Raw genomic sequence first — 72089 nt, 5'->3', positions numbered from 1 at the left:
AATATACTGTATGTACATTTTACTTCACATACGTGTGCATGTCTTCATTCAGTTAGTTGCCAGTCCCCTAATCTATTATTACAGACCCTGGTGCAGAGGTTCACTTTTGCGGGATAAGTTGTGTTTTTTAATAAAATTATTTTTGGGTGCATATAATGTACTGTATACCTTTTATTAAATTGCTTTTAGGGGGGTTGGGGGAAAAAACATTCTGCCATTTGTTTTCGGTTGCAAATTTTACAGCATTCAACATTGCTTCTGTGTTGCCGCATTCCAAAAACCATAACATTTTTATTTTTCCATCGACGGAGCTCTATGGGGCTTATTTTTTGCAGGATGAACTCTAGTTCTCAATTAGCCAATCTCTCCCACTAGGGGGCCTTGAATGTCACCATATTTTATCATTTTTAGAATATAGTACTATGCTTCATTTTAGCAGTGTATTACAAAGCCTATGAAGATCAGCCAGTGGCTAAGTCTCATAGGCCACCATAGCTGGCAGACCCAGTGACCACATTCCAGCCATAGCAACCCATCAGAAGCCCCGTGATCACATTGTGGGAGTTTCACGATTTTGGGACGCTGGCATCCCTTCGCTGCCTGGACTTTTTTACTCGGCGCTGCTCTTTTCTCCTGGAATTGTATCTGGGAATAACTACAGAGATATTTGGGTGACGAGGAATAAATATGGCGCTGTGTTAATAACTGTTTTATTGTAGTTTAATGAACAATATTAACATGTTCTTTTCTTGTTTTCTGTGTAGAAGAGACGACGTGAGCACCTGGTAAGCTATGACGTTCACTATAGGGGGTCAGTTACTATACAGAGAGGGACGGGACATATACACATAATGTAACGACAGGTCTATAGGGACTGCACTGGGATCTATATGTATAACTTAGTTACACTGGACACAGAAACGATCAAGTGTTTGTTCTAATAATAACCCCTTTTTATTTCCTCTGTTAAGGATCATGGACGGCGTAGTGAGATTCCTGCGTATGCTGTTCCGAAGAGACGACAGAGGGCGGAAGAGGAAGCGAGATCCCAGCCCGTGCGAGGAAGACCCCCAGAAGAGGAGGAGGCATGACCCAGCCCAACAGCAGGAGGAAATGGCAGCTTTCTTCCGAGTTCTTGGTAAGATGCATTGGGGGAGATTCAGAAAAGGTTTTATGCCAATTTCTGGCATACAAAAAAATTGTAATTCTTTATAGAAGTAAGGAATTGTAGAAAAATTGTAATTTTTTACTATGTACACCAATGTTCATCACTATGAACGCCGATGTTCATCACACCCCCACCCAGCAAGGTAACATGGCTTGGTGGGAAGGGGTGTGGCCTCCTGGACCGACACATTTATGTATAAATTATGCCACAAACTGGCATAAATTATACCAGAAATGAATGCCAGATTGGATGTGATATGTCTAACCTACTTATCTAGTCTGCTGCGCTATTAGTCCCCTAAAGAAAAAAAGCCAAACAGAATGGATAAAAACAGAAGTATTTCCATTTTTTTTCTATAATTGATTTCAATATGAAAAAATGGATCTGTTTGAATTCAGGTTAACTTCAGTTTCTCTATTCTAAAAAATGAAGATAGAAACCGAATGCCCTAATGGAGCCTAAATGTAGATGTGAATGGGGCCTTATTGTATCACTGTCTCTGTGATACGGTCACATGTGATGTCCATGACTTTCAGTAGAGCTCCTGTAGAAGTACAGAACTGATGGCTCTTCCTGCTCTGCTGCTTCTTTCAGTGTTACATGATGGAGGAGATTATGTAACTTTACTGCAGTCACTAAACTAATTCATAAAACTGATTCATTTATTAAAGAAAAATTGATATAGTTCCTTTTTGTTCTAGATTATGGACAACACTGGACGTTTCTCGCATCTGATAGCTGCATGATGATATCCGACAAGGTAATATAAAAATGTGGAATATGTGGTTCTATTCTTTACTTGTTAGTAGTCGCAGCCTCTAACTGTCCTTCTTCTCACTCTAGTATCTGCTGGCGATGGTGATGATCTACTTCAGGAGAGCCGGACTGCACATCGAGGAATATAGAAACAACTTCTTTCCAGCTTTGTGAGTTGCTTTATTATAACAGATCTGTATTTACAGACTGATGTATAAATCTAATGAATACTAAAATAAGTAACAGGAAAATGAAAATAAAATATGGAGAAGACTCCAGGATCCCATGACTTTACCGAGTGTTCATTCGATCGCCCCTTTTCTCCAGTTCTCTCTTCTTCTGACTTGTTCATCGTCCAGTTTCCTTTTTTCTTCCAGGTTTTTAGCCAACCAGATGGAAGAGGAATTCTGCTTCCGATGGGAGATCTTCCCCTGGGCCTTTGGAGCGACCTGGATGGAGAACAGACAGCAACTCTTCAAGCAACGAAACCAGCTACTTATCCGGATGGGATTTAGAACTTGGGTGGACCGAACCACTTGTGATCTCGTTAGTAGAAATAATATAAAATACTCCAGTCTTTGATGAAAAATCTGTGGTGATAATGATATTCATACTCTGTTTAATTCTAGGTCATGGCAGAAGCCCCTTCCCATTGGGCGTGGACAAGAGAGCGGCAGAGCCATCACAGCTGGGCTCTTCACATGTTCAGGAGAGGCGCTGAAGACTTCACCATCAGCGGCCCACAGTTCAACCGACCAACCTGTTCCCTCTGCAAGTTCGTTCACCAGAATCCATCGATGGTAAAAGCCTTCCACGCACAGGAAGATCTCTACAACGATCTCGACGTCAGCGGCGACCGATGAAGACCGGTAACCTTTTTATATTCCTACACATTCACAGAGACACTGTGTCACATATTGATGGATCATATTCATACATGTACACATGCATACACCCGCACACAGTCACTGTAGATAGTCACATGCAGTCACTGTAGGTAGTCACACACCCCCACCTTGCATACATTTTATAGTGTTACCCTCCCTTAGTATGCCCAGAGGAAGGGCAGTACAGCAGCCATGGTTTCCCTACAGGTTTCCTCCACAGGGGGTTTTTCCTGTCCTGCGTGTTGCTGTACCCTCCTTGTGAGTGATGGGAGGTAACAACCAAAACACATATAATGAAATAAATTTTACATTATTTAACTTACTATATTTGGTCTGAGTCATTTTTTTCTATTTCTGTGTATGATAGTAAAATCCCATTTACTGGGGTCCTGTGTAATATTACATATTGCCTCCATGTGCGTCAGTATGTGATTGGTGTTGGTCTGCCATTGGGATTCCAACTGTTCATGAGAATGAATGGGCTGCTGTACTTGGTGGGTCTGCATGTGACGATAGAAGAGGATATGAGAGTAAGAAGATATGATCTGTCGACAGTTCTGCTTTTTGTTTCCACTCAAAGGACATCAAACTGTATATACTTCATATAAAGATTGTCACTGACTGCTATGCTTTGTGCCTCTTGTGGAATAAAGTATTCTTCATTACTGACGTTGTCCGCTTCAGTTATTGCGCCATCATTGAGCATTACAAGTGGGTCAGGTGCCACACATTAAACACTGACCCACTTGTACATTCAAATTGTAGCAACCAATGAAGGATATGTATCTGCACCCGCACCTTATTTGTTAGAAAGAAGTATCCATGCATTTCTTTCTGCACAGAACAGTCTCTGCAGCAAATCCCCATGCGGCCGCTAATCCCGGGATTAGCCAGCCATGCAGACGAGATTTGTCAAAAATCTTGTCCACACGGGACGGCCAATCTGTTGCGGCCACGCTCTCCTCTATGGGAGTGACGGTCACAATGGAAAAGCATACGGCTAAGCTGCTCCAAAACCCGCGGTTAAGTGCCGAGGGTTTTGAAGCTGCGCTTTCTGGGGGAAAATCTTGCGGTTTTTCGCTGCGGCCAAACCGCAAGATTTCCGGTGGGATCCACTCTGTGGGAACCCAGCCTTAAAGGAAACTTCTCAGTGCCAAACAGCACCAAAAACTAAGTCTTTTTTTTAATAGTCACCTTTTCGCGGTGCTCGCTAATGATGTCCACTCGCAGTCTGATAGTCTGACTCTTTCTGGACCACTGTGCGCACACAATCTCACAGAAGGGACTATAAAAAATGACCTCCCCGACCCCGGCCCCACCTCACTGAGCAGCATCATAATTATATATGGTGATGTTCGGTTTAGAGAGGTTCCCTTTAAATAAAGTTGTATTATTCTGTAACAAGGCGTATAAGGTAACAAATGAACTATATCATAGAACAGAAGCTACAGAAGGCATGGGCATGCTTATGAGTTCCCTGTTAAACCTTGAACTTGTCCAACTGTGTAGATAAATATCTAGTTAGTAGGTGAACACTGACCTCCCAAAAATGCTCAGGTCATAGCTCTAATTGCCAGGCTGCACCTGCGCTTGAAAATTTAGCCTGCCAAATTTGGGGAAGATGCGAGCTCTAGCACTCGTATAATAGCACCCTGATGGTACATCCCATTAACCCCTTAGTGACCACAGATATGCCTTTTGATGGCCTCAGTAGCTGTACCTTATTTCACACGGCCGGATAACAGTGATTGCATAAAAATGAATAAAAAGTGAAATAAAAGTTTAAGTTTCTGCTACCCTTACAGATGAGATCCATGAGAGGAACTGAAAATACTCACCTCCGTCCTCTATGATGTCCTAGTGCAGTCTGGTCCTTCCAGGACCCCACGCTGTCTTCTGCGCATGTGTGCCAGACGGAAAATGATGGGCGCATGCGCAGAAGGCTGGATGCCTGGAAGATTTAAAATCTCTCCGCTAATGGCTAGCATGAGTAGCTGAGAGCAATGAGATGGCATTCACCGGGTAAACATACCGACCTGAAGGCCTTAAGAATCTTTCAGTACAAAAAGGACAAATACTGTAAGAAACTGTGTCAGCTTGGGCTTTAAGTCAGGACTCTCCCGGCATGTCTTGCAGCCTTGGCTACGGTGTCATCGAGAGTTTCCAGACCCTAGTGCAGATATTCTGACTATAGAGGGAATTGATTAATACTAGCGCTGACTGCCATCAATGCCATACACATGACCTGACAGGAGAGGGCAGTCTGCAATCACCTCTGGTGGGTAGGGACAAGCATAAGCTGGAATAGCTGCATGATTGTGTCTAGTACAGAGAATAACTAACTGTCCCCTATGGGAGAGATTACTGATGCTGTATGGTGGTTGTGACAATAGAGTAACTGTCTTAGAGTTAAGCAGCAAAAGTATAACCTGTTCTGCGGAAGGAGGAAATGAGCCGTCTGGTACTCGTCATAACAGTGTGGCCATGAAGATATTGATTGATGGACATCTGTGACCGTTATAAAACCATGTTAACCCCTTAGTGACGGCCCAATTGTGTTTTTACGTCCTGCTATTGCAGGACGTGTATAGAGGGAGATAAGGCCGCTATCTCCCTCCATACAGCGCGGGCGTCAGCTGTTTATTACAACTGACACCCGCGAGCAATAGCTGCAATCGGCCTTTCAATTCTGACAGCGACATTTAAATCCCCTGAACAATGTTCGGGGGTCCCTTACGGCCCCCCGCGGTCAGATCGGTGTCATGGCAGCCGGGGGCCTTCTGAAAGGCCCTAGGGGTGCCTTAGGAGACTCCCTATCAAGCCATCCCCGTGGGGTGGCTTGAAGGACTGCCTGTCAAAAGCAGTATGACATAATGCTATACGTCATACTGCAGGAGCGATCAAGGCATCGGTCCCCCTTGGGAACTGAAAGGTGTAAAAAAAAAAAAACAAGAAAGTTTTACTAATTAAAAAAATAAAAATAAAAGAATCTAAATAATAAAGCAAAAATATGTATTTGTAAAGGTCCGATCTAGCAAAGTAATGCATTATTTACCCCGCACGGTGAATGTCGTCCGAAAAAAAAAAAAAAAAAGAACGCCAGAAATACGCTTTTTTGGTCACCCTGTCTGCAAGAAAAAAAGTAATAAAAAGCGATTAAAAAGTCATTTGTATACAAAGATGGTACCAGCGGAAATGTCAGAACATACCGCAGAAAATGAGCCTTCAAACAACTATGTCGCCAAAAAAATTAAAAAGTTATTGTGCGCTGAAAATAGAGACAGAAAATAATTTTTAAAAATTAAATGTCTTTAAAAAAATATATAAGCAGTACAGAAAAAAAAAAACTATAAAAGTTTGATATCATAGTAATCGTATTGACCCGTAGAATAAAGGTATCATGTCATTTATGTTGAAGTTTGTGCGCCGTAGAAACAGAACGCACCGAAAGATGAAGGAATGTCATTTTTTTTCAATTTCTCTCCACTTAGAATTTTTTTAAAGTTTTTCAGTATATTATATGGTACATTACATAGCACCATTCAAAAATACAACTCATCCCGCAAAAAACAAGCCCTCATACAGCGACGTCGATGTATAAATAAAGGAGTTACGATTTTTTAAAAGGGGGGAGGAAAAAATGAAAATGGAAAAAAGCAAAAAAGCTCCGTCACTAAGGGGTTAAATAGAGACTGGCCATATAGGACGGTTTGCGAAAATACATTCAAGACGGAGAATAATGCTTAAATGGATGAACCCGTGAAACAACCTGATGCCTGTCCAGTTGCTTTCATCGTGTATAGAATCTAGTTCTAACGCAGATATTCGTCCTATGGAAAGCAGTGCTGTAGATCACGTCTGATGCAGCGTCTCACAGTAATACAGAGATGCTGCATGTAATGTGACCGCCTGATTCTAGCAACCATGTCCTATACAGAGTCCAGCAGTAACACAGATATCCATTGTATGTGTCTGGTGGATACCTGCAAGCACAATGTAATCAGAAGAATCCAGCAGTCATGCATTTATTGATCCTATGGAGGAGGGGGCAAGTGGCAGCCTATGCTCACAATCACCCCACAATCATGTCGGACACACAATCTGGCACGAATACCCTTCTTCCTATGGAAGAGAAAACAAGGCGGCTTGACTCTTGCATTCACCACCTAATCATGTCAGATACAGAGTCTAACAAACATATTAGTACAAATCCTGTAGAAAGGGGTAACGAGGCAGTCTGGGACTTGTAGTCACTCTATTATTTCAAATACCGAGTTTAGCAGTAAAATACTTATTCCTTCTATGGAGAAGGGCGTTATATTTCTATGCACTGCAAAATCATGTCAAATGCTGAGCTTAGCAGTAATGCATCTACTTCTTTAGAAGGCATGACGATATGGGGGCCCGATAGCTGCATTTACTATCATGACAAATACCGTGTCCAGCTGTCATGCAATGACTAATCCCATGTAATTCATTAGTGAGGGAGCTTGGTGCAAACCATAGCTGCATATCGTGATTGATAACCACAGGGAGATCTGGGACTTAGACGACTATTTCTCTGTGAAGAGCTCCTGGGACACTGGTTTTTAAGGCTATAAGCACAGGGAAATCTGGGACTAGGATGACTTTCTGTGAAGAACTCCTGTGGACACTGATTAGGAAGGCTGTCAGCACAGGAACATCTGGGACTCAGATCCAGATGAGTCCCAGAGTGTACGGGGCTGCTGTGAGAACAGGTAACAGGGGAGAAGAAAGAAACTGGGGCAGAGGAGGTGGAGCAGGACCTGGCCAACTGCATATAGTTCAAGGAGGAAGTCCCGTCCCTCCCAGGGCGCCAACAGGAAGTCTCACCCTCCAGCTTCAGCCTGTGTAGGCCTGAGAAGTCGAGGCCTAAATCAGAAGTAGAGGAGGGAAGAAGGTGGCAAAAGAGGAGTCCTCTCCCCAACACAGGTGTGGGAAAGAGGGAGACCATGGAATACCATAGACCTGCCCAAGAGGGAAGAAAACTTTGGAAGACTCCAGAAAAAAGGGAATGATTTGTCCCAGATGGTGGATAGTAGGAGGGAAGTGTTCTGCATTATTGTTCTGCACACACACAGCTGTGCTACATGCCATGCGCCTGACAGACACAGCTTTGGTACACGACATGCGCCTGACAGACATAACATGTGCATGGTACAAACACAGCTCTGCTACATTATATGCGCGTGACAGATAGAGCTGTGCCACAGTACATGCACATGTTACAAACTCAGCTCTGCTACATGACATGCGAGTCACAGGCACAGCTTTGGTACATGACATACATCCATGCTGACTATACACATTACACGCATAGCACATTAAACAAACAGCCACTCGCAGCTCTACTACATACAATGATGAGCCCCTAGTCATCCCTGACTCCACGCACATGCATAATCACATGATGATGACATCATCACAGGTCCTGTACTTTCTGTCGGCTTATCTAGTATACAGTACAGTACTACCAAACTCCAGAATGGCTCCTCCCACAGCAGTGACGTCACCACAGGTCCTTTAGCCTGCCGACTCTCTGTGGTGGCGGTAGGTCAGTGTCTTCTGTCAGGACTGCTGAGTTGTGTCTGACATAATAACAGCTTAGTTAAATTCTCAGTGTGTTAGGACCTGCCATAACGGTGCCAGAGAGCGGAGCTATGATGGTGCCACTGGGCGGAGCTATGATGGCACCAAGGGGCAGAGCTATGACGGCACCAGGGGGCAGAGCTATGACGGCGCCAGGGGGCAGAGCTATGACGGCGCCAGGGGGCAGAGCTACGACGGCGCCAGGGGGCAGAGCTACGACGGCGCCAGGGGGCAGAGCTACGATGGCGCCAGGGGGCAGAGCTACGACAGCTTGACAAAGGCCATAGTGATCTTGGCCGAAACGTCGCTGTAGAATGCCAGTCTTTTAACAATAAAGATTGGGAGGTTATTTTAACCCGACTCTGTATGCTTTCTGGATGAAGGATCCCATTTACTTGCTGCCTCTCCTGGTGGATTTTTGGAAGGTGGCAGAGCTACGACGGCGCCAGGGGGCAGAGCTATGACGGCGCCAGGGGGCAGAGCTATGACGGCGCCAGGGGGCAGAGCTATGACGGCAGCGGGAAATCGAGCTATGAGATTCACTCACTCATATGTACATACATGCAAACAGACAAGTGGTTGTTAGTAGTTTGATGGTTGTGACTGCGACTCCTTTCAGCAAAAAAGGTGCGTCTAAAGCTATACTCTAATTAGCATATGGTGTTCACATTTAAATAAAAGAATGCAAACCATATCCTGAGCATCTTATAGATCTGTAAGTCATGACAAATTATCCTCATAGACAGATAAAGTCCTTAATTATAATGGTTTCTACAGTGAGAAACTAGTAAACTACAAGCTCCCATTTGTAACCTTGCCATGGCCTTTTTACATGGCTCTTCAACATGTGAAGTAATTCTTTATACACGTCTTCCAGTTATACGCACATAGCTATTTATGCTTCAGGGAATAGCCAAATCCCTTTCTGTCGACTATCAATTATGCCAAAAGAAGAGTTTGGGTGAATTCACACCTGTGTTATAAACCCTTAACTAAGCCCTGTCTCTCGGCTCCATTTTTGACAGAGAAACAAAAACAAAATGTAAAAAATGTATCAAGATTTTTACCCATTGATTTTAATGTGTTTTCAAGAATCCAAAAAAGTAAACAGAAAGGTTCCCGTTGGCTTCCATTCTGTTGGGCTTCTGTTATTTTTTGACAAAAAAATAGTGCAGCCTGCAGCATTAGGTTTCTATTTTTTGGATGGAAAGACAACAGAAAAGAATCAAATAGAAACCTGTAGCTCCATGCAATGGGGCTGGCGCATTAAAAACATATGGAGAAGATCGCGATCCTCTGCCACAACTGTCACAGCTGTGGCAGAAGACCACAATCTTCTCCCATTGCTTTCAATGGGGCTGGCGCTGCAGCCACCTCATTGAAAGCAATGGGATGCAGACAACCCCTGCAGTGATTTTCGGGGAAGGGCTGAATTCAATGAATTCATGAGCGCTGCCTCTGATTGGCTGAGCGCTGTGACCAATCACAGTCAGCGCTCAGCTGTCATTCAATGAATGGCTGAGCGCTGCCTGTGATTGACTGAGCGCTCAGGCAATCAGACCCAGCAGTGTCTGGAGGCGGAGATTTTTAAATCCCTGGCCAGCAGAAAATGCTTCAGAGCAGTTGTGAGGACCAAGCGAGAAGACGGGCTGGAGCCCCGACAGCGGTGGAAGGTGGTGTGTATTTTTTTATTTTTTACTGCAGATAGGGATGATTTTCATGGAAGGGCTTATATTTCAAGCCCTTCCCTGAAAATCACTGCAGGGGTTGCCTACATCCCATTGCTTTCAATAGGGCGGCTGCAGCGCTGGCCACATTGAAAGCAGTGGGAGAACATCACGATCCTCTGCCACAGCTGTAGCAGGGGATTCTTTAGTCTCTGTGGGGAGTCCCATCATCACTGAACACTGTGACCTTGCATCTGCACGCATATCGTACAGGTGCGAATATTTTGAGACATGCTTTTTTTTGCGCACATAGGCTTCGTCCTAAAATTGAAACAACTTTGGGAATGTATAGTTAAAGTACCTGGTGGCCTTCTTTTGAATCATTCTGCAGTGAATCTACTAATTCCTAGTCCACTCCTGCTTTTAGTCTTTCGAAAAATTACCTTTGAATGTAAAAGAGACTTTAAAAAGGAGGCCACCAGGTACTTTTACTATACTTTTACATTCCCCAGGTTGTTTTTATGTGGAGCCAGAGGGTTGCTTTAACATAACAATCTACAGATAAATTCTATTGGAACAGTAGCATACCAATTTACTGCTGTATAGAGTAGTTAGTAAAATTATAAACCAAGCAGTACATAGCAAAAGGATATTTGTCTACATTTCTGACAGAAGTTTCAAGTAAAAAGAAAATCAAACCAGCAAAATGACGAAATAGTTTCTCCAGCTTAGTTTCCTCACAAGCAGCCTTGTTTTGCTTCTGCTCTTGCTGGGTGTGTTCTTTATTGTTGTTATTATAGCCATGTTCACACAATGTCTTGTTTTGTAGGTGCTGACTGCCTGACTTCACTAGGTTAGAGATAAACAAAGTCATAATTCTTATTACAACAAAAGCTGTTCATACCATGTCCGGCCACCAGCACAGACCCAACAGAACACATCACTGTTCATAACACATGTCCGGCCACCTGCACAGACCCAACAGAACACATCACTGATCAAACACATGTCCGGCCACACGCACAGACCCAACAGAACACATCACTGATCAAACACATGTCCGGCCACCAGCACAGACCCAACAGAACACATCACTGTTCAAACACATGTCCGGTCACCAGCACAGACCCAACAGAACACATCACTGTTCAAACACATGTCCGGTCACCAGCACAGACCCAACAGAACACATCACTGTTCAAACACATGTCCGGCCACCAGCACAGACCCAACAGAACACATCACTGTTCAAACACATGTCCGGTCACCAGCACAGACCCAACAGAACACATCACTGTTCAAACACATGTCCGGCCACCAGCACAGACCCAACAGAACACATCACTGTTCAAACACATGTCCGGTCACCTGCACAGACCCAACAGAACACATCACTGTTCAAACACATGTCCGGCCACCTGCACAGACCCAACAGAACACATCACTGTTCAAACACATGTCCGGCCACCAACACAGACCCAACAGAACACATCACTGTTCAAACACATGTCCGGCCACCAGCACAGACCCAACAGAACACATCACTGTTCATACCACGTCTGGCCACCAGCACAGACCCAACAGAACACATCACTGTTCAAACACATGGCCGGCCACCTGCACAGACCCAACAGAACACATCACTGTTCAAACACATGTCCGGCCACCAGCACAGACCCAACAGAACACATCACTGTTCATACCACGTCTGGCCACCAGCACAGACCCAACAGAACACATCACTGTTCAAACACATGGCCGGCCACCTGCACAGACACACCACACATAATGCATGAAGGCAAAACACCAGGATGTTGGGAAACCCACTCACAACTTTCATACATATAAATCGCTAATGCAAGTGTCCTCACACCAAGGATTAGTGATTAAAAAAATGTGAAGGGTGTAGGAGCAGCTGACCGAAATATAATGTTCAGCACAATACAGGAAGTAAGCTCGCTTCTCTGTTTTATTTTAAACCAGCATAAAGACGCATTTTGGGGCAATGCCCCTTCCTCAGTTATAGATGAGGATACACTATTACAAGTACAGTAGAACCTCAACTAACGTCATTAATACTGAATGAATATAAAACACAACTGTAAAGAATAAATTAACATTTAACAGATTTTTGGACATTTAGCATACAGTGCTTTGACATAGGACTGCAGGGACAACATTAGAGCAGTACGTATCACTGTGTCATCTGTGGTTTGACATAGCACTGCAGGGACACACCCCTTCACTTCCAGTTGCAGGGTGTGGTTCACTTGTGAGCAGGTGCTAGCAGCTCCAGGTTTCTCTCTTTCTCCTCCAGGGCCTGGGACTTTTGCTCTCTCCTACCCAGGAGGGAGTGAGGTCCTGGGCTATGGCTAGAGGGAGGACCACTACCCCCACTCTCCGGAGCCAGCCGGCAGAGGATGGGGATGCTTCACAACCGGCTACCCAGGAGGGGCTGAGGAGATCTAGCAGGAGACGCAGCGATGTGTCTCCTGCACCCCTCCTGGAGACCACCCGAGGTGGCCGTCGGGCTAGCCAGGGTGAGGGACGGCGGCCCTCCGGGACCTCAGCTGCTGGGACTTCCAGCAAAGGCCCTCCTGGAGCCAGGCCAGGTACTTCTGGGGGAGACCCCATTCCTACCATCGAGCACTGGGGGACACTGCGGCCTAGGGAGGATGTTACCGTCTTTGCTGCCAGGCTCGCTTCCAGGACCCAGGAGTACCGTGAGGCCGGCGGCACCATCAGAAGGCTTCAGGAGGAGTTAAAGGCAGCCAGGTCCCTGGCCAACAATTCAGGTGGGTCAAGGAGGGCCCAATACAACCAGGCCGTCCAGGAATTGAAAAGCGAGATCCTCACCCTGGTTGAGAGGAGGGCGGACATCTTAAGGGGTGCAGGTCCTTTCGCAGAGAAGTTGGTGAATGGTGACCGGTTTGAAGGGTCTCAGCCGGCTCTGGCTGGGGTCTGTGAGGATATGAAGGGCCTAGTGTCCAAGATGGAGCAGGCCCCTGCTGGAGAACTGCAGACAACGGATAGTCAGCAGTCCCTGTGCAGTGACCTTCCAGCTGGGCAAGCTACTATTATTTCAAGCTCAGACTCCTCTGGGGAAGAGGGCGAGGACAGCGGCCCGGGGGGGCAACTAATGGCGTACATAAGTCACCTGGAATCCCCTGGAGGCCTGGAGGGTCTATATTTTGGCAATGACCTTCCTGAGCGAGACCCCCAGGCTAAAAAGAAGAAAAGTGGCAAAAAGATCACCCAGGTGGAGTACAGGTACGTCAGCCTCCCTGGGCAAGCCTCTGAACCAGGGGAGGGGGGTAGCTGCATGGGTAGCCCCCGGGTCCGACCCAGCCTGGACTCTGCTAATGTGGGTTCAGTGCAAAGGAAGGGGGAGAGTACTAGGCATCCTGATCCAAACACCCCCCCCCGGTTCGTAATAAAAGGAGGGGTGACGGGCAGAAGCTGGTGTCTGACAGTGAGATTCCTAAGAGTGGGGGTCATCCGGCGTCGGATGATCCAGGTAAAATGTCAAAAAAGGCTGCGAAGGTGGGGGGGTCATCCGGCGTCGGATGATCCAGGTACAATGACAAAAAAGGTTGCGGAGGTGGGGGGTGCACCGGCATCAGGTGGCCCCCAGAAAGGCCATGCGGTGGGCCTAAGTAAGGGGGGTCTCCCGGCGTCGGGTGATCCCAAGAGTTCAGGGAAGGTGGAGGAAAAGATGGGGGGTCATCTGGCATCGGCTGGCCCCCAGAAAGGTCCTGCGGTGGGCCTAAGTAAGGGAGGTCACCCACCAGCAGGTGATCCCATAAGTTCACGGAAGGTGGGGGGTCATCCGGCGTCGGGTGGCCCCCAGAAAGGCCCTGCGATGGGCCTGGATAAAGAGTATTGCCCGGCGTCGGGTGATCCCAAACATCCTGGGAGTTTGGGGGGCCATCCGGCGTTGGGTGGCCCCAATAAGGGCCCTGTGGTGGACCCTAAAAAAAGTGGAGACCCAAAACGCCGGAATTCTTTTGCTGGGGTTACACGAAATATTATGGCAGGAGTCGGAGCCAAAGGTCGTGAATGCGTGGCTGGAAGTCCCCTTCCCCCCAGTGCTAAGGGGGGTGGGCCTGGAGGCTCGGAGGGGACTATATTTAAGAAACCCACCCTGGGTTGCTCCCCTGCAGGCAAGGGGGGAGCGGCGGGGAAACCTCCGGGCTGCCAGGTGCCCCTTACTCCTCCGGCCAAGAGAGAAGCCATTACCGGTCTGGTCGCAAAGAATAGGGAGAATGATGAGAGTGAGAGTATGGAAGGCATGGAGGTGTGTGAAAGGGATGAAGGGAGCAACATCATGGTGAGAGGTATGCGTGAGGGAGAGTCCAGGGGTGTGGGGAATCTAAATAATACAAGATTAAATGTTGGGGTGTCTGCTGGTGGAGGAGTATCGGAGGGAGGTACAGGTAAATTTACAAAAGTCACAAGTGAGGGTGGAGTGTCTAGTGGTTTGGGGAGGAGTGGGGGCCCTGGTCCAGCTGCCGCCCCGGCGGTGACTGTTCCTAGAAGCTACGCTAGTGTTGCCGCCGGGGTAAGTGGGGGACCTTTACCTCCCGGCTTCAGGGACCCCAGGTCACACAAGCTATTCCTATCCGCCTTAAAGAGGGGAGAGAGGTCGGTCACTATAGAGGGTGAAAAGCGCGACCTATCTTTTTGGATAGATAGGTTTGGCACAGGGGCCTTCCTGAGAGCAAAGGCAGGGAGAAGAGGCATGGTCGCTTCCTACAGCCGGGCAGGGGGGGTCCAGAAGGAATGTGGTTCGTCTCCGATGGGGAGGCAGTGAAGCCTGCCCTAACCGTGCTAGGGTGGTGGAGCTTCTCCTCGGGATGGAATTCAGGGTGAGTGACATCTTTGCCCTGATCCACCCCTTTGGGACCTCCCTGTTTGATGTTCGCTTCGTGAGACCAGAGGGGCTCGAGCTCTTCTGGTCAAAATACGAGCTGGCTCAGACGGAGCCCGAGTGGCGGGATTTTGCAGTTCAAGCAATTACCCGCCAGAATGACACTAAGAGAGTGACCGTTCTGACTAGTAACAAGTCTCTCTCTTATGTTGACATCATGACCTGGATGGGCAGGTATGGGGAGATTCTCCATCCTCCCCAGAAAAACAGGGACGCACACGGTATCTGGTCAGGGGCCTGGACTTTCATGGTAAAGTTGAAACGTGCAGGTAATTCGTTACCCACATCCCTTCTTCTGCGTTCCTGGGAAGGGACAGGATTCTGGTTTTCTACCAGGGGCAGCCGAAGGTCTGCCACAGGTGCGGGGACCCCACACATTTTAGCGCACAGTGTAAGGCGCTGGTGTGTGTGCTGTGTGGGGGCAGAGACCACCCATCCTCCTCCTGTGGTAGCATTCGGTGTAACCTGTGTGGTGCTTTAGGGCACCCATTCAGTCGTTGTCCCTTATCCTTTGCCAACATCGGCCGAGCCCAGTCAGAGGGTCAGCGGGCCCGTCGCTTCGGGGGCGAAGCTGGTGGCAGCAGGGAGGAGGAAGAGCTACGGGGTCTCGGCGGGGTGCCTGGCCAGCCAGGGCAGGAGGGGAGTCGAGCTGCTGAGGCCCCAAGTGATAGCGATGTGGATGAGGAAACCAGAAGGATGGAGAGAGAGGAGGTGGCTGCCAGTTCTGCCGGATCCTCCCGTGAAGAAAGTGCGGACGAGGAAAGCGAGAAATAGCAAAAGCAGAAAAAAAAGGGTAAGGGAAGAACAAGAAAGAAAAATAGGGGTTCTTCCTCTCTAGAGTGGGATGACTCGGTCCCACTCACTCTGGTGCAGATACCAAAGGAAGGCCCCATCAGTTCCCTTACGGTCGACCTCTCTAACCGGTACCAAGCTCTCAATAACACCTCCTCTTCCCTGCCAGGGGGAGAGGCTGGGGGTGAGGTACCGGAGGTGGTGGCGGAGATAATTGAGGAAGGAACCCCGGGGGACGCTGGGTCTCTTTCTGTGGGGGACCCGGTTTCTTCCGGGAAGGGGGCCACCCTGAAGCCGGAAGGTGAAGGTAAGGATGAGAGTGGTGATATGGATGTTTCAATTTCATTAAAAAGAAATAAAGGAGAGACCTCTTCTTCTGACAGGGAGGAGGGGGAGAGTAAGAGGAAAGCCATCCAGCTCGATCACCAATGATGGCGGCACTCACCCTGTTGACGCTGGCATCCATTAATGTTGTCAGCATTAAGTCAGATGCGGCTAGGTTTGCGGCCTTTGATTTTCTCAGCCGAGTTGAAGCTGACATTTTATTTTTGCAAGAGACCAGGCTGACAGATTTGTCGGTCATGAACAAAGCCAAGCGTGAGTGGAGGTGCGGAGCCTCCTATTGGTCTCTTGCGGCCGAGCCGTATAGCGGGGTGGCGGTCCTTTTTAAGACCGCACAGGTAGAATGCAGACGGGTTATCGAGCTGGAAATGGGGAGGTGCCTGATCTTGGATATTCTCATGGGAGGTCAAGAGTTGCGTCTTATTAACATCTATGGACCCCAGTCAAAGGAGGGGCGCAAAGACCTCTTTATGAGAATTAAGCCTTTCCTTTTTACAAGCCGGCAAGTGGTCTTTGGAGGAGACTTTAATAATGTCACGAGGCTCTGTGATAGAGGAGGTTCCAATAACCAGCTAGGCTATGATAGCGTCGCGTTAAATAGAGTAGTTAGTGAGGCACGCCTTGTGGATGTCCACATTCGGCACACCCCAGGGCGCACGGGATTCACTTGGTTTAGAGGTAGTTATTGCAGGTCTAGGATAGATAGGTTTTATTTAAAGGAGGAAGCCGTCTCCTCACCGTTATCGGTGGTGAAGGTGGAGTTCTCCGACCACTGTATGATTCTTTTTTCTCTGAATGTCACAGAGACCCCTCGGATGGGCAAAGGTTTATGGAAGTTGACTTCGTCACTCCTGGAAGAAGCGGAAATAAGACGGTCCTTTGAGGATTTTCTTCAGAGCCAGGAACCACTACTGGGCCTATGCAGCAGTAAGTCAGAGTGGTGGGAGATGTTCAAACATCGGGTAAGAAGGTTCTTCCGACAGATCTCCAACCTCAGAAGCCTGAACAGAAAGCGTATGTATCAGAGCCTGAGGAGGAAACTCGAGCGTTTGGTCTCGACTGGAGGTAGCCGCGAGGAGATCTCCAGAGAGAAATCCTTGCTCAAGAGATGTCAGTATGATAGGCACGCATCTTTGGTTCTTGAGAGGGACTTTGGGAAGTACCGCTCGCCTGACCCCTACAAGAACTGTAAGATGTCAGTGAGTTGTAAATTGGTTACGGGTCTGCTAGACAGTACAGGCTCCCTGAAAAGGTCCAGATCAGGGATCCTGGAGGTCGTCAGATCCTTCTACTCACATCTCTTGGGCGGGAAAGAACTTAATAGGGACGGAATCTCGACTTTCCTGGCAGAAACCGTTCCCGAACCAGGAGTAGACCCCTCTCTTGGCGTTTTGACAGAAGCAATTACGGAAGATGAAGTCGGACTGGCGATTGATGGGCTCCGGTCCAAAAAGTCGCCAGGCCCAGACGGCTTAACATCTGAGTTTTATAAAGCCTTTAAGGAAATTTTAGTTCCCCTCTTGACCGAGGTTTTTAATGAATGTCTATCCTTGGGCGTTCTGCCGGAGTCAATGAGGAAGTTGGCCCTAATTATTCTGTCAAAGGGTAAAGATCCGCTCCGTATTGAGAATTGGCGTCCCATAGCGCTCCTCAATACGGACAGAAAGATTCTGGCAAAAGTGCTGTTCAGTAGGTTGGTGAAATTTGCACCCCAGCTCCTTTCTGGGGCTCAGCACTGCTCTGTTCCCGGTCGAAGCACGTTTAGCGCCGTGCTGAGTGTCCGGGAGGCTGTGGAACGGGGCAGGGCGGGTCTCTGGAAGGGGTTTTTACTTTCCCTGGATCAGGCTAAAGCTTTTGATCGAGTAAACCACGAGTACCTTTGGTCTGTCCTTTTGAGATACGGTCTGCCGGTGGGGTTCGTAAAATGGTTACAAACATTGTATTCAGGGGCTGAGAGTTTCCCGCTCGTGAACGGTTGGGTTGGCCGTCCTTTTGTAGTCGGGTCTGGAGTTCGTCAGGGATGCCCTCTGAGCCCCTTGCTTTACGCGTTCGCTGTCGATCCCTTCCTCAGAAGGGTAGATGGGGGACCGTTGGCGGGGGTGAGGATGGACCCGGGGGTCCCGGACCTGGCCTTGAGGACAGTGGCGTACGCTGATGACGTTACTATCTTTGTCTCCTCTCAAAGATCAATCGGGAAAAGTGTGAGAGTCTCTGGCTGGGAGATCCTGCTTTTGATCTTCCGGACGCTCTCCCAGAACCCCAAGATTCCGCTAAAATTTTAGGCATCGATTTCGACCAAGGGAATTATCCCGAGAAAAACTGGGAAGGCAGATTGAGGAATGCCGCTCAAAAGGTGGATCAATGGAAAGGGTGGTCTTTAACCCTGAGAGAAAGGGTTTGCTTGATCAAGACTTACCTGCTCCCTTTGTTAATGTACCTGGGAAGTGTTTGCATTTTGCCAGAACCTCTTTGGTCACGGGTCTACAGCCTGTTCTTCCAGCTGTTATGGGGGAATAGGCTGAACCCAGTCAAGAGGGAGGTTACTTACCGTACGAGGAGACTAGGTGGGTTGGGTATGGTCAACCCAGTGGTATTCCTCGTGAATACCTTTTTGAAAGCTAATATCGCAAACCTCTGGAAAGAGAGGGATCCTCCGTGGGTATCCTCCTGTAAGGGATGGTTTCGGCCATTCTTCCAGGAGTGGGAGACAGGAGGGCGTGTGAAGGACTTTCGTACACCGCACGGACATCTTCCGGCTTACGTTGCACCGGTTCTGAAGGTTTTACGCCAATGGGGGCTGACCATGGGGGAAGTCAGGACGCTGGCCAGGCGTGTGCTGGACCAGAGGGTCTTGGCAACCCACTTTCAGAATCCATTGGCCCTCAGAGACTGCCCAGGTGGGGATTTGAGGGTGGGTTTGTCTCTTTTAAATTCGGTAAGAATCCCCTCAAAGTATTGAGACTTGACCTGGCGCTGCTTCCATGGTAAGCTATATGTGGGGGACAACTTGAAGCACAAGAACACCGAGGACAGAGGTTGTCCCCGGGAGGCATGTGGCAACACTCTGGAGAGCATGGACCACTTCCTGCTTCATTGTCCCTTCAATATAGAGGTATACAAGAGGGTAGGGGCTTCCATCGGTTGGCCTCGGCTGGCTGACCTTACCTACGCTGAGTGGTGTTATGGAGCATTAAGAGATCTGGGTGGCAGGGACCGCTGCACTTTATTTTTAGTAAGTCTAGTGGTTAGGTATCACACGTGGAGAGCACGGTGTGTAGTATCGACGCAGCATAAAATCCTCCTCGAGGACGAGGTAAGTAGGAATATTCTCGGTGACCTGGTGAAGGTGCGTTCTCTGGAGTTTGAAAGGTTGGGTAGGCCTCGAGCAGCCTTCCTTTGGAGGGGTTTTTGCTTTGGGGTTCCCTAGCCTGGAGAACTGTTTCCCGGTGGGGGGCTCGATTCTTTCACCCTAGCTTTTTGTTTTGTTTTAAGTTAAAAGTTGAATAAAAGGCTTACGGGACCCGAACCAGGGCTGGAGGTAATGGTTATATTTTTGTTATTTATATATTTTTCTGTATATTTAGGCTGCGGATTATTATGCATTATATGGGTTTGTGGGTGGTATTATGTTTGTTTTTGTTTCATGGGTGGTATTATGTGTTTTCATGGGTGGTATTATGAGTTTTTGTGGGGGGTTAGTATTACGTTCTGTGTATTTACAAAAAATAAATAAATACATTTAAAAAAAAATAATAATTAAAAACAAATGTATATATGTTCATAAGCATGATTGGCAGGTATTGGCAGCGGACCAGGGGATGGGTAGAGGGTAATGTGTGTGTAGTTTAGAGGGGAGGGGGGATTTTAAATAATATAAAAAAAAAAAATGTATAAAAAAAACAAACAAACAAAAAACATTTATATATATTCTTGCTTTACTAATGTGTGTTTTTTCTCTGTTTAGTAGGTTGGAATATGCAGCACCGCGGGATTATGGAATAGGTTGTCTTGTTTTTGTTGTGATATGTTTTCTTATGTCAATTTTGTAGTGTAAATGGGACGCGTGAGATTGGGGATGCGGCCAGACCGGTTTTTCACTCCTGTACAGCTTCTGTAAAATTTTGTAAATATGAATGTTTGGCTATTATTTCTTGCAAATATTTCTGTTATTTTCGCAAATATTTCTGTTTTGTAAATGTGTGTGTATATATATGCTTCTTGCGAATGTATTTGGCAAACTTTTCTGTTTTGTTATTTTTGTTATTACGCCCTGTAATGTTTTTTACTTTTATAATAAAAAGATTATCACTGTGTTATCTGTGCTTTGACATAGGACTGCAGTATTTATTTGCAAACATTTCTTTACTGTACTCATCTGTACAGTACTTACATTTTGCAGTACAGTGGGGATTCAGGAGGCAGGCAGCGCTCAGCCGGCACTTTGGGAATTCAGCTGCTGTACTGCGTCAGGATGCAGGCAGACACAGCAACGTTCAGCCGGCACTGTGCACTGTGGAGAGGGGAGGGGGAGGAGTAGGCGCACGCTGATGCAGGAGAAGCAGGAAGTGACTGGCATCAGCTGCGCGCCGGCTCACTGAGCGGCACCCGGGGTCATGGAGAAGTCAGCGCCCTTATCTGAGGAATGCAAGTATATTTGAGGGACCGCAGCTGCCCTGACACATTGACTTTAATTGAAAACAGATTTACTAAAAAGCAACGTTACTCAATGGTTTACTGTAACATTAAAAAAAGGAAAGATGTGTGTACAATAATTATAGTGGATAAAAAGTAAGTAAAAGAACAAAAAGAAAAAGAAAACACAGAGGAAAAATATGTCAGTCATACAATAAAGCATTATGCACTGTTCTAGGACACAGTAATACAATAAATATAAAATAATGTAATATAATAACTATGGTGGTGATTTTTTGTATGGCTTCCTGCAGACGGCCGGGTCGAATGCTGCTGCGAGATTCCCTTCAGTGAACCGCCGGTCACCTCCTCCCGGTGACTCGCTCTGCTCTGAGCTGGTTGTTGCACAACCGCGCTTGCGCAGACCAGAGCCGGCGCGTCACCGGTGACTGTCCTCGCACAGAAAAAGGACATGCTGTGATTTGCTTACCGTGCGAGTCTTCACGCAGTCAGATCGCAGCTGTCTGCATAGGATTGCATTATCTAATGCAATCCTATGGCAGCGAGCATGGGCGGAAATTCTGCGGGAAATCTCTGTGCGGAATTTCCATCCATGTGTATTTGGCCTATGGTGGAGAAATATATTGCGACACAGAAAAACGGAAACTAACTTTAATAAGCAGCCATTAACCCCTTAGTGACTGAGCTTTTTTCCATTTCCGTTTTTTCCTTCCCCCTTTTCAAAAATTTTAACTCCTTTATTTATCCATCGACGTCGCTGTGTGAGGGCTTGTTTTTTGCGGGATAAGTTGCCTTTTTCAATGGTGCTATTTAATATACCATATAATGTACTGAAAAAATTCAAAATAGAGAGATGGAAAAATATAAAATGCCACCATCTTTCAGTGCGTCTTGTTTCTACGGCGCACAAACTGCAACAAAAATGATATGATATCTTTATTCTATAGGTCAGTACGATTACTACAATACCGAACTTACATATTTTTTTTTTTGCTGTACTACTTTTTTTTCTTTTTTTTAAAGAAAACTATTTTCTGACACCATCTTCTGCGTGCAACACCTTTTTATTTTTCCGTTGACTTAGTTGTGTGAAGGCTCATTTTTTGCGGAACGTTTTGTAGTTTGCGTAGGTACCATTGTTGAATACATACGACTTTTTAATCACTTTTTATTGCATTTTTTCTTGGAGACAAGGTGACCAAAAAAGCACATTTCTGGCATTCATCGTGCGGGCGGTAATGCATTACTTTAATAGATCAGGCTTTTACGGATGTAGCGATACCAAATATGTATTTTTGTTTTATGATTTAGATTCTTTTATTACAAATATGGTAAAAGTTTTTTTTTTACTTTTATTATTTATTTTAATAATTAGTAAAACTTTATTGTTCTCATTTTTATCTTTTTTAAAGTCCCCGCAGGAGACAACAACTTGCAATACCCTGATCACTCCTGCAGTATGATGTAATGCCATAGCAATACATCATACTGCTATCGCGCAGGCAGTCTATCAAGCCACTCCAGGGGGGTGGCTTAATAGGCATTCTGCCATGATAGCCCAGGGGCCTTTCAGAAGGCCCCCAGCTTCCATGACACTTGCATGGCTCCCTGCGATCTCATCGTGAGGGACCGAACGGGACACCCAAACATTGTTTGGGAGATTTGACAGCGGCATTTAAAAGGTTAACACCTCCAATGAGCCACTTGGCTGAGTGGTGCTGTTGCTGCTGGTTGTCGGCTGTAACAAACAGCCGACATCCAGGATGTACGAAGAGAGATCGTCCTGCGATCTCTCTTCATACATAGACCGACGATACAAGCCGTCAAAAGGCGTATTGGCGGTCACTAAGTGGTTAAAAGACAAAATGTGTGTATGTTAAAATGACTTTTAACCCCTTAGTGACCACACTTCTTTGCTTTTTTCCATTTTTGTTTTTTTCTCCCCCCTTTTAAAAAATCATAACTGCTTTATTTATCCATCAACGTCGCTGTATGAGGGCTTGTTTTTTGCGGGCAGAGTTGTATTTTTCAATGGTGCTATTTAATGTACCATATAATGTCCTTAAAAACTTTTAAAAAATACTAAGTGGAGAGAAATGGAAAAAAAACGACATTCTGCCATCTTTCAGTGTGTCTTGTTTCTACGGCGCACAAACTGCAACAAAAATGACATAATAACTTTATTCTATGGGTCAGTACGATTACTACGATACTAAGGCTGCATTCACACGAACGTATATCGGCTCGGTTTTCACGCCGAGCCGATATACGTCGTCCTCATCTGCAGGGGGGGGGGGGGGATGGAAGAGCCAGGAGCAGGAACTGAGCTCCCGCCCCCTCTTTATCTCCTCTCTGCCCCTCTGCACTATTTGCGCAAAATAACTTATTTTTCCGTCAATATAGTTGTGCGACGGTCATTTTGTTTGGTACGTCCTGCAGTTTCCGTTAGTACCAGTTTGGAATACATAGGACTTTTTGATCGCTTTTTATTAGATTTTTTCTTGGCAACAATGTGACCGAAAAAAGGCATTTTTGGCGGGGGGGTTTTCGGACGACATTTACCGTGCGCCATAAATAATGCATTACTTTGATAGAACGGACTTTTACGAACGCAGCGATACCAAATATGTATTTTTGTTTTATTATTCAGATTTTTTCATTGTAAATACGGCAAAAGGTTTTTGTTTTAAACTGTTATTTTATTTTTTAAATAATTAATACACCTTTATTGTTCTTATTTTTATTTCAGTCCTCCTGGGGGATAACAACTAGTGATGCTTAGATCGCTTATGCAGTATGATGTAATGCCATAGTATTACATCATACTGCATTCTGAAAGGCAGCCTATCAAGCCACCCCACGAGGATTGCTTGATAGGCATTCTGCCATGACAGTCCTGAGGTCTTTCAGAAGGACCCCGGCTGCCATGACACCTGCATGGCTCCCCCAATCTCATCGCAGGGGGCCGTATAGGACGATGTTCGGGGGATTTAAATGCCACTGTCAGATTTGACAGCGGCATTTAAAGGGTTAACAGTCCCTATCGGCCGGGCAGCTGAACGATCTGTTGCCTGCAGGTGTCAGCTGTAATAAATAGCTGACACCTACAATGTATGGAAGGAGATAGCAGCGCTGTCTCCCTCCATACACGTCCTGCAACGGCAGGATATAAAAACACTATAGCGTGGTCACTAAGGGGTTAAAAGTACTGTGATGCGATAAGCAATATTAAAGGTTATGGTAAAATGATTTTCTGAGGGAAACTTCTTTTTTCTGGCCTTTATTACTTTATAAACCAGGGAAGAAGGCGCACACACATCTCTGCCACGTACCAATAGCCAACACAAGGGTAAGTTCTCTACACCTAAAAATTATGCTAGAGTCTATCTATTGGTGTTTCATTTGAAATCCACAACTAGTCTTTTAGTGTAGTATTACTATCTCCCCATTTGTCCCATCATTCTACCATACCTTTTAACCCCTTAGTGACCAGCCCATAGTGTTTTTACGTCCTAGCCAAGAAGGGTTTAATCCCCGAGGACGTAAAAACATGCTTCCTGTGGGGATTGAAGATACGTGGGCTGAGGATGTGACAGCTCCATGCTGTCGGTGCCCAGAGGTAGCCGACAACATGGAGCTGTCATGGGGGCCACGGGGAGCTTTCCCCGGCAATGCGATTGACGCTATCCAATGAATAGCACCGATCGCAATAAAGTGCAAAAAAGTAAAAGAAAAATAAAGATTCAGCTGCCCTGATGGATGGGATCCATCAGGGCAGCTGAGATTACTCACCCCGGTCCTCTGTGCTGTCTGGTGGTGATCTAGTCCTCCAGGACCTGATGCCGGCCATCTGTACAAGTGCCCCAGGCATCATTATGTCAGCCCCATGCGCAGAAGATCGGGAGCTCCGGCAATTTGAAATCCACTTGCTCCCGGTTCCTGAAGATAGCTGGGAGGCAGGAGATGTCACGGTGAGCAGTCCCTGGGCCCGTAATTGCTGTTATCCAATGGATAACTTTCATCTCCCCTCATGAATCCATTAGGGGAGGTGAAAATACTCACTCCGGTCTGCCGAGATGTCCCCCGGCTATCGGGACTTGCAGTGGGCTTCTACGCATGCGCCGATCTGGCACGCATGCGCAGAAGTTCGAAGAGCCTGGCAAACTTAAAATGTCAAAGATAGCCGAGTGCAGGGAGATGTCACTGGGGACTGCTGTATGCGGTTCCCGGTTACATGATCACTGTTATCTATAGGATAACAGTGATCATGGAAAGTTAAAAAGTGTAAAAAAAATTTAAAAAAAGTTTAAAAAGTTAAAGTTTCATCTCCCTGTACGGATCGTATCTGTGAGGGGAGATGAAATGACATACCCAAGGTCCCAGATTTGTCCCTAGATGCGATCTTTATCCGTGGACCTTACTGTAGCTTCGGCGCAGGCGCACGTCAGCATAATGGTGGAAGCAGGCGCAAAAGTCAAGGATTGCCAAGGAAATTTAAAATCTCCCTGCTCCTGGCTACCATAGGTAGCCGAGAGCCTGGAGATGTACTGGGGGACTGCGGTGGATAACGGCGATCACGTAAACATTTTTAATAAAAGTTTAAGTTTCATTTCCCCTCACCGATGAGATCAGTTAGAGGAGATTAAACTTCTTACAGGAGGCCTCCACATTTGAACCCCGACGCAATCATCCTACACGGACCTTTCCCCAACTCCTGCGCATGTCCCCGCCAGAAAAATGCTGGACACATGCGCAGGAGCCGGGATGGGCCTGGGAAATTTAAAATCTCCTACCTCCTGGCTACCAAAGGTACCTGAGAGCCTGGAGCAGTGATTGGTGGCCTCGTTGAGCGGTCCCCGGTCACTTGATAAAAAGGTCTACCATTAGGCCGGTCTCACACGACCGAAAAGAAATAGAGGATTCTGCATGTGTTGCGTCCGTGGTAATAAACTGATCAAATGCACAGATTACACAGTTCCGCTCACATTAGCGGATCGGAATTACGTAATCCACTTGCAGAAAACAAAACGCAGCAGGTTCTATTTTACAGCGGATATCAGCAACATAGAGACCATTGCGCTTCATGGTCGTGGATATACCCGCAGCCCAAACATAACTACATTGTGTACGGGCTGCGGGTATCCGTGTCATCGCTGAGCAACGGCGGGTGAAATATGAATAAGAAAAGGTGTACTGCGCATGACCGCCTGTGTGAGAAGGCAGTTATGTGCAGTACATTACGCGGCCGTATGCAGCGCCACGGCCGAGCTTACAGCTAAGATCCGCTGTGGCCTCCACCTGTAATACGTAATTTAAAGGAAGCCCCGAGACCGCTCGCCTTCCTGCAGTTCCAAGAGCAGCTTGTTGAGAGTCTTCTGTGTGAGACCGCCGCACCTCGGCAAGCTTACGAAACCTCACAGAGTGCCACTTTTTACACCCCATCCCTGCTGCTGAAGTCAAGAAATACCCCCCAAAAAGCATGAGAGGAGGGGGGATACCTGATTTTATTGCCCTATGTACCCATTTCAACCTGGCCCCCATAATTACCCCTGTCTTTGGAAATACCACACAGTTAACATTATTACTTTTATCTAAGATTTGGGGAACGCCAAAAAAGTGTGGAGGGGTTGGGGGGATTATTTTTAGGGAGTCCATTTTTATTCTGTACAAGTAAGCAATGGGGCCTGGAATTTATTCAGTTGTACCCTGAAATCCAGTGGGTGTTCCTTTCATTATAGGCATAGCCATGTGTCCTGTAAGTAGATTGGGGCCACAAGGGGTATGTTTCTGTACACAAGACAAACAGGGGTATCAATTTTGGGGTGAACGTCTTCATTCCTATGTACACTGTACAAAAAACCTGTTTTTAAATTGACACAATTACCAAAAAAATGAAAATCGTAATTTTTTTCTTACTGCTTTGCTTAGATTTATTCAAAAATTGTAAGGTAAAAATACGCAGTGTAACCCTAGATGAATTTGTTAAGGGGTCTAGTTTTCAAAATGAGATCATTTGTGGGGGTTCTTTGTCGTTTTGGCTGCTCAAGGGCTCTACAAGTGGGCAATGGGGCCTGAATCACCTTCATGCAAAATCTCTGTTCTGAAAGCCACCAGCTGCTCCTTTCATTTTGGGCCCCGTTGTGCATACAGACTGAAGATTAGGGACTAGAGATGAGCGAACGTGTTCGGCTCCGCCCCTTTTCGCCCGGACACCGAACTTCGCGAGGAATTCCGTGTTCGGGCGAAAAAAGTTCGGGGGTCGCCGTGGCAGCGCGGGGGGTTGCGGCGGGGAGTGGGGGGGAGAGGGAGAGAGAGAGGGCTCCCCCCTGTTCCCCGCTGCTGCCGCCCGCGCCGCCGCGCCTCTCCCCGCCCCCCGGCGCCCCCCGAATACTTACGCGCGAACACGGAAGTCCTCGGAAAAGCCGGTGTTCGGGTGCGTAAGTGTTCGTTAAGAACACGTTCGCTCATCTCTATTAGGGACACAATAGTATGTTTCTGAACACAGGACAAAAAGGGGGTATCCATTTTGGGGTGTAAATTCTCATTTTCATGTGCACTACAAAATCTGCCTTCAAAATGAGATATTTGCAAAAATAAGACATTTTATTTTTTCTCTTCTAAATTGCATTAACTCCTGAAAACAAATGATGGTGCAAAATACTCCTGACCCCTCAGTGAATATATTAAAGGGGTTGTCCCGCGCCGAAACGGGTTTTTGTTTTTTTCAACCCCCCCCCCCCCGTTCGGCGCGATACAACCCCGATGCAGGGACCTAAAGAAAGCTTACCGGAGCGCTTACCTTAATCCCCGCGCTCCGGTGACTTCTATACTTACCGGTGAAGATGGCCGCCGGCATCCTCTTCCTCCGTGGACCGCAGCTCTTCTGTGCGGTCCATTGCCGATTCCAGCCTCCTGATTGGCTGGAATCGGCACGTGACGGGGCGGAGCTACACAGAGCTACACGGAGCCCCATAGAGAACAGGAGAAGACCCGGACTGCGCAAGCGCGGCTAATTTGGCCATCGGAGGGCGAAAATTAGTCGGCACCATGGAGACGAGGACGCCAGCAACGGAGCAGGTAAGTATAAAACTTTTTATAACTTCTGTATGGCTCATAATTAATGCACAATGTATATTACAAAGTGCATTATTATGGCCATACAGAAGTGTATAGACCCACTTGCTGCCGCGGGACAACCCCTTTAAGGGGTGTAGTTTTTAAAATGTGGTCATTTGTGGGGGCATCTATCATTCTAACACCTATGAGCCTTTGCAATCTTGGCTTGGTGTAGGAAAACAAAGTGTTCCTCAAAATGTTGATAAACAATGTCAAATAGAAATTTGAAAAATGTCTACTAAATGGTTAAAAAAACACGAAAGTTTTTTAAATGTGCGTCCAGATTAAAGTGAACAGATGGAAATATATCAAAAATTTGAACAGTATGATTGCACATATTTGAGATAATGTAATTGAAAATATGAAAAAAAATGATAATTATTTCCCCCCCCAATTTTAGCACTTTTAATAAATATTCACAAAATTCTATCGGACTATTTTTACCACCTAAATGAAGTACAACATGTGGCGAAAAATAACAATGTCAGAATCACTTGGATATGAAAACCTTTACAGAGTCATTCTATGTTAAAGTGACACATGTCAGATTACCAACATTTGGCTTGGTCATTAAGGCGCAAACAAAATTTCTGTTCTAAAAACCAGCGACTACTCCTTTCATTTTGGGCCCCGTTGTGCATCCAGACATAAGATTAGGGCCATAATGGGTATATTTCTGAAAACAGGACAAACAGGGGTATCCATTTTGGGGTGCAAGTCTTCATTCATATGTGTGCTATACAAAAAAAGCTGTTTTTAAATTAACAGAATTGCCTTTTGCTTTGCTTGAATTCATTCAAAAACAGTGGGGTCAAAATGGGCAGGACCCCCCTCAGTGAATACACAAAGGGGGGTAGTTTTTAAAATGGGGTCATTTGTGGGGGTATCTATCATTCTGACACCCATGAGTCTTTGCCATCTTGGTATAGGAAAACAAAGTGTTCCTCAAAATGCTGAAAAATAATGTTAAATTTGTACAGCTGCTAAATGGTTAAAAAAAGCGAGAGTTTTTCAAATGTGCGCCAGAATAAAGTAAACAGATGGAAATACATATCTTAGCAAAAATTTGTACAGTATGTTTGCCCATATTTGAGATACAACAGTTGAAAATGTGAAAAAAAATGACAATTTTTTCAACATTTTCCCAATATTGGCACTTTTAATAAATATACACAAGTTATATCGGTCTATTTTTACAACCTAAATGAAGTACAACTTTGACGAAAAAACAATGTCAGAATCACTTTTTTGTAATTTCCCGATAGTTGGAACTCCAGCAATCATATATTTACTGCCTATCTGGGGGATAGATGATAAAATGATTTTCGTGGAAAAGCCCCTTTAAGATGAGCTACAGCCAGCAGCCATGAAGAGAAGTTACAGAACAGGGAAGCCCAAGTTGAACGTCTGCACCAGAGCCCATAAACCTCCAGCTACAGCCCGGGGTATAAAGTATGTATACTGTAGCTACACACGTTTTAATGTGGTTTAGTGATTCACAATTTTAAATTATATGTTCTTGTTCCTCAATTAACCCCTTAAAGACTTGGCCTATTTGGGTGTTGACGAAGTGGAGATTTTTGGGTTGATTTTCATCTACACTTTTCAAAAGCCATAGCTTGTTTTTGCGTGGCAAACTGTAATTTAATGGTGCCATTTTTGGGTGCATATAACGTATTGTAAAACTTTCATTCATTTTTTTGATAGCAGGGAGAGAAAACAGATTAATTCCGCCATTATTTTTTGTGTGTTTTTACAGCGTTTATTATGAAGCAAAAATTACATAATACATTATTTCTGCGGGTCGGTACGATTACAACAATGCAAAAATTTATTTTTTTTAATGTTTTTCTACTTTCCAACAATAAAAACCCTTACTTTTTGGAAACGATTTGTTTTTATAATATTTATATTGCAAGTCCAATAACTTTTATTTTTCCATGGATGGAGCTTTGTGAGGGCTTATTTTTTTGTGTAACAAGCTGTAGTTTTTATGGGTACCATTTTGGGGTAGATATGGCTTTTTTGATCACTTTTATAGCTTTTTTGGGGGGAGGGGGCAAAATGAAAGAAAATAAGCATTTTGACTGTTTTTTAGAGGGTTTATTCATGCTTTTTGCCGTGCAGGACAAAACTAGTGTTCAATTTGTTGTGCGAGTTGTTATGGATATGACGATACCAAATATGTCAGATTTTAAATTCTTTTACATTTTTTATACTAATAGAGAAAAAAAGCACAAAAAAGGGTTTCTTTAACCTTTTTTTTCACACTATTTGTTTCCCTGTGGGGGACCTGTACCATAGCTGTTATAACCGCTGTGATAAAGCATTGCTGGACTTCTGTCCTACAATGCCTTATCGCTTGTTATAGCGATCACAGGCACTGGCAATGCAGGACAGCTGTATTTGGCGTCTTGTTGCCATGGTAACTTGACGGCCCTCCACAATTACATAGCAGAGGGTCCGATGATGTCACAGAGGAGTGCACTCCCTCTGTGAACCCTTTACATGCCGCGATCTACATAGATCGCGGCAGGGAAGGGGTTACAAGTGGGGGTCGCTGTCCTGATGCATCGGGAGGCCAGCTATCAGTGACAGCTGGAGAGTGTGGGATCTCTCCTGATCTCGCACTATCCCTAGGGCGTAACTGTACATCCTGTTGCGTTAAGTACCACCTTCTTAGCACGTACAGTTACGCCCTGTGGCGTTAAGGGTTTAAAACCACTTTAAATATGGGAAGAAATCAAGATTAGTGATGAGCGAGCATACTCGCTAAGGACAATTGCTCGATCGAGCATTGTCCTTAGCGAGTATCTCCCCAGTTGGAAAAAAAGGTTCGGCTGCCGGCGTGGGTAACAGGCGAGTTGCGGTCATGAGCAGAGTGAGCGGGGAAGGGGGGGCGATGGGGGAAGGGAGAGAGAGATCTCCCCTCCGTTCCTCCCCGCTATCCTCCGCCGCTCCCCGCCCGCCGCCGAATCTTTGCTCCCGAGCGGGCAGGTACTCGCTAAGGGCAATGCTTGATCAAGTAATTGCCCTTAGCGAGTATGCTCGCTCATCTCTAATCAAGATCAATACAATTTTGCAAACTCTTAATAGCAAGTAGAAGACAGTAACAGAAGGCTGATAGCAATCAGATGATGGCACAAACTGATGATGAAGATGGTTGTCAGATAACAGAGTAGATAGGTGATGGAACAAATAATAACAAACTGAAAATTACTGAGCCTTAGGATACTATTACATGGCTGATAGTTGCCAGAATGATCACTCAAAAAAGTCATTACAGGCAACTGTAACCGCATGTAAACACGGGACCTAACAAAGCAAGTGAGTGAGATTCCCTCACTTGTCAGGGGTGATTGATCTCTGTCTCACCTAAAAACCAAGCAACTGTTGGCCCGTATAAACAGGCAGTCGGTTATCTATATATTACTGCCTGTTCAAGGTAAATGAAGGCGGGCAGCCGGAACAGATCTCTGACACACTAGGCTTTCATTCAGTGAGCGATTATTGCATTATTAAAGCATAGGGGGCAAATTGTTGGGACGGCTGTCCGATGCTTAGCTGTCCCGTGTAGAAGTACCCTAACGCTAATCTATCCCAGATGTTGACCCTAACCAGACACTACTGTCACTGAATATCCTTACATCTCTAATGGAAACTAACTGAAACACTGACACTGACAAACAATGAGAGAGAACAAAGACCCAGAGATAAGAGAAGCCAACTAAGCAGAGCTGAATATAAGAAGCAAGGCAGATACAAACCGAAAAGAAGGGGCTCTGGTGAGTGCGGCATCTCCATCACTGTTTACAATACACAGCTTTGTACTTTTGGTAGGGGTCGTGACTTCTATTACAGCTCAGTCCCATTAACTTGAATGGGACAAAGCTGCAGTGATCTGTAATAAGGCACAGCCGCTACTAAAGCTACAGCTGGTAAACACTGAAGGGGAAGCAGAACTTGTCAGAGCGCTCAAAGAGCTGATTTAATACTGACATCCTATCCTAAGCATGCAGATTTACTTTACTACTACTACCCCAAAAATAACACACTGTCGGGGGCGTGGCCTGACTTCAGCCGGGACGGCAGCAAAACTTTAAGCTCCGTCCAGCAACTACCTACAAAGCGACATTAAAGGTGTCCCAGAGGTTAGAAAAAGCACCTACCGCAAGAAGAACCTCCAATGCTGAGAGCAATGTCGAAGAGGAAGCCTCCAAAGCCACAACCGCAGTGGGTGAAGGATTTCTTCTCGGCGCCGACAGAGAGCATGCTGAGATGAGCCGCGGGTCTCCCTCTCCTACAGCCTCGCATGACAAGACTCCGGAGCGTCCCGACTCCCTTCACCTCTCAAAGGGAGCCGCAAACACGGCAGACGGCACAGATGACCTGCACAGCCGAACATCTCTTCAGGAAGGGGTAAGTCACTTCAGTGCAGAAGCGCGCCCCAGCCCCGACACTCCTAACAAAATGGCGCCGACCCCTGATCACCCTCCTTCAGCCACTACAACTCCTTCTGCAAGCCCAGCTAAACAGAAACTAAGGATGTCGCCTAAGTCCCCAACTACTAAGCAAGCACAATTAAAGCTACCCCAACATACATTAACAGAAGAAGACCCCATTTTAAGTGTCCCTACTTCTAAGCAACCTGCTTCAGAAGAATTTATAAAAAACATGATCCTTGCCTTGAGGGGGTCATTACACACTGATATATCTACCATGTCTGCAGCATTCAACTCCTCACTACAAGAACTAGGAGATCGTACTGACCACATGGAAAACAAAATGAAAGAGCTAACCGCATCACATAATTCTCTGATAGATGCACATTACTCACTGACAGAGGAAGTTGTGGCTATAAAAAACAAGATGGCTGACCTAGAAGACAGAAGCAGGCGTAACAACATAAAAATGAGAGGAGTCCCTGAAAGTGTTACCCAGAGCGAATTAAAAGAATTCCTGTCGAAATTTATTTCTGTTCTGCTTCCTAATATTCCTCAGCAGGAACTTATAATTGACAGAATCCATAGACTCCCCAAACCTAGCCACATCTCAGAAAAGTTACCAAGAGACATTATTGCGAGAATTCATTTCTTCCACGTGAAAGAGGCCTTGATGCATGCTTCACGTAAGGCGAACCCGCTACCTTCGCCTTACTCCAACATTCATCTCTTTGCAGACCTATCCCCTGCAACCATGCAGGCAAGAAGAGCCTTACTACCCATTACGCTCTCCCTGCGTGCAGCAAAAATCCTTTATAAGTGGGGATTTCCTACAAAGCTCTTGATACACAGAGACGGCATCTTGCGTGTAATAACCTCACTTGAAGAAGGAAAAAAACTCATAACAAAATGGGGATTACCAATCGTCAACAATCAGAATCTTGCACCTCCGCAGAGGTCAAAGAGGATCATCAACGAGTGGTCTTAATTTAATCCCATGTGAAAGAGATTATATCTAACCTCGCTGATATAAGCCAGACAAATTATCAACCCTAAACAGCTGGGACACATAAAATGAGAACACCTACTTAAAAAGGTGGACGCTGTCAGGTGGACTATTACTATCGCCTTCCACGAAATGCAGGCAATAATTCCTGCTTTAAAGGGGTTGTCCCGCGCTGAAACTGGGTTTTTTTTTTTCAACAGCCCCCCCGTTCGGCACGAGACAACCCCGATGCAGGGGTTAAACAAGAAAACCGGACAGTGCTTACCTGAATCCCCGCGCTCCGGTGACTTCTTACTTACCTGCTGAAGATGGCCGCCGGGATCTTCTCCCTCGGTGGACCGCAGGGCTTCTGTGCGGTCCATTGCCGATTCCAGCCTCCTGATTGGCTGGAATCGGCACGTGACGGGGCGGAGCTACAAGGAGCCGCTCTCCGGCACGAGCGGCCCCATTCAGCAAAGAAGAAGACCCGGACTGCGCAAGCGCGTCTAATCTGGCGATTAGACGCTGAAAATTAGACGGCACCATGGAGACGAGGACGCTAGCAACGGAACAGGTAAGTGAATAACTTCTGTATGGCTCATAATTAATGCACAATGTACATTACAAAGTGCATTAATATGGCCATACAGAAGTGTATAGACCCACTTGCTTTCGCGGGACAACCCCTTTAACATTTGTTATGTTGAACTGTTTCTTTTTTCAGCTCGCCGTCCAGAGTCATTGCAGGATGTTGAAGATACTACTCATCGACGGCGGATCTGCTCTTTTTCTTGACAATCTTGTTCCTTTTGTTGATGTTCTTGTCACGACAACTCCTATACCTTATCCAGGCGCAGTAAGTTTTCAATCTTCCACAACTTCACACCTATTTTTTATTCACCATGTCAGTTAAAATACTTTCACAGAACGCTAGAGGGCTAAACTCTCCATTTAAAAGGTCACTTAGATGGAGGGATGCTAACCGCATTAAAGCGGATATATTATGTGTCCAAGAAACACATTTTCTCCACAAAGCGAAAACAAAATTTTCCAACAAACAATATCCCCAGATCTACATGGCCAGCGCCTTGAAAAAACATGCTGGAGTGCTGATAGCATTCAGAGCAAATATAAATTTTGTAGCAACAAAACAAATCGCAGATACAATGGGGAGATTTCTTATTCTGGTGGGCACACTCAACGAAAAAGATATCACCTTGGTAAACATATACGCCCCCAACAACGGTCAGATCTCATTTCTAAACAAAATTATTAGAAAAATTAGAAGAGTACAGAACGGAGATCTGATCTTAATTTCTGACAAAACAATTGACACTACAGCTAAACACAGATCAGCCCCTATACTACTCCCATGGCTACACAAAGAATCGATGTATGACTCCTTCAGATGTTTAAACTCTTCCTCAAGGGAATTTACATTCTTCTCACCAAGACATAACTCATTCTCGCGAATTGATGATATGTTCCTAGTTGATAGGTGGGTGCTTTCTAAAATTATCTCCTCTGAGATAGGATTGACCACTTGGTCGGACCACGCCCCGATAACGTATCTATCAATCTGGGTGAAAGTCAAGGAAATGCTAAAATATGGAGAAATAACGTAGCACTTCTTAAACTCCCCCATAACACATCTGTAATCAACAACCACTTGAAAGAATATTTCGAGCTAAACACTAATTCAGAAGCCAGCGTTTTTTCAATTTGGAACGCACACAAGGCCTTTATTAGAGGAATCTTAATAAAAATAAGCACCCAACATAAAAAATACAAACGGTCACAAATCAATAACCTTCTGACCCAAATACTAAACCAAGAAAAAGTACTACAAAATCAAGCGACAGATGACGGACAGAGAACTCTAATGTCCCTGACTACTGTACTTGCAGAACATAACAAAAATACAGACTTCATGCGGGCAAATTATTATTCCTCATTTGACAAACCCTCTAAACTGATGGCCAATCTAGCAAAGAAGAGACAAATCAAATCCAAAATTCCATTCGTAATAAAAGCTGAAGATCACAAAACAAAACTATCCCACCCACAAGATATTGCAGAAGAATTTGCTAAATTCTACACCAAACTCTACAATTTGAAAGATGACACATCTATATCCCAACCAAACTTGGCGATAATCGATAATTTCCTAAACAAAATGAACCTCCCCAAAATAGACAACCAAACACTAAATGAACCCATCTCCATAGAGGAAATTCAAAAAATCACTAAAACTTTGAAAAATTTCAAATCACCCCGCCCTGACGGCTTCTCTAACAAATACTATAAGTTATTTTTACCCACATTATCCCCACACCTAGCAACGACATTAAACGAAGCCATCTCCAAAAGAGAATTCCCGAAAGAGATGCTACAAGCAACTATAGTTACTATCCTTAAACCAGGAAAATCAACAGACTCTACGGCAAACTTTAGGCCAATTTCGCTATTGAATGCAGACATAAAAATCTACGCCAAAATTCTAGCCACAAGACTTTCTCGTGTCCTGCCTGACATTGTACACAGTGACCAGGTAGGATTTGTTGGAGGTAGACAGGCGGCGGACGGCACTAGAAGAGCGCTGAACTTGATTGCGGAGATGGGGACGAGTCGGACGCCTTCTCTCCTCCTTGCCCTGGATGCAGAGAAGGCGTTCGATAGACTCCATTGGGAGTACGCATTTAGTCCTCTCAGAAAGTTCGGAATTAACAAAGAATTTCTCGGTGCAGTCGAGGCGATGTATTCTGCCCCCTCTGCCAGAGTCTTGATCGACGGTGCCCTGTCGGCTTCCTTCAACATTACAAATGGGACCAGACAGGGCTGCCCCTTGTCTCCCGTACTATTTATATTAACAATGGAACCCATGGGTGAACTAATTAGAACCTCTCCTGAAATTAGAGGAATTCCCTTGGGAAACAGATCTCATAAAATAGGTCTTTTTTGCAGACGATGTCCTTTTAACTTTGTCAAACCCCTTGACAAAGAATGGACATACAAAAAGAATTTTCTTATCAGTGGCTCCCTTCGATACCTTACCTAGGCATAAAAATATGCTACCCACTAAAAGATATCATCCCCTTAAATTTTGATCCTCTCCATGCATCCATTCAAGCAGACCTGGATTTGCTAAAAAAGAAAGATCCATCTTGGTTTGGCAAAATTATATGGTACAAAATGCTCATATTACCAAAAATACTATACCTGTTCCGAACCCTATCATATCCAATCCCATATAAAACTATAGACAGCTTCCAAAAACAATTATTAAATTTTATTTGGGGAGAGAGACGACCTAGAGTAGCAGCTAATATTTTATACCTCAATCGCAGACAGGGTGGCCTGGGGGTACCCAATTTATGGACTTACTATCAAGCAATCAGTATAAAACACTCGACCCTATGGCTTGAAGACACCCAGAAGCTGCCTTGGCCTCACATAGAAAAACATATTAACCGACACAGATCTCTGGCAACCCTTCTACAAGCCTCAATTCTTAGTGTCAGCAACCCAAACCTCCATCTGTCCCTAGACGTGCAGTCCTTTTCTCCTCCTATGCTGATATCTCTACAGGCCTGGAACTTATACACCTACAAACTTATAAAATCTCCGAAAAAGATATTTACCAAAACCCCACTAGAGATACTCACCTACTTTATCCCCGACATCTTCATCAGGGGTTGGTCTGCTAGAGGCATTAAGTTTATTTTGGACCTTATGGAAGATCAAAAGATAATACCATTCCAAACACTTAAAGAAAAATATAACCTTTCAACTAATGACATCTACACGTACTACCAGATACGATCATTTATAGATAAAAACCACTTGGAAAGGTGTATGGTTCCGTCCGAACTATCCTCAATTTTCTCCAAACCGCTACCTACCCGAGAGAAGGCTACGGGGAAATGGTATAACACTTTATCAGGTAATATGGGCGAAACAAAAAAAGGCCATCTGCTCAATTGGGAAAGAGACATAAAAGAAAGCCTCACAATACCACAATGGCTGCTTTCCTTCGAGTGGGTAAATAAAGCCACCCTAAACGCAAACGTTATCCAGGTACACTACAAATTACTTACAAGGTGGTATTACACTCCATCTAAACTGGCCAGAAGAATTCCTGGAATAAGCAACCAATGCTGGAGGGACTGTGGTGGAGAGGGAACCGTATTTCACATTTTTTGGGAGTGCCCCCTGGTCCAACCCTACTGGAAAGAGGTTTTCCTAATGATCCAAGTAGTAACTGGTATCAAGATCCCTCACAACCCAGGTTTGGGACTATTACTACTGAATTGTAACCTTATTCCCTACGAACATAGAAAATGGGTATGCCACTGTTTACTCACAGCTAAATTAATATTAACTAGAAAATGGAAGTCCACTAGTCCCCCTAGCTCTACTGAATTAAAGGGGTTGTCCCGCGAAACAAAGTTGGGGTATACACTTCTGTATGGCCATATTAATGCACTTTGTAATGTACATTGTGCATTAATTATGAGCCATACAGAAGTTATTCACTTACCTGTTCCGTTGCTAGCGTCCTCGTCTCCATGGTGCCGTCTAATTTTCAGCGTCTAATCGCCCGATTAGACGCGCTTGCGCAGTCCGGTCTTCTCCGTGTTGAATGGGGCTGCTCGTGCTGGAGAGCTGCTCCTCGTAGCTCTACCCCGTCACGTGTGCCGATTCCAGCCAATCAGGAGGCTGGAATCGGCAATGGACCGCACAGAAGACCTGCGGTCCACCGAGGGTGAAGATCCCGGCGGCCATCTTCGCAAGGTAAGTAAGAAGTCACCAGAGCGCGGGGATTCGGGTAAGTACTATCCGGTTTTTTTTTTTCAACACATGCATCGGGTTTGTCTCGCACCGAACGGGGGGCTATTGAAAAAAAAACAAACCCGTTTCGGCGCAGGACAACCCCTTTAATTGAAACTATCAATAACCACTATATATATGAGAAAATTTTTGCAAACAACAATGACAGACACAATTTTGACTCTAGATGGAAGTTGTGGATGCGCTTTTTGACAAAACGACAGATGTTGTAGTTTATTAGTTCAAGTGTTTTGATGCTTTAAATATAAAAAAAAAAATTCCATATTTGCAAAGTTTCATGAGATAACCATTAAATCTACAACTTTCATGATAAAGATATTGTAATGTATCATCATATACTGATTGCTTAATGTTATATACTTGTAACTGTGGAATCAAACTAATAAAAATTATTTGGAAAAAAAAAATAGCACACTGTCTTAATTTTTGCCCCAAAAGAGGCACAGTGTCTTATTTTCAGAGGGTGTCTTATGCTCACCTAGCCGCCGCCGTCCCGGTGCCTCGCGCTGGTCTCCGGCGCTGCGGCAGGCTGCCGTGTCCTCAGTGCTGACAGCATTCTCTTCCTGGCAACTAACGGGGCTATGAATACCCCGTCTCCAGCAAGAGAGTGCTGTGATTGGATCACGAGTGCCGCTGGCTCAGCCAATCAGAGCCGGGGCCAGGGTAGGGCTTATTATCGGGGGAGGTTTTATTTTGGGGGAAACACGGTAGGTGAATAAGTTTTTACCTAATAAAAATATAAGTTCTGTATATAAAATGCCCTATTTTTTGGTCTGTAAGATGCACTTTTCCCTCCAAAGTGTGTGTTGGGGAAAGTCAGTGTCTTATAGAGTGAACATGCCGAAATTCTTACCTGGCCGGTCCACTCCATAACAGGGGAGGAGAGCCACCCGTATGTACAGCTGATTGGTCAGTGTTGGCAGGAACGACTGCTGCTCCTCCGCCTCCACCAATCAGCTGTAAGTACGGGCAGCTCTCCTCCCCTCCCCTGCTATCGAGCAGACCCTGTGTGATAGCAAACTCTAGTGTTAATATTATTCATAGTACACACGTTGTATGATATACTCTCATTGGTATAAAATGCATATGTACATGAACCTTCATAGCTACAGTTTACTGCAAATCCAACAGCGGAAACATGGATAACTGCAATCTGAAAGTTGGCCCAGACATGTGCAATCATTAAAGGAAAGACATAACTTCTAAAGCCTCCAGCATGACATTGAATGTTAAAGATTAGAGATGAGCGAGCACCAAAATGCTCGGGTGCTCGTTACTCGGAACGAACTTTTCGCGATGCTCGAGGGTTCGTTTCGAATAACGAACCCCATTGAAGTCAATGGGCGACCCGAGCATTTTTGTATTTCGCCGATGCTCGCTAAGGTTTTCATGTGTGAAAATCTGGGCAATTCAAGAAAGTGATGGGAACGACACAGCAACGGATAGGGCAGGCGAGGGGCTACGTGTTGGGCTGCATCTCAAGTTCACAGGTCCCACTATTAAGCCACAATAGCGGCAAGAGTGGGCCCCCCCCCCTCCCAACAACTTTTACTTCTGAAAAGCCCTCATTAGCAATGCATACCTTTGCTAAGCACCACACTACCTCCAACAAAGCACAATCACTGCCTGCATGACACTCCACTGCCACTTCTCCTGGGTTACATGCTGCCCAACCGCCCCCCCCTCCCCCCCACAGCGCACACCAAAGTGTCCCTGCGCAGTCTTCAGCTGCCCTCATGCCACACCACCCTCATGTCTATTTAGAAGTGCGTCTGCCATGAGGAGGAACCGCAGGCACACACTGCAGAGGGGTTGGCACGGCTAGGCAGCGACCCTCTTTAAAAGTGGTGGGGCGATAGCCCACAATGCTGTACAGAAGCAATGAGAAATAGAATCCTGTGCCACCGCCATCAGGAGCTGCACACGTGGGCATAGCAATGGGGAACCTATGTGCCACACACTATTCATTCTGTCAAGGTGTCTCTGCATGCCCCAGTCAGACTGGTAATATGTACCTTAACAGTAACCGCGTTGGTGGTAATGTGGTGGTGACTGCGGACCTAGGAGCGCGGTTTTATTTTGTTGGTTTTCGGAATGTGGCCAGGATTAAGTGGGCCGTGGCGGGGGGATGGTGGGGGGGCTCTCTTGTAGTGTCGGTAAAGGTGAAATTCTTGGACTGCCACCAGACGAACCAATGCAAAGGCATTTGCCAAGAATGTTTGTTTTCCCTGTTGGAGGAGGAGGGGGATGTTTTTGAGGCACTACGTGTCCTCTACACGTGTCCGTGGTTATATGCACCTTAACAGTAACCGCGTTGGTGGTAATGTGGTGGTGACTGCGGACCTAGTAGCGCGGTTTTATTTTGTTGGTTTTCGGAATGTGGCCAGGATTAAGTGGGCCGTGGCGGGGGCTCTCTTGTAGTGTCGGTAAAGGTGAAATTCTTGGACTGCCACCAGACGAACCAATGCAAAGGCATTTGCCAAGAATGTTTGTTTTCCCTGTTGGAGGAGGAGGGGGATGTTTTTGAGGCACTACGTGTCCTCTACACGTGTCCGTGGTTATATGCACCTTAACATTAACCGCGTTGGTGGGAAATGGCCTCGCCGCCATCATGTCTTTGGGAAGCCTCTGTTTCCACACCCCAGAGACATACCATTAGCAGCGGTATAGGCAGAGCCCAGAATTCGTAACATTTCAGCCGTAGCATTAGGACAGGCCCCACTAACATATCACTAGCAGCATTATAGCGGGAGCGCAGTCTTCGTTCCATGTCAGCAATAGTAGCACTCAAGACAGGCCCCAGTAACAATTCCGAAGCAGCATTATAGCGGGAGCGCAGTCTTCGTTCCATGTCAGCAATAGTAGCACTCAAGACAGGCCCCAGTAACAATTCCGAAGCAGCATTATAGCGGGAGCGCAGTCTTCGTTCCATGTCAGCAATAGTAGCACTCAAGACAGGCCCCAGTAACAATTCCGAAGCAGCATTATAGCGGGAGCGCAGTCTTCGTTCCATGTCAGCAATAGTAGCACTCAAGACAGGCCCCAGTAACAATTCCGAAGCAGCAGTATAGCGGGAGCGCAGTCTTCGTTCCATGTCAGCAATAGTAGCACTCAAGACAGGCCCCAGTAACAATTCCGAAGCAGCAGTATAGCGGGAGCCCAGTCTTCGTTCCATGTCAGCAATAGTAGCACTCAAGACAGGCCCCAGTAACAATTCCGAAGCAGCAGTATAGTGGGAGCGCAGTCTTAGTTCCATTTCAGTAGCTGCAGTATAGTCAAGGCCCAAGTTACATTTATGTAGCTAAAGTGTAGGCCAACCCCACACACACTTCTGTACCATGAGTGCAGGTGAAGAACATACAAATTGCTATGATTACACTGTAGGTGAGGGCCCCAAAAAATTGGTGTACCAACAGTACTAATGTACCTCAGTAAAAATTGGCCATGCCCAACCAAGATGGCAGGTGAAACCCATTAATCGCTTTGGTTAATGTGGCTTAAGTGGTAACTAGGCCTGGAGGCAGCCCAGTTTAACGAAAAATTGGTTCAAGTTAAAGTTTCAACGCTTTTAAGAGGATTGAAACATATAAAAATTGTTTCGAAAAATTAGATGAGTGAGCCTGGTGGCCCTAAGAAAAATTGCCCGTTCAGCGTGATTACGTGAGGTTTCAGGAGGAGGAGGAATATTAGACACAGATTGATGAAGCAGAAATGTCCCCGTTTTGGATGGTGAGAGAGAACGTAGCTTCCATCCGCGGGTGCAGCCTACGTATTGCTTAGGTATCGCTGCTGTCCACTGGTGGAGAAGAGAAGTCTGGGGAAATCCAGGCTTTGTTCATCTTGATGAGTGTTAGCCTGTCGGCACTGTCGGTTGACAGGCGGGTACGCTTATCTGTGATGATTCCCCCAGCCGCACTAAACACCCTTTCCGACAAGACGCTAGCCGCAGGACAAGCAAGCACCTCCAGGGCATACAGCGCTAGTTCAGGCCACGTGTCCAGCTTCGACACCCAGTAGTTGTAGGGGGCAGAGGCGTCACCGAGGATGGTCGTGCGATCGGCTACGTACTCCCTCACCATCCTTTTACAGTGCTCCCGCCGACTCAGCCTTGACTGGGGAGCGGTGACACAGTCTTGCTGGGGAGCCATAAAGCTGGCCAGGCCCTTAAAGACTGTTGCACTGTCTGGGCTGTACATGCTGCTCGATCTACGCACCTCCCCTGCTACCTGGCCCTCGGAACTGCGCCTTCTGCCACTAGCGCTGTCGGATGGGAATTTTACCATCAGCTTGTCCGCCAGGGTCCTGTGGTATAGCAACACTCTCGAACCCCTTTCCTCTTCGGGAATGAGACTGGGAAGGTTCTCCTTATAGCGTGGGTCGAGCAGTGTGTACACCCAGTAATCCGTAGTGGCCAGAATGCGTTGAATGCGAGGGTCACGAGAAAGGCATCCTAACATGAAGTCAGCCATGTGTGCCAGGGTACCTGTACGCAACACATGGCTGTCCGCACTAGGAAGATCACTTTCAGGATCCTCCTCCTCCTCCTCCGGCCATACACGCTGAAATGATGACAGGCAAGCAGCATGGGTACCGTCAGCAGTGGGCCAAGCTGTCTCTTCCCCCTCCTCCTCATCCTCCTCCTCCTCCTCCTCCTCCTGAACGCGCTGAGATATAGACAGGAGGGTGCTCTGACTATCCAGCGACATACTGTCTTCCCCCAGCTCTGTTTCCGAGCGCAAAGCGTCTGCCTTTATGGTTTGCAGGGAACTTCTCAAGATGCATAGCAGAGGAATGGTGACGCTAATGATTGCAGCATCGCCGCTCACCACCTGGGTAGACTGATCAAAGTTTCGAAGGACCTGACAGACGTCTGCCAACCAGGGCCACTCTTCTGAAAAGAATTGAGGAGGCTGACTCCCACTGCGCCGCCCATGTTGGAGTTGGTATTCCACTATAGCTCTACGCTGCTCATAGAGCCTAGCCAACATGTGGAGCGTAGAGTTCCACCGTGTGGGCACGTCGCACAGCAGTCGGTGCACTGGCAGATTAAAGCGATGTTGCAGGGTGCGCAGGGTGGCAGCATCCGTGTGTGACTTGCGGAAATGTGCGCAGAGGCGGCGCACCTTTTCGAGCAGGTCTGACAAGCGTGGGTAGCTTTTCAGAAAGCGCTGAACCACCAAATTAAAGACGTGGGCCAGGCATGGCACGTGCGTGAGGCTGCCGAGCTGCAGAGCCGCCACCAGGTTACGGCCGTTGTCACACACGACCATGCCCGGTTGGAGGCTCAGCGGCGCAAGCCAACGGTCCGTCTGCTCTGTCAGACCCTGCAGCAATTTGTGGGCCGTGTGCCTCCTATCTCCTAAGCTGAGTAGTTTCAGCACGGCCTGCTGACGCTTGCCCACCGCTGTGCTGCCACGCCGCGCGACACCGACTGCTGGCGACGTCCTGCTGCTGCTGACACATCTAGATTGGAGACAGAGGTTGAGGAGGAGGGTGCTTTAGTGGAGGAAGCATACACCGCCGCAGATACCACCACCGAGCTGGGGCCCGCAATTCTGGGGGTGGGTAGGACGTGAGCGGTCCCAGGCTCTGACTCTGTCCCAGCCTCCACTAAATTCACCCAATGTGCCGTCAGGGAGATGTGGTGGCCCTGCCCGCCTGTGCTTGTCCACGTGTCCGTAGTTAAGTGGACCTTGCCACTAACCGCATTGGTGAGGGCGCGTACAATGTTGCGGGAGACGTGGTCGTGCAGGGCTGGGACGGCACATCGGGAAAAGTAGTGGCGACTGGGAACTGAGTAGCGCGGGGCCGCCGCCATCATAGCTTTGAAGGAGTCCGTTTCCACAACCCTATACGGCAGCATCTCAAGGCTGCTAAATTTGGCTATGTGGACGGTTAACGATTGAGCGTGCGGGTGCGTGGTGGCGTACTTGCGCTTGCGCTCCAACACTTCCGCTAGCGACGGCTGGACTGTGTGGTGCGTGACATTGCTGGATGGGGCCGAGGACAGCGGAGGTGAGGGTGTGGGTGCAGGCCATGAGACGGTTGTGCCTGTGTCCTGAGAGGGAGGTTGGATCTCAGTGGCAGGTTGGGGCACAGGGGGAAAGGCAGCGGTGCAAACCGGAGGCGGTGAACGGCCTTCGTCCCACCTTGTGGGGTGCTTGGCCATCATATGTCTGCGCATGCTGGTGGTGGTGAGGCTGTTGGTGGTGGCTCCCCGGCTGATCTTGGCGCGACAAAGGTTGCACCCCACTGTTCGTCGGTCGTCAGGCGTCTCTGTGAAAAACTGCCAGACCTTAGAGCACCTCGGCCTCTGCAGGGTGGCATGGCGCGAGGGTGTATTTTGGGAAACACTTGGTGGATTATTCGGTCTGGCCCTGCCTCTACCCCTGGCCACCGCACTGCCTCTTGCAACCTGCCCTGCTAATGCCCTTGCCTCCCCCTCTGAAGACCTGTCCTGAGTAGGCGTTGCACACCAGGTGGGGTCAGTCACCTCATCGTCCTGCTGCTCTTCCTCCGAATCCTCTGTGCGCTGCTCCCTTGGACTTACTGCCCTTACTACTACCTCACTGCAAGACAACTGTGTCTCATCGTCATCGTCCTCCTCACCCACAGAAAGTTCTTGAGACAGTTGGCGGAAGTCCCCAGCCTCTTCCCCCGGACCCCGGGAACTTTCGAATGGTTGGGCATCAGTGACGATAAACTCCTCTGGTGGGAGAGGAACCACTGCTGCCCAATCTGAGCAGGGGCCCGAGAACAGTTCCTGGGAGTGTTCCCGCTCCTGAGCAGGTGTCATTGTAGTGGAGTGAGGAGGCTGGGAGGAAGGAGGAGCAGCAGACAGAGGATTCGGATTTGCAGCAGTGGACGGCGCAGAACTGTGGCTGGACGATAGGTTGCTCGAAGCACTTTCTGCCATCCAGGACAGGACCTGCTCACACTGCTCATTTTCTAATAAAGGTCTCCCGCGTGGACCCATTAATTGGGCGATGAATGTGGGGACGCCAGAAACGTGTCTCTCTCCTAATCGCGCAGCAGTCGGCTGCGACACACCTGGATCAGGAGCTCGGCCTGTGCCCACACCCTCACTTGGGCCTACGCGTCCTCGGCCACGTCCACGTCCTCTAGGCTTACCCCTACCCCTCAGCATGCTGTATTACCAGTGATTTGATTTCCCAGGCAGGAAATAAATTGGCGCAAGCCTGCAGGCCAAATATAATGTTTTCGCTTTTTTGCAAAGGGAAGGACCCACTGCGTATATTCAATGAACAATAACTTTTAGAACTGTAGGGTGGCCCTGAAAAAGTGACACACAACTTTAGTGTAGCAGAGTTATTAACTCTAGCAGAGCAGGTATTTGCCAGTCAGGAAAGACAATGGCGCAAGCCTGCAGTAAACCGTAGCTGGTTGCGTCTGATTTGTGTACGTTGTCCACGCAGCACACACGTACACGGAGACCTTAGGACTGACACAGGCAGGCCAAATATAATTTCTTTTCCTTTTTTGCAAAGGGAAGGACCCACTGCGTATATTCAATGAACAATAACTTTTAGAACTGTAGTGTGGCCCTGAAAAAGTGACACACTTTAGTGTAGCAGAGTTATTAACTCTAGCAGAGCAGGTATTTGCCAGTCAGGAAAGACAATGGCGCAAGCCTGCAGTAAACCGTAGCTGGTTGCGTCTGATTTTTGTACGTTGTCCACGCAGCACACACGTACACGGAGACCTTAGGACTGACACAGGCAGGCCAAATATAATTTCTTTTCCTTTTTTGCAAAGGGAAGGACCCACTGCGTATATTAAATGAACAATAACTGTGTTGTGGCCCTGCCTACACAATTCTGTCCCTGTAGTATCAATGGAGGGTGCAATGCTCTGCACAGACGATTTTTAGAAAAAAAAAAATGCAACACTGCTAACAGCAGCCAGCACAGTACTGCACACGCTTAAATTTGGCCCTAGAAAGGACCGTTGAGGTTCTTGAAGGCTACACTCACTCCTAACACTCTCCCTGCCTATGCACCACTTCTGTCCCTAATGCCGGGTGCAATGCTCTGCACTGCCGATTTTGAGAAAAAAAAAACACTGCTAGCAGCAGCCTGCACACAGGTAGATGTGGCCCTAAGAAGGATCTTTGGGGTTCTTGAAGCCTACACTGACTCCTAACGCTCTCCCTACAGCAGCACCAGCACGATAGTACTTTCCCTCAGCTAAGTCACAAGTCATGTGTGGCGAGCCGCGGGAGGGGCCGACTTTTATACTCGGGTGACATCTGATCGCCCCAGCCACTCACAGCAGGGGGGTGGTATAGGGCTTGAACGTCACAGGGGGAAGTTGTAATGCCTTCCCTGTCTTTCAATTGGCCAGAAAAGCGCGCTAACGTCTCAGAGAGGAAACTGAAAGTAACCAGAACACCGCGTGGTGCTCGTTACGAGTAACGAGCATCCCGAACACCCTAATATTCGCACGAATATCAAGCTCGGACGAGTACGTTCGCTCATCTCTATTAAAGATGTATAACGAGATCTCTGCAGGCAGCTCTATTACCACCACTTATGTTTTCCTTTAACGGGTCTTCTCCTACATGGAAATGACATCTAGACAACGAATGCTACTTTTAATAAGAGTCATTATCAGACAACAGTGTACACTACGAGAGTTGGAACAATGTTACGCATACAATGTCTAAGGTCCGATGTCCATGGGCGGATTTTAATTATAAAATCTGAGCGTGTCTCCTGTGCGGGAGATCCGCAACTTTTGCTGCTCATAGGGATGCATTAGCATCCACATGACAGGTAAAAACATGCGGATATGATTTTTCCCGGCGTACGGATCACATGCACAGGAAAAAAAATCGCAACATGCTCCATTTTACTGCGGATCCCGCAGAGACGGCTTCCATTGAAGTCAATGGAAGCCGTCCCCGCCATGGCACACCCGCCGCTGTCACTGTGGCTGTGCCACGGATCCGCGAGAAAGCAAGACATTCAAGAACAAAAAAGAAAACACCGTGCATGCGCATCACCAGACGCTCCCGGACGCATCTGCCGTGCTGAAGAAAGAAGATCAGGCCGTCTCAGAGGAGACCCATGCTGGATCAGGAGAGGTAAGAAACTGTCTTTCCCTCTCCATGTCCGCAGGTACGCACGGATTCTGCTGCGGGATTCAGCAGTGGTATCCGTGTGTGCAAGTGGGCAAAAGGCCTAAGATGCACTAAATATCTGTGTGTGTTATTCCTCCTGTAATACCCCCCTCACGGCCTGGTCTGGGGGAGTTCAAAATATATATTTTTCCTATTTTCCTTCTCTTTAACCTATGTGCATCTTATAGAGCTAAAAATATGGTATATCTTTTCCAATAATCACATTCCTACTATACTGATTTATTGAACAGTTAGAGAGCGACACCCTGTGGATAATTTCAGAACTTCTAGTAGCTTATAAATGTCTCCATATCCTGGCAATAGAAAAGATCTAGGACTAGATGAACTGCTTAATATTAGGAATATAGTTTAAAGGGGTTGTCTGATATAATTTTTAATTTTTTTTTTTTAAACGGGTTCCCCGTACTGGAAGATAATATAGAAGTGTATGCTCGCCCCCTGCGTATTCAGCAAAGCAACTCCATCCTCAACACGGGGTCTGCGTTTACAGGCTTCAGTCAGCCTGTGTATGGGACATCACAGACTACTGCAGCCAATCGCAGAGCTCATCACTTGAGTGCTTAGGTCTGTGATCAACTGCAGCTGCTGTCTGTGACATCCCATACACGGGCTGCTGCAGCCTGTAAACATTATGTCACAAGCGTGACCAGAGCTGTTAGGGCGGGAGATGCTGGGAGCCAGGAGAAGCGAGTATATACTTCATTATTTTCCAGGACAGAAAACCATTTTTTTTTGTCAGACAACCCCTTAAAAAAATTTACATGCCTGGAAAAGCATTATATGAGATGTCATGTAAGTTCCAGGGAGTATTAGCATGGCCCACAGTGTCCTATATTAGACATTCTAGAATAGGAGGAATGAGTCCGTGAAACATTGGGGCATTGTTGAAATGAGGAAATAAACATCTTGCCGATGCAGAGTACAGATTTAGCAGATATAACAAGATTTTATAGAGTAGCACAATGGTTAGCACTGTTGTCTTACAGACCTGGCGTCCTGGGTTCAAATCCAACTAAGACAATATCTGTATGGAGTTTGTATGTTCCCCCTGTGTTTGTATGAGTTTCCTCCCACACTCCAAAACATACACATAGGTGAATGTAGATTGTGAGCCCCAGTGTGGACAGAACCCAAAATCAAGTGATGTGCTATGCATAGGCAATACAAATAAAGGTGATTAGATGTACTTATGATTACCCGTGTTTTATCTATATGGTCTTGGTATACAAGTATTGCAGTTGCTTTAAATTTCTGCCGCATTTATATTGGAAAATATAAAGCAAAAACTTACACGAAGAAGGATGCAGCATTTCTCCTTCCAATATCTTTGATGGCCCATCTGGTGCAAAACTTGAACTTGGATATCTGTCCAATAAGAATAATACATCTTAATATATGTTGATGGTTTTGCCATTGTGGTAAAGTGACCCTCTAGGCCTGTAGAAACAAAGATGGCCGCACCAGCTATTCTGACTACCTGAGGCACACTGTGTATTAGTATGCATCATTAGTATAAGACACTGCACCTGCTTTGATTAACTTCTTAGTGACCACTGATCCTTCACAGATATAGATATTAAAATTACTGACTTTTATTGGATAATTCTAAAAACATGGGCTCACAAGTGACACTTACAAACATAGATGAAACAATAAAAAGAAGAAAGAGGCAAGGAAGTTGACCCTGGTTCAAGATTGAATGGGGGAACTCAACTCCTATAAAGTTCGCGGAGTTGGTTATAATTTTGATAGTCACTCGCGATATATCTGAAGACGTCGCATATGGATGAGTGTGAGTCTTCAGAGCACTCCTGGTGGAGATGGAAATTGAGAAGCAGGTTTGCTATATAGCTAAATCCCGCCTTTTCCCGCTAATCGGGGTATATATCCACCTCTAGGTGATTGGTGAAAAATCACTTAGATATATATGCGGTCTTAGGGTGAGTCCCCAGTTATGCCACGATAGTAATTTGCATATAAGTGATAAAGAGCAAAACAGGATTCAGTTTTGGTACCTTGTTGTTGTGCGTTTAAGTATCTAGGTCCCTAACATAAGGGCTCTTGCACATCCGTGGTGCTAGATAGAGCAGCTCAAGAAAAAGCTTGCAATAGCACTCAGCAGAAGGGAGTCCGTGGGCTCCTATCTTACGGTATATCGCGAGTGACTATCAAAATTATAACCAACTCCGCGAACTTTATAGCAGTTGAGTTCCCCCATTCAATCTTGAACCAGGGTCAACTTCCTTGCCTCTTTCTTCTTTTTATTGTTTCATCTATGTTTGTAAGTGTCACTTGTGAGCCCATGTTTTTAGAATTATCCAATAAAAGTCAGTAATTTTAATATCTATATCTGTGAAGGGTCTCGAATATAAAACATATAGATTTCTATACCACTGTGATTTCTTAGTGACCACTGATACGCCTTTTGACGGCCTGTATCGGCGGTCTGTGCATGAAGAGAGATCGTGCAGTGATCTCTCTTCATACATCCCAGGTGCCGGCTGTTTCTTACAGCAGACACCCGGCGGCAACAGCTCCGATGAGCCGCGCAGCTGATAGGAACTGTTAACCTTTTAAATGCCCAGAACAATGTTCAGGGGGCCCGTACAGCTCCCCTTGTGATGAGATTGCAGGGAGCCATGAGGCCCCAGGGCTGTCATGGCAGAATGCCAATCAAGCCATGCCGTGGGGTGGCTTGATAGACTACCTGCCTGATAGCAGTATGATGTAATGATGTATGATGTAATACATCATACTGCAGGAGCAATCAAAGCATTGCAAGTTGCTGTCCCCTTTGGGGACTTAAAAAAAGTAAAAATACGAATAAAGTTTTACTAATTATTTAAAAAAAAAAAGTAATAAAAGTTAAAAAAAAAACTTTTGGTATTTGGTATTGCTGCTTCTGTAAAAGTCTGATCTATCAAAGTAACGCATTATTTACCCTGTACGATGAACCTCATCAGGAAAAAACATAAAGAACACCAGAAATGCGCTTTTTTGGTCACCCAATAAAAAGCAATCAAAAAGTCGTATGTATTCCAAAATGGTACCAACGCAAACTACAGGATATCCCGCAAAAAAATGAGCCATTGCACAACTATGTCAACGGAAAAATTAAAAAATAATTGTGCGCAGAAGGTGGTGTTAGAAAAAAAGAAATATATATCTATATATATATATATATATAGATATATCTTTGAAAAAAAACTCAAGTAGTACAGCAAAAAAAAGCTATATGTTTGGTATCGTAGTAATCATCCTGACCCATAGAATAAAGTTATCATGTTATTTTTTCTGTAGTTTGTGCGCCGTAGAAACGAGACGCACCGAAAGAAATTTTTACATTTTTAAAAAGTTTTTCAGTACATTATACGGTACATTAAATAGTACCAGTGAAAAATACAACTCGTCCCGCAAAAGGCAAAACTCATACAGCTACGTGGAAGGGTAAATAAGGGGAGTTACGATTTTTTAAAAGGGGGGGAGGAAAAAACGAAAATGGGAAAACTGAAAAAAGCTTGGTTACGAAGGGGTTAACCAGTGCTGCCCATGTGAGCAGTGCGGGTCAGTCACCATGTAGTGTCTTGGACTACTGATGCATACTAATACACATTGTGCATCAGGTAGTAAGAGAAGCATTCGGTCATCTTTGCTGAAAAGCAAGAAAATCTATATGTATAAACAGCTGATTTGCACAATTGTGTAACATTGACCACAAAGAACATATGTACTGGGCAACTGGCTTGTCTATCAACGTTCTGATTGGCTACACTTTTCTCAGTCTTCCTTAAAGTGAATAATTGGAACAGATCATTTGACTGAATGTGGGTCATGCTTCAGTCCTGAAATATGGACTGCACTTTAATTCCCTAACACTGATCACAGGTAAGTAGCAGCAGGAAAGCTTCATGTTCACAGACCGTGCTGTAGACAAGACTGTGCATATTCCACGTGCCGTCTACTAATCCTCACTAATGAATGTGTCTAGGATAAACAGAAGATGATAAATGTGCCAATGCTTATTGAGCTTTTTAGTGAAGAATGACTTGTTCTGCTTATGAAACACTGTTTGTGTGGAACTCACTGATGTCTCATCATATCATCAGAATCTGCTTGACTATTCTTGGAGCTTCTCTTGGTTATCTGCAAGACATTCTGTGGGGATGAGAAGAAACATTTTATTGGTAGTGGTTTTGTTATTACACTACATTACATACCTTTCATGTATTCACAATATTCCACGTAACAATCAAATAACACACATTATTATTAATGCTTTAATAATCTATGTGCAAATAAGAAAGATGGAACCACCTATTAGATGGCAGCATTCCTTCAAATCAATGCTTGACCCTTTATAGAGGTCTGTAGAGCAATGATTAGAAATTAAAAGCCAATCCAGAATCCATACACAGACAGCTGTTTCGGGGTGATTGCCCCTCATTAGTGTGCAGTAGGATCCTAGCTTGGCTAGTGAGAGGCCTATGACATGAGTCGGGAGGAGTAACATCTTTGGCAGAGCACAAAGAAAGTGAGTGAGGAGACATATAAGGCCATGTATGCTACCATTGATTTCCGCTCGTGGACATAAGGAAGTGTTTTTGCATAGCATGTCTATGGGCAGTATTTGCTGTGGAATCCAGAGGCGGACGCCCGCTCTGGATTAAGCAATGCAAATACACCTGTGTGCACTGGGCCTTAAAAAGCAACATATCTTTGAAGCAGAATTACCTGCAGAAAATCCACATTGTTTTACAGAGTAACAAAAAATCCACAGCGTACATTGACTGGAGGTGTGGATTTTACATCTGCGTGTCTCTTTATCCTGCAGATTTTTAACACTGATTTCATCCTTTGCAAATGCAAAAAGTGCAACATGCAAAAAACACATAATTTATTGTGGTTTTTGCGGTTGTGGATTTTCTGCGGATTTGCTGCACATTTTTTGATTTACAACGTGTGGCTTTTCCCTAAATGTTATTCAGAGTTTGACAAATGGGTTGATTTTAATTAAAACTGAATTTTGCAAGTTAATTTGGAGGCCTGGGGTCAAAGAGAAGAACCTGTTAGTGTAGGGTCCTATTTGAAGAAATCCCCTTGCCAGGGCAGATGGGCTCTCACAATTTGATCAACATTTCTATCTCCAATGTTTATACAGTTGCTCAGGAAAGTCTCCAGATCCTTTCAATTTTTTTAAACTTTCTTATGCTTTTCCCTATCATTCTGCTCTCAATACCCCATAATGACAAAGTAACAACAGAATATTAAAAATCTTTGTAATTTTTTTAAAAATGAAAAACTAACCTTTTGCATTAATATAAGTATTCAGATCCTGTACTCAGTTGAATCACCTTTGGTAGTGATTCCCGCCTCTAGTCTTCTTGATGCCACAAGGTTTTCACACCTGGATTTGGGGATTTTCACCTCTCTCAAGCACTGTCAGATTGGATGGGGACTATTTGTGGACAGCTATTTGCAGGTCTCTCCAGAGATGTTCAATTGAGTTCAGGTCAGGGCTCGGGCTGGGCCACTCAAGGATATTCAGTGTTGTCCCAAAGCCATTCCTGTGTTTTGGCTGTGTTTAGGGCCATTGTCTGCCCTGTCTGAGGTCCCTTGTGCTCTGGATCAGATTTTTATTAGGAATATCTCTGTACTTTGCCCCAATCAGCTTTCCATCAACCTTAACTAGTCTTCCTGTTCCAGCCACTAAAAAACACCCCCCACAACATGATGTTGCCACCAACATGCTTCACTGTGGTATTGGGCAGGTGGTGAGCAGAGCCTGGTTTCCTTCAGGCATAACGCATGAAAATGAGGCTGAAAAGTTCAATCTTGGTTTCATCAGAACAGAGAATGTTTTTCCTCACAATCTTAGAATTTTTAGGTGCTTTTTGGCCAACTACAGGCAGCCTATCCAGTGTATTTTACTGAGGAGAGGCTTCTTTCTGGCCACTCAGCTGTAAAGCCCACATTGGTGGAGTGCTGCAGTGATGGTTGACCTTCTGGAAGTTTCTCCCATCTGCACCCAGGATCTTTAGAAATCAAGCAGAGTGACAATTAGGTTCTTGGTCACCTCTCTTAAGGCCCTTCTCCCCCTGATTACTTAGCTTGGTGTGTTGGCCAATTGTAGAAAGAGTCCTGGTTGTTTCAAACTTCTTCTATTTATGGAGGCCATTGTGCTCTTGAGAACCTTTAGTGCAAACATAATATTTGTTGCCTTCTTGATCTTTGCCTCCACACTATCCTGTCTCTGAGCTGTATTTCCCCCACATGGTTTAGTATTCTGATATGTATTGTGAGCTATGAAACCATATATAGACAGGGGTGTTTTTTTTTTAATTAACTGAATTTACCACACGTGACTCCAATCAAGGTGTAGAAACCTCTCAAAGATGATCAAGAGAAGTTGGAGGCCCCCAGAGCAAAATTTCAAGTGTCATACCAAAAAGCAGCTGAATACTTGTGTCAATACAAAATGTTACAAATCTTTTTGTAAAAATTAAAAACTAACATCATGTTTCCACTTTGCCATTATGGTGTATTGTGTGCAGAATTTATTTATTTATTTTTTGTAGTTTGCTCAAGGATACAGCATAACAAAATGTAAAAAATGTAAAGGGTCTGAGCCCTTTCCAAACCCACTGTTCAAGTAAATATAGCAACAATTGCCAAAATTAAAAGTACAAATTCATTTTTCTTGGTACTTCCAGAATGCTCTTGCATATTCTGTAAATCCCAGGATCCTCTCCCCCCCCCCTCCCCCCTCCCCTGACGTCTCTTCTTAGGTTCCGCAAAACCAGGGGAGGAGGCGTCCGGCAGCATACTGACATCACAGTGTGCACCTGGGATCAGCACTAGCAGCAGCGACAAGCAGAAGAGCAGCGGCGCTTTGGCGAGGAGGAAGGGGTAACTATATGGGCCTCAATGGGGTGCTATTACTACTGGTGCCACTGTGGGATGTCACTATTACTACTGGGGCCGCTGTGGGATGTCACTATTACTACTGGGACCACTGTGGGATGTCACTATTACTACTGGGACCACTGTGGGATGTCACTATTACTACTGGGGGCCAAAGTAGGATGTCATTATTATTACTGGGGGCCGCTGTGGGATGTCACTATTACTACTGGGGCCACTGTGAGAGTCACTATTACTACTGGGGCCATTGTGGGATGTCACTATTACTACCGGGGGCCGCTGTGGGATGCCACTATTACTAATGGGGCCACTGTGGGATGTCACTATTAGTACTGGGGCCACTGTGGGATTTTACTATTACTACTGGAGGCCGCTGTGGGATGTCACTATTACTACTGGGGGCCGCTGTGGGATGTCACTATTACCGCTGGGGCCACTGTGAGATGTCCCTATTACTGCTGGGGGCCACTATGGGATGTAACGATTATTACTGGGGGCCACTGTGGGATGTCACTATTACCGCTGGGGGCCACTGTGGGCATGTCACTATTACCGCTGGGGCAGTTGTGGGATGTCACTATTACTGCTGAGGCCGCTGTGGGATGTCACTATTACTACTGGGACCACTATAGGATGTCACTAGTACTACTGGGACCACTATGGGATGTCACTATTACTACTAGGGGCCATTGTGGGATGTCACTATTACTACTAGGGGCCTCTGTGGGATGTCACTATTACTACTGGGGGCCACTGTGGGATGTCACTTTTACCGCTGGGGCCGCTGTGAGATGTCCCTATTACCGCCAGGGCCGCTGTGGGATGTCACTATTACCTCTGGGGGCCACTGTAGGATGTCAGTATTACCGCTTGGGCCACTGTGGGATGTCACTATTACCTCTGGGGCCACTGTAGGATGTCACAATTACTGCTGGGGCCGCTGTGGAATGTCAATATTACTGCAGGGACCGCTGCGGAATATCACTATTACTACTGAGGGCCACTGTAGGATGTCACTATTACCGCTGGGGGCCACTGTGGGGATGTCACTATTACCACTGGGGCCACTGTGGGATGTCACTTTTACCGCTGGGGCCGCTGTGAGATGTCCCTATTACCGCCAGGGCCGCTGTGGAATGTCACTATTACCGCTAGGGCCGCTGTGGGATGTCACTATTACTGCTGGGGGCCACTATGGGATGTAATTATTATTACTGGGGGACCACTGTGGGATGTCACTATTACCGCTGGGGGCCACTGTGGGTATGTCACTATTATCGCTGGGGCAGCTGTGGGATGTCACTATTACTGCTGGGGCCACTGTGGGATGTAACTATTACTACTGTGGGCCACTGTGGGATGTAACTATTACTACTGTGGGCCACTGTGGGATGTCACTATTACTACTGGGACCACTGTGGGATATCACTATTACTACTGGGGGCCGAAGTAGGATGTCATTATTACTACTGGGAGCCGCTGTGGGATGTCACTATTTCTACTGGGGCCACTGTGAGAGTCACTATTACTACTGGGGCCATTGTGGGATGTCACTATTACTACCGGGGGCCGCTGTGGGATGTCACTATTTGTACTGGAACCACTGTGGGATGTTACTATTACTACTGGGGGCCGCTGTGGGATGTCACTATTACTACTGGGGGCCGCTGTGGGATGTCACTATTACTACTGGTGGTCAATGTGGGATGTCACTAATATTAATTGGGCTGCTGTGGGATGTCACTAGTACTACTGGGACCACAATGGGATGTCACTATTACTACGGGGGGTGACTGTGGGTTGTCACTATTACTACTGGGGGCCTCTGTGGGATATCACTATTACTACTACTAGGGGCTGCTGTGGGATGTCACTATTACCTCTGGGGGCCACTGTAGGATGTCACTATTACCGCTGAGGCCACTGTGGGATGTCACTATTGCCTCTGGGGCCAATGTAGGATGTCACAATTACTGCTGGAGCCGCTGTGGAATGTCAATATTACTGCTGGGACCGCTGTGGAATGTCACTATTACTACTGAGGGCCACTGTAGGATGTGACTATTACCGCTGGGGGCCACTGTGGGGATGTCACCATTACCACTGGGGCCATTGTGGGATGTCACTATTACCGCTGGGGCCGCTGTAAGATGTCACTATTACCGCTGGGGCCACTGTGGGATGTCACTATTGCCTCTGGGGCCACTGTGGGATGTCACAATTACTGCTGGGGCCGCTGCGGAATGTCAATATTACTGCTGGGACCGCTGTGGAATGTCACTATTACTACTGAGGGCCACTGTAGGATGTGACTATTACCGCTGGGGGCCACTGTGGGGATGTCACTATTACCACTGGGGCCACTGTGGGATGTCACTATTATCGCTGGGGCCGCTGTGGGATGTCCCTATTACCGCCAGAGCCGCTGTGGGATGTCACTATTACTGCCAGGGCCGCTGTGGGATGTCACTATTACTGCTGGGGGCCGCTATGGGATGTAACTATTATTACTGGGGGCCACTGTGGGATGTCACTATTACCGCTGGGGGCCACTGTGGGTATGTCACTATTACCGCTGGGGCAGCTGTGGGATGTCACTATTACTGCATGGAGCCACTGTGGGATGTCACTATTACTACTGTGGGCCACTGTGGGATGTCACTAGTACCGCTGGGGCCACTGTGGGGATGTCACTATTAACGCTGGGGCAGCTATGGGAAGTCACTATTACCTCTGGGGCCGCTGTGGGATGTCACTATTACCGCTGACGCCCCTGTTGTATGTCACTATTACCGCTAGGGCCATTGTGGGATGTCACTATTACCACTGGAGAAGCTGTGGGATGTCACTATTACCGCTGGGGCCGCCGTGGGAGTCACTATTACCGCTACGGTATGTTTACATGTGGCGGAAATGGGCAGAGCTGTTTCAGCCGGCTTCTGCCGGCTTTGCCATCCTGTGTGGATGAGATTTCTGAGAAATCTCGTCCACATGGCTGGCCAACTACGGAATTAGCGTCCGCAGGCGGATTTGCTGGGCGGAATTTCCGCGGCAAATCCGCCCTGTGTGAACCCAGACAAAGGAGAAAAGATAGCGTTTCTGACCCCACATCATAGGCCTCTCTCTAGCAAAGCCAGAATCCTAGTGCACACTGATGAGGGGCAAACACTCCTGTCTGTGCATGGAGTCCGGCTTTGCTTTCAATTCCAGGTCATTGTTAAAAGGCTTATATAAAGAGTCTAACATTGACTTAAAGGAATGCTGCCATCCAATAGGTGGCACTGTGGAGGTACTGTTCCATCTCCCTTATTAATAGAATTTATAAATGCCTTATTTTAGGTAGTTTAACAAGTAAATTTAAAAAGCTTGTGTCAAGTTTTAAACTGGTACCCAATTGATAAGATAGGGAATAAGTGTCTGATCAGTGGGGGTCCCAGCTATACTCATCTATCAGGCAGTTTCGTACAGATTAATGGAGCGGCAGTGTCACTCATATGAGGGGTGCAGGGCCTGCATTCTTGTTATTAATGGGAGTCGCCAGTGGTCAGACCCCCACCAACCAGACACTTATCACCCATCTTGCGGATAGAGGATAAGCGTAAAGCTTGGCACAACCCCTTTAGTGGTAAACTAATATGGTAACAGGCATAATGTAGGTAGAGTTGTTATAATTTAATAATAAATGCATTAAACGAGATTGTTTATCTTTAGCGAATAGTGAGGAAATAAATTAGAAAAATAAACTTTAATTCCTCATTGGTTAATATATACTTATATATAATATTATGCAAGTATTACCTGACCAGTAGACAATGTTTCAAGAGTCTTCCCTTTAAATGAGCCAAGGCTGGTGCACAAGTCCCCCTTCTTTGAGCCCTTTTGCACTATGTCTACAGCACTCTCACGCTCTATTCTCTTTGTAGGTGATGTGATGTTGGTTCTGGAGTAGGACACACATTCAGGAGGTACATAGCAAGGTGGGGGGCCTACAGCAGACCATTCAGCATAAGTTTTACTCTTGAATAGTGGAAGCTCCTGATCAACCTCATCATCATTGTGAGGTTTGTTTTCGGCCTGCTTTTGTTCCTCTTCGCCATCAAGTATAGTGTAGTGCTCCTGAAAATACTGCTGTATGTAGAGAAGATTGTCAAGCGTGGATTTGTGATGCATCTGGATTGAATTTAATCTATTAGTTAGTATTTGCAATTCATCTTGCCAGTTTCCATTTGTTTCTACGCTTCTGCAATCAATATCTTCTTCCTCTGAATTAGAACTTGTATCTGTCTCACAATTACTGACTGATGATAATGAAATGGATGGGCTGCTAATACTTTGTGGACAGAAGTCCCCCGCCTTGTTTTGACCCTCTTTCTCTAGTGAGTGTAGGTGGGCAATCATTTCATCAGTGTGTTCTACCGAGTCACACAGGGTTTCAGACTGTGACTCAGTGGAGGAAACAACTTTGCTTGAACAGTAACTAGAAATACTTGTTCCTTTATAAAATAGGTCTGTAACAAAGCAAAACATAGTAGTTGACATGTTTAGTGCCATTGGGGGAGTTCACCATTCATGTTATTCAATAATCCTATTTCAAAACCACCTCTACTCGGTTGGTTAGTAAATCGGATAAGTCATTCTATCTAGGTAAGCATCAATAAGCCTAATCAATCAAAACTTTCCTATAAAAAGTACGTACCTGGTGGAATTTCCTCTTCTATTTGCTGCATTTTCATATCCCTTCCTGCCTCTTCAACCATAGGTGCATCTTCTGTACATGGAACATTGTCCATGAAGTGCTGTACGTAAATCAAACATAAAGTTGTTACAGGGCGATAGAAAACACAAGTGCATGCTGAAGGAAATACCGCCAACGTATTGTATGATAAGTGAGAACAGGATATAATAAATGAAGGCTTTATTAGGGCTATGGCCCCTTTTTTCTTCGTAGGTAAACCTTGAGAGCGCTCACAAGTAATAGCACAATTTCACCCCGACTCATAGGTGACAGTGACAGGTTCTCTGGAGTCCTAGTTTAAGCTGTGTGTTAGTGGGGATCAGCAGTTAAAGGGGTTTGCCAATTTACAATTATAGTAAAAATGCTTTGGAAATGTGGTTATTAACTTTCTAGTGTAATTTTTCTCCATACGGACGTCCATTGTGCTGAATTCATGAACCCCCGCTCTCCTTTGCCGACTGTTCTCTCTTCCATATGATAGCTGGATGCTAATTGCAGAGACGCATGTGACCAACGACATCACTCATCTTTCTTCCATGCGTCTCTGCGCCATGTTTTACAATAGAGGTGGCTGAATGAGGTCGATGTTTCATCATATTCAGCCATCTAATGGACGGAGGAGCAGTTAGGAAGTGACAAAGGGAAGTGACATAGGAAACTGGTACAAAGGACCTCTGTATAAATAAAAAGTATATCAGTGAAATAATAATAAGCATATTTCCAAATAATTTTTAATATTAATTGTAAACTGGCCAACCCTTTTTGTATCTGCTACTTGGCTAACTTCCTGCTGGGATCTACCTACTATCAGGGTAACCTTAATATAGAATAACAGGAAACAATGAATGGATCATCACTATCACTATGCATTATAGCCAATAACCAGACACTATATGGCAGTACTGCATCGTGTCAAAAAGCATATCATGCAGAGGCGTGGCTAGCAGATGAGCGAGTGAGACGTGCGCTCGCCTCGCTCCTGGCCCCGACAGCAATCCCAGACCTAAAAAGAACCCCAGGACATCACTCACCGGCCCGATGGTGAAGGGAAAATCAAAGGAGCACTCCAGGAAGACGCCGACCCGGCAGGGGAGCGGACTGTCGGCTTTCCTCAGAGCCGCGGGGAGCGCGATGCGTCGGGCAAGATGGCGCCGCCGGCAATGAAGAGGGCAGCGCACGTGGAGGAAGTGCCGGCGGGTGCCGGCTCTGCTGGAAGCACAGAGCCGGAGAAACAAGTCTCAGCAGCTCAGCACACAGGAGCAGCCGAGAGGAAGATGCAGGCGGACCGGGCGGCAGCAGGGGCAAAGAAGCCGGCAGCAGACTGGGGTAAGGACAACTCTCCCACACCACACAGCCCCAAGACCTAAAGGGGACAGTCCCACACCCCAGTCCAGGGCACAAGAGACAGGGAGACAGAAGAGACCCTGCTAGCTGACCACAGGGGAGAGAGAGCCGCACAAAACATGGCAGCAGGAGGCAGTGGCCCCCATGTCCAGCAGTCCCCCAGCCTCAGAGACCCACACAGAGAAGGGGCGAAGTAAGCGGCCCTGGGAGAAGAGAGCCCGCAAGCGCGACCAGCGCGTCAGAAGGGTCGAGCGCAGAAGACTCCGCACCCCCCTCTCTGTTGCCCGCCACAAGCACCACACCACACATGAGCACGAAGCAGAAGAGTGCGAGCAGAGTAATGTGCCTAGTGCCCCCGAGACATGACCCCCCGGGGGAATGGGACTGGAAGGAACACCTGCGAGCCCTCCCCACTAAAAGCGAAATCAACGGCCTCTTCCAGAAGATGGAAACATCCCACAAGAACGACATCGCTGCCTTACAACAAGATATACGGCATCTAGGTCAGAGATTAGAAGAGATTGAGGGGGAGCAAGAGATAGTTACTAATACCATGAACGACCACGCCCAAGAGCTCACCCAGCACTCCTACCAGATATCCGAACTATACAACATGATTGACGACTTAGAAAACTGTCACCGGAGGAATACCCTAAGAATCAGAGGCCTCCCAGAGGAAATTGAAAACGCCCAGTTAGACAAATCGGCAAGAGAATTCTTTAACAACCTGCTACAGAGACCACCGGACACAGAAATAGAGATAGACAGAATTCACCGCTCGCTGGGACCCAAACCCACTGATCCGACCAGACCAAGAGACGTCCTTTGCAGGGTGCATTTCTACAAGCTGAAGGAACAAATCCTCCACCAAGCTAGAAAAAAGAGCGACCTGTCCTACAAAGGAACTCCACTAATGATCCTGACAGATCTATCACAGCGGACCCTCCAGCTAAGAAAAGCATTGAAGCCCCTACTCACTTTATTGCGGGATAAAGAAATCATTTATCGCTGGGGATTCCCATTCCAGCTTCACACCAGCAAGGGAGGTAAAACAGCCACATTCCGAAGCCTGGGAGACCTACCCAATTTCCTGGGGACCTTCGAGCTGCCACTTGTGTCCCTACCGGACTGGCCCAAATCAGCCTCCCTGCCAACACCACCTCCAAGAACTGAATGGCAGACGGTGGAACGCAGATCGCGCCGACGAAGAGAGAGACCCCAGGAGACTGGGGAACCTCAGAAATCCAAGTCGGGAAAACCAACCTGAAAAGAACACTTAACCACCACTTCGCTTGTTCGGCAGAGCGAGGCAAAGTTGCAAAGGGAAAGGCGAGTTTCTTGGGGTCCAAGGGGTTCTGGGAATCAGACTCACTACAACAAGTTTAAAGTCATAGGGGTAGGGAGCGAAAGCTCGTAAATTTGTTAGTTTCTGCTACTATAGCACAAGTGATGGCAAAGTTAGCCCTCGCAAACTATCGGAATATGATAGAACACCAGTTTACCACCAGTTATTTGTTTTTATTGCTGTTTTTGTTTTTTCTTGATTTACCCCACATGTTTTCCCCCCACCCCCCTCTTTTCCCAACTCCCTCCCCAAACCTGGGGGCGGTGGGGGCTCTACGAGAAGGCGGTTCTCCACTGAAGACAACCATGGCTGAGCTGACATGTAGCACATACAACGCCAGGGGCCTAAACTCCCCCCAGAAAAGAGGTCAGATAATCTACCATCTCCACAAGAAAAAAATTCAGGTAGCTATGTTCTAGGAAACCCACTTTAGAGCAGACAATGTTCCAGCATGCAACTCCAAACTATATCCCATCTGGTACCACAGCCCACATCCCACAAAGAAAGCGGGAAGGGTGTCTATAGCCTTACACAGAAACCTTAGATACAATGTAATGGACACCGCAACAGACCAAGAGGGCAGATTTGTCTTCCTAAAAATAGAAATGTCTGATATGTTGTATACTTTGGCTAATATTTATCTTCCCAACCAGGAACAAGTACCAACGGCTACCAAGATCCTAAAGCACTTGGCCGAATTCGCCAGCGGATCCAAAATTATCCTTGGAGGGGACTGGAACCTGGTACTGAACCCAGAAATAGACTCTTCATCAGGTAGGACCTCTGTACCCCGATCAGCACTACAGCGACTCAAAAAAACACTACACGCCCTACACTTGGTGGATCTGTGGAGGATCCTTCACCCGGGGAACAGGGACTACACATTCCACTCGGCAGTACACAACACGTACTCACGGATAGACATGCTCCTAGTCTCACAGAGTCTGTTGGACTGCTCCCCGAGGTGCTCCCTGGGCGACTTTATCTGGTCAGACCACACCCCAGTGTACGGTGGGTTCTCAGTACGCCCAGGCCGCGCGGGAATCACCTCGTGGAGACTCAACGACAACCTGCTCCGTGATTCCCTCTGTGTCTCAGACATTAAGGATGCAATCACTGGATTCATAGCGAACCACCAGAACAACCAAACACCAGCCCCAGTCCAGTGGGAAGCGTTAAAGTGCGTCGTCCGGGGAATCCAAATATCGCACGGTTCCAGGCACTGAGCAAAAAGCATTTCACTCCTAAAATTTTAGTAGTAAACAGAATCATCTTTTACAGCTGTCTTTCAATACAGCGAGTGTAAAATCCCAATATAGGCTACAAATGCAGCCTATCTGCTTAGTGTTAGACTGTATAATAATTATTTACTATCTCCTTAACATTACACCAGATGATTCTACATATATTTTGTCTCCATCCTATTCAGAAAATATTGAAGACAGATTAGCTCAGCCGCAGTGCAAAATAATGAATATTGACATGAGAGATCAACCACGCTTACAGAAGGCAGTGCAGACAGTTGCTAGAGCTAAAATGCTGCAATTTTACTGCTATTGGGATTTTTTTTTTAAATATATCTTGTATTTGATTAAAGCCCTAGAAAGTCCCACAGAGACAGCCTGAGCAGGATTAAAAGGGTTATTGGAGAGATTTAAAAACTAACCCGGCAGCAGGAAATGTAATAAAAAAAACAAAAACATTCTTCACCTGTAAAATGCCCTGCGGCTCCAGCGGTCTATATTAATTCTCCTGGAGAGATGACAGTGGCCAAGCTCCTCAGATCTAGACTTGAGTCCGTCTACATGAGCGGTCAGCTCTGTATTACACCCTGCAGCTGGATGTAGCCAGAACACCTAGTGGAAGGAGGATCAGGGGACCCTCCATCTGATAAGGTGGTGGTCTGCCTATGAGACATTTACTTCATATCTTGAGAAACTATATCTTGCATTACTATGACTATAGTCCACGGCTCCATTCACAGGCTTCAGAGCACAAAATACCCAGCACTTTTTACATCAGCAATTGTCCAACCCTCTCTGCAAAATACACCGTCAGCTCCCAGACGTGTATCCTAGCAAGTACTGAGGAAGAGGTTCATTAACCTCAAAACTGGTTTTAATACATAGAGAAGTTTGGCAATAACTAATCTCATGTAATTAGATTACACCTGGAGGTTGCATCACATACCTTAAGAATTGTCTTTAATAATAATAATCTTTATTTGTATAGCGCCAACGTATTCCGCAGTGCTTATTAGATGGAAACGTTCACTCAGTTGGGCACAACAGGATTTGGGGTGAGCTGCCCGTTCCATTCATGGAAAATCCCTCCCGGGGTTCTTAAAATATGGAAAACAAATCCCTAACTCATCTTTCTCCAAAAAGAGGACATTGTCTCCTACTTCATACTTGCATAATCTACTTGGGTTGCTCCACCAATTCGTTTCTATTATTCTATACCAGCATTTTCTACAGGCTCGGTATAATAGCAGTTAAAGGGTTGTCTGGGATTAAGTGCGTTTTCTATTTATTAAAATTGGCCATGCTACTAGAACTCAAATTCAATTTGGCAATTTAATTTTATACAAAAAAAAAATCTTCACCTTTAATTTGTTTTCATGTGGCCGTTCTATCGTTATCCAGTAAATCTGGTGTCGTATTTGTGCAGCACAATTTTTATGACTACTAATGGCCATGTGACCGCTGTCTGGGAGAGTGAAGACTATATGCACAGGTCAAAGATTTTTCAATAAGCGTCAATTGAAGTTATTTGATCGCACTACAAAAAAGTTAAGACTGTGCCGTCTTAAGGTCCCTCAATATAAAATATGGGCAACAAGGCTATTGAATATATTCTATAATCCAACTACCTTCACATCATTCTTCAGCATATATGCAATATCCTGAAGCTGTGTTGTCCGTTCCTTAGGTCTAGCCTGAATCCCAGTGCTGACTAAAGAATAATATGGTTCCGAAAGAGCTGGATCAGCAGTCAAGTAATGTCCAGAATCCATGGCATCCCTAACTGCTTCGCCATCTACCCCATTCCATGGCAGAGAGTCTAAAATGTAAAGATAATCCGTAAATTAGGAACTGCGAGAACAAAAGGTCCAGAAAGAATTTTTTACCATTTGGGTTTATTCATACCAAAATTGTGAGTAAACTGCCCCATTACTGCAATGGGTGAATAAACCCATAATATATATGGCTTGTGTCATGTAGCATTGTATGGGAGATTTCAAGTGAAACATTTTAAATCTTAAATCTTTAAAGAATGCCAGAAGGGTTGGCATCACTGATGGCCGAAGTTCCCATACCCACTGTAGTTATAATACATGGCCAAAAGTTTGAAGACAGAAAAACTTCACTTACATGCATTCCTGTGTAAGGCTCCCTGTCCACGGGCGTTGCAGTATCCCTACTGCCGCCCGGGAGCAGCAGCCGCAGACGAATTTCCGCCAGTCAGCCTAATCTGATAGGCTAACCGCGGAGAATCGGGGCAATTCACAACATGCTGCGAATTGCCGGCCGCGAGCGGAGAATTGCAACGATTCTCCGCTCATGGACATGGGGCCGGCGCTTTCCATAGCAAAGCTATGGAAAGCTTCAGACGGCGTGATTCGCCAGCGATTTACCGTCGGCGAAATTACTGCCGTGGACAGGAGGCCTTACACATCATTCCAAAAATGCAGAAAAATATGTATTTATAGGCAATAATAAGTGTGTTTGCTAAATCTTTTCCTTTGTTTTTAGCTCTAATCTTTTGCTACATCCTGTCACATAAAACTAAAAATGAGGTTTCTTGTAAATGCTCTCAGTATGAAACAAACACAAATCAATGTACCTGTTAAACTTTCTTGCATCACTACACAGAAACTGTAAAGATCAGACTTTACAGTACCAGTTTTTCCCGCAACTATTTCAGGAGATGCCCAGCAATACAACCGTTTAGGTATTGGGAAATGAATGATTCCATCACACGGCGCCATAACTTTGCTGGAAGACAAACAAAAATGTTAAAAAACACCTTAAAGCGTACCGGTCATTTCAGTTGACTTTTCAGAATAAACGGTCATGTGTACAGTTTGCAGACATCCTGCTCCTTAAATTAAGCTTCAACACTGCGTGCTGTATGGCATGGTGTCGGTCATGTTGGTAGAGACACGGAGCTGAACCAAGGTATTGACACAGGGTAGGTAATACCACACTGTCACAATACCCTTCGACATTGAGGATGGACTTCACTATAATCAATGGCCCTGGTCCTTCCCAGCAGAAAGTCCTCCACTCTATAACAGAATCCCTGCCAGACTTCACTGTTGTGACGATCCAGTCACGTCGAAACCGCTCTCCAGGCAACCGCCACACTGACAATCTGATCCAGGCAAATGCGATCACCTGGTCAGAAGATAGCGTACTACGATTCAACAGTTCACAACAAGCTCCATTACAGACGCCTCTGTGCATTCATGCTGTGATGTTGGGCTTGTGTGCAGTCGCTCATCCATGGTTACCCTTCACATGCAGTTCCCTACGGATGGTTCTGGTGCTAATGTGTGTGGGACTTCCAATAGTCTGAGACCACCTGAGTGAGTGCTTTGGCAAATGATTTGCATGATGCCTTCCAGCTCGTACAAGGCTTCGTTGTCCACTTTCTATCAGTTTAGAGAGCTCCCCGAATGTTACTGCACCGCAGACACCAGATATATTCTATATCCGAATAACATTGCCAACAGTGGGCTTTGGACGGTACAAAAGCGCTGCGATGTCCCGTACTGATTGGTTGCTCAGGTGACAACATACTTACATACGCTGTTCAAAGTCTTCTTTCCTCCCTGTCTCCCTGCCACATACAGGACCTGTGGTACATCCAAAAACATTGGAAATGTGTCACCCCCAGGCATCCTGTCGTGTTTAATCCAGCTGAACTGACGAAGGGGCTCGTCCCCGAAATGCGTTTTCACTTGCTGTTTTTTTATTTTGTTAAATAATAAAAAAGAAGTGCTTTCACTATCGCATATTGGACCTTAATCTTCTACTAGCTTGGAGTGTTGCGCCTTCACACCAGTATTTTCCACACTCTCTTCTCCCCGTTCAAAGTCTGTTAACTCTACACCTTGTGGTATTCTGATGGTTCCTGGGATATGCCTGTGTGATGCTCTCCTTTATACCTTATGCTCGCACAACCAATCTGCATATCCCTTTTGCCTGATAGCACAGAATTAGTGGGTGCCCCAATACTTTTGTCATCATAGTGTAGTAAATGTGGCACAAAGAATGTTTCCCAGTTTTCCGGCATAATTTGCACCAGAAAATTGCTGAATTTCCAATAGTGAATTAGCCTCGCTGTCTTGTACAATTCCTATATAGTTGTAGATTTCAATAAAATCTTTCCTGCATTAAATAATTCTACTTAGTATAGTATATACTCTTACAGGAGTTCTCAGTTTTGGACAGTCCATACTTGTTAGAGCAATTCACATGCGGATTAAGTTCATACCACAATCTGTCTGCAGCTAATCTGCCCCAAAATCCACAACACAGAAATCTCTATAAGAGAAGAAGAATTAGATTTTCTAAACAGGGCAACTACTGGAAATAGGACATCAAAAAGATGTTGTTATAGTCGCCCAGCAACACTGATATTAGACAAACTTCTAGTAAAACTTGTAGGCAATCATGAAATCTGTGTAAAGTAGATGATTGAATATAGGACTGCATTTTGTTATAACTATTCTTCATTGTGACAATCAATATCAAAGAGGCACATGGGAGGTCACACAGCAGATTTGTTATAGAGAGGTCTGTGATTGTTCTTTATGAAGGATGAGCGAGTATACTCGCTAAGGCACTACTCGTCCGAGTAATGTGCCTTAGACGAGTATCTCCCTGCTCGTCCTTAAAGATTCGGGAGCCGCCGCAGAGCGGGGAGCTGCGGGAGAGAGCGGGGAGGAACGGAGGGGAGATCTCTCCCCTGCTCCCCGCCACGACTCACCTGTCAGCCGCAGCGGTCCCGGAATCTTTATGGACGAGCAGGGAGATACTCGGCTAAGGCACATTACTCGAGCGAGTAGTGCTTTAGCGAGTATACTCGCTCATCCTTATTCTTTATTCATACTCTTAGATTTGGTTATTTCTGCAGGTGGTGCATGGATTCCTGGAAGCCTCATTTAGATGAACAGGATAGTCACATACATTTCTGAGCAAACGCGGAAATCTACCCTAAGGCCGGGTAAGTACATTTTCCCCGCATATTTGCACAATGGGTGTTGCATATCTACATGGACATCCGCATGTTTTAATGTACTTATTGCAGATGCTTTAAAGCACACAACCATGCTCTCATTCACTGAAGTGGCAATTAAGTTAAGGAGTTCAATATGTACTATTTTTGTGAGCCAATGCGCAGGATAATAGAGCATACTGTATATTTGTTGTGAAAACAAAATGCATTGAATGCACCAACAAAACTCAATGGGTTCTATTCACTGCATATTTTGCATGTAAAACGCTGCACAAATACATTTGTGTGACACAGGCCCTAAAAGGGTAGCTCTACAAACACAATTTAGCACCTGTCCATGGGAAAGGGGATAAATCTATGATCAATGGTGCACACATTACCAATGATCCATTCAAAACAGGCACGTAGAAGCCCCCATTCTCATAATTGGATTCCGAGCAGTGAGACCCCAGCGATCATACATTGATCACATATTCTGTAAATGAATATGTATATTAAGAGAAACAAAGAACTCACTTTATGCGCTCCATCGAAAATTGGCAAGGTGTAGAAGTCTTACTTGTTGTGGGGTGCCTGGATTCCTGGCACCCCAAAATCCCCAGAGGCAGAGAAGTTTCAACGATGCAGGAATATTCTTTAAGAGGATTTATTAAATAAAAGAACAAATGAGTGGGCGTTGCAACGCGTTTCGGCTTGTGTCAAGCCTTTATCAAGCATGGGCAACAGTAGGGAGATGGTCTCCATTTATAGCAAAAGCATACACTGAGGGTAAGGGGAAGGGGAGGGACAGGAAAGGGATTTACCACACTGCACATATTCCATATAGTAACCATAGTGTTATAAATGGTTTCCCATCTTCTCATTAAGTGGCACATTATTACAATCATTATTGTTTTATATATATATTAAAATGTATCCTACGTTACTTCCCGATATCGCAATGTGACCCGGTCACATGACCGGGAGTCCAACTAGGAGGGGAAGTACTTGGTTGCTACACCAAGAGGCGGAGCGTCCCCCAAGGGCCAGCCAGACGTGTATCGGGTATCTAAGGACGCAGGGGGGCGGAATCCCACTGTGTCTCTTCCTGGAACTTCTCCGCCACGTCATCCCAGATCACGTGGTTGTTGATCCAGGAAGCGGAGCGTCTCCAAGGGTGGGCTAGACGCATATCGGGTATCTAGGGACACAGGGGGGCGGTATCCCGCTGTGTCTCTTCATGTGACTCCTCCAACCACGTCATCATAGATCACTCATTCTGTAAATGAGTTATAAATGTTCCTCACGGGACAACCCTTTTTCATATTTTAGGAATAGACAAAAAGAAAAACAAAGACAGACTCTATATCTATACATGCCAAAACTAATAACCTTTACTATAACAGAACATGTACACATAAGAAATGTTCTTTACCTTTCTACCATATACTCAAAGTTGCTTATCTTGGCTCTGTCTGCTGTTACCAGCTGAATAGCATGTGAAGAAAAGGAGCGATGGATGAATCCACGCCAGTGCAGAAATACGAGCGCCTCAATCATCTGGAGGAGTATGTGAACTATTGTTCCTAAGTGCAATATTGGGTATTCTGAGCGCTGAAAATGTCAGAAGATATCAAGATTAACAGTACAGAAAAGCTAGCAGCTAATTTCATTGTACGAAAAAGTGTTGCAAAATTACACATTTCTGCCAATAGCTAATACACTGCACTGGTGTAGCTGCCATACTATTGATTACAAGCTAGGGTAACACAACGACATGTGTAGTGCGACATAAAGATCCCAGTTTTGAATGCGATGTTGAATCGAATGATTGTCAAGGGGATTGTGTTTTGACCTGATGCGATTGCGACACAATAGTTGCACAAAATCCAAACCAGAAATCAATGTAAAAAGTATGCAACCGTGGCTTGCCTGCGACCAGTCTTTTTTAATTGCAGTTCTAACACAGTCAAATAACAGTAAAGGCCCATTTATACAGAGCGATGACCACTCAAAACTCGCTAAAAAGCAATCGTTTGAGCGATAATCATTGCGTCTAAACGCGCGCCCATCATGCACTTTTCATGCACTGCAAGCTGATCGTTAAATTCAGGCCAACCTAAAAATCGTTGTTCGGCCTTATCAGCAGTTCTCCGCGGGTAGTGCTGATAGCATTGTTTCCCATCGGAGAACAAAAAAACTGAAAGCAGATAAGAGCTCTTGGGCTATTAAATGCTTTCAGCTAAAGGCTTCATTTGCACAATAAATAGATATTAGTAGCTGAGTAGCTACTTAATAGTTTATGCAAAATGATCGCTCAAAGCTGTTACTCAAACTGTCATTTGAGTGATCTTTGAGCGATCATCGCTCCGAGTAAATGGGCCTTAAGTTGCAGACAAGCTCCATAAAGTTTTTTTGTCATATAACTTTTGTGAGACTTGATTTTGTGTGACACACGTCATCGCTTAGCCCTAGCCTTAGAAGAAGGATGTTGGATTAAGCTAAACTGCTTAAATCTACCCTACTAAGGTTGTTCTTGGCTCTGGAGCACACCAGGTGTTCACTGAAAAGGCCAAAGATATCAGTGGTCGTCCTATATGCATGATATTATACGAACACTCACAGCTGCTGCTAGCACTCGCATTTTCCCGACAACTGTCAGGCTGAACCTGCAAGTGCAGAACAGCAATTTGCACTATTACATGAGCGCTAACAGCCTTATATAATAGCAGTCCCATGCTTCACTTTCCATGTAGAGTCATTGGAGGCCAGATAAACATTTACACTATGATTCTCCGAAATCAGCAAAAGTCGTGGTTTCCAGCAGTGATGAACTGCAGACAGCGGGACCTACATTGCGCAAACTGGGCTGTCCTTTTAAATCTTATCCAAGAGCTCTGCAGAGTTGAGAAGAAGACATATCTAGGAGACAAGGCTGAGGCATGATGGAGACAGCAGCTGTGGAGGTTGCAACGTTAATCACTTCATCTGAAAATCTATATTTACACATATTTTGCATTCAAACCATAAAAGCTGCTTTAACAGTAATAAAAAACATCATGCTCCACACTGACTTAGGCCTCATGCACACGACAGGTTCGGATTCCGCCTGCAGAATCTTGCACAGAATCCAGCCCTGACCATGGCAGGTGACCCTGCATACCTGTGTGTGCAGGCGGCCCTCTTCACCAGCGTCCGCGCATACCTGTCTTCTTCTGGCTTCTCTGTACGGCAGATAGTCCGCACTGCTTGCCGCAGTACAGATTAATTTATTTTTTAAACTCCTGCTTTTCCGGCGGTATCTGCAGCCCATCCACAATGTCGATTGTGAACAGGCCGCGGGTCGGAAGGCTTCCATAGACTTCAATGTAGCATGCTGCAATTTTTAATCTGCAAGCGGAAACCGCAACTGGTTTCCGCTCTGTGCATGAAGAATCACTTTTCCATAGCATGCTATAGAGGGTTATTGCTGCGGATGCCCACTCCGGATTCCACAGCAAAAATCCGTCCCTTGTGCATGAGGCCTTAGAGCCATTTCTGGAAATTACCTTTTCATGTAAAATGCTGTAAAAGGACCCAAATGTGACCCGCTCAAACACCAGTTGTGTTCTCTCCAGAGAAGGCGATGTAGACAGTGCTAACAGCTGAAGTATAAGAGGATGCTGCAGGTAACTGTGAAGCAGAAGAATGCAGGAACTACATGAACACTGCAGTATTTCTCTAAGCATTAGAACAGTTTTACAGCAACTTAGAATATTGAAGAAAAGTCAATAGAAATAACCCCCAAAAGAAATGATATTTTCTATCAATCAGGCTGTGTGAGGGCTGTTTGCTGCAGGATGACCTGTAATTCCTACTGGTTCCATTATTGTTCATATATGGCTTTTTGATTGCTTTCTGTTGAATTCAAGCATTGTGTAATTTTTTCTGACAGCATTCACTGTGCAGGATAAATAACGCTAATTTAATTAACTGGACATTTATAGACGACATAATACCAAATATGCTTTTTTTTTAGCTTTTACAATAAAAATGGGAAAAGGGAGGGTTTAAACTTTTAATATTTTTTTAAAGTAATTAAAAAAAATCTTTACGCTACTTTTACATTTCTTTTATTCCCTACGTAGGGCCACAAGTTGCAGACGTTTGATCATTTA

This window comes from Eleutherodactylus coqui, chromosome 1 (assembly GCF_035609145.1).
Source record: "Eleutherodactylus coqui strain aEleCoq1 chromosome 1, aEleCoq1.hap1, whole genome shotgun sequence".
NCBI lineage: Eukaryota > Metazoa > Chordata > Amphibia > Anura > Eleutherodactylidae > Eleutherodactylus > Eleutherodactylus coqui.
This window is presented reverse-complemented; position numbering follows the sequence as displayed.